This window comes from Mus musculus, chromosome 4 (genome assembly GCF_000001635.26).
Source record: "Mus musculus strain C57BL/6J chromosome 4, GRCm38.p6 C57BL/6J".
Taxonomy (NCBI): domain Eukaryota; kingdom Metazoa; phylum Chordata; class Mammalia; order Rodentia; family Muridae; genus Mus; species Mus musculus.
This window is the reverse complement of record NC_000070.6, coordinates 120,906,407-120,966,447: the sequence shown is the minus strand read 5'-3', so window position 1 is coordinate 120,966,447 and position 60,041 is coordinate 120,906,407. Positions and strand designations below refer to the sequence as shown.

General features: G+C 44.2%; 2 protein-coding genes across 6 annotated transcripts; both read left to right on the top strand.

Annotated features, from left to right (window-relative positions):
• Positions 1–14,746: 14,746 nt before the first annotated feature.
• Positions 14,747–36,315, top strand: Zfp69 (zinc finger protein 69). Of its 4 annotated transcripts, none has more exons than NM_001005788.3 (6): positions 14,747–15,004; positions 16,888–17,116; positions 18,879–19,159; positions 31,255–31,381; positions 32,017–32,115; positions 34,942–36,311. In NM_001005788.3, the coding sequence occupies exons 2-6, from the start codon at positions 17,014–17,016 to the stop codon at positions 36,093–36,095; spliced, it is 1,764 nt and encodes a 587-aa protein (NP_001005788.2). In that variant the 5' UTR covers positions 14,747–15,004; positions 16,888–17,013; the 3' UTR covers positions 36,096–36,311. The 4 variants fall into 4 exon arrangements, with proteins under 4 accessions (NP_001005788.2, NP_001371048.1, XP_017175781.1 ...); NM_001384119.1 differs by having other exon boundaries at positions 14,760–15,004; positions 32,020–32,115; XM_017320292.1 differs by lacking the exons at positions 14,747–15,004; positions 16,888–17,116; positions 18,879–19,159 and having other exon boundaries at positions 30,318–31,381; positions 34,942–36,315.
• A 5,127-nt stretch (positions 36,316–41,442) lies between these two features.
• Exo5 (exonuclease 5) lies at positions 41,443–45,246 on the top strand. Of its 2 annotated transcripts, none has more exons than NM_001160043.1 (2): positions 41,443–41,937; positions 43,773–45,246. In NM_001160043.1, the coding sequence occupies exon 2, from the start codon at positions 43,782–43,784 to the stop codon at positions 44,901–44,903; it is 1,122 nt and encodes a 373-aa protein (NP_001153515.1). In that variant the 5' UTR covers positions 41,443–41,937; positions 43,773–43,781; the 3' UTR covers positions 44,904–45,246. The 2 variants fall into 2 exon arrangements, with proteins under 2 accessions (NP_001153515.1, NP_082733.1); NM_028457.2 differs by having other exon boundaries at positions 43,752–45,246.
• The last annotated feature ends 14,795 nt before the right edge of the window (positions 45,247–60,041 follow it).

The window sequence follows — 60,041 nt, the reverse complement described above, 5'->3', positions numbered from 1 at the left end:
GGAAAGATTGCATTCTAGATACACCTCATGTGTATCTAGAATCTAATAGCAACAGAGTAGCTCCAGAAAGTCCTGTAGAAGAAATTTTCCATGGCTTTCTAGCACTTAACAGCCTAACTTTACAGAAGAATCCATCTTTTAAAAATATATAATATCCATGGAATACCATTTGGGAAACTCAACTAGAAAAATTCGCCAGGAGATAAAGCTGGGAGGTCAGCAATGTCTAGGGTGGGATGGAGGGAGAGAGAGAAATGAAAGAAATCTGAGTCTAGGGCATGCCAAAGAGCCTCATGGAAGGAGTGGATTGGATCGGAAACGGTGTAATGGTAAAATGAAAAGTATGAGCTACGAAAGGAACTTTGAGGGAATAATTCATTCTGAGTAGGTTGAAGAAGAGATACCCAAGAAGGAGAGCAGATTGAGTGGAGATGACGATGCATAGTCAGCATCCTTAAGGACAAGCTATTGAGATGGAGAGATCACAAGTGTCAAGTCAGGAGGGAAGCTTAGGGGACAGGATGAGAAGGGACAATCAGTCTCAGCATTTGACAGCGTGCACCGCGTGTTCATGGGATGGCAGGGCTGGAAACCTACCAGTGTGGGCTTAGGACTACATTGAAAGAGGTTTAAAAGTAGAGAAACAGGCTATGTTATGCTATATGTACATAGTGAATTTCTAGTGTTTATAAGAAATAGAGCGTATGTTTCAAACCAATGAAGAAAAAAGCCAATAACAACTGTCTGCCTCACTCTCAGGAACAAACAAGGTAAGAATATATTTTTTCTTTCTTTCTTTCTTTCTTTCTTTCTTTCTTTCTTTCTTTCTTTCTCTCTCTCTCTCTCTCTCTCTTTCTTTCTTTTCCTTCCTTCCTTCCCTTCCCTTCCCTTCCCTCCCTCCCTCCCTCCCTCCCTCCCTCCCTCCCTCCCTCCCTCCCCCCCTCCCTCCCTCTCTCTCTCTCTCTCTCTCTTTCTTTCTTTCTTTCTTTCTTTGCCCAGACAGGCTGTCCTGGAACTCACTTTGTAGACCAGGCTGGCCTCGATCTCAGAAATCTGCCTGCCTCTGCCTCCCGAGTGCTGGATTAAAGGCGTGCGCCACCACCGCCCAACTCGTAAGAATATATTTTGATTTGCTTTTTTAGTTATGACTTTAAATTTTCATGAAGAAGCAGAAGGACCCTGTTGTCCTTAACATGAAGAAGCTGAACCTCAACAGTGGTTGCTGCTAAGTTTCCAGGTTTCTCAGCCTTGCTGGCAACTTAGCTAGGGGTGTGCCGTGCTCCTTCCTCCAGGCGGCTAAGGAGTGGTTTCTCTCAGTAAATAAACAATGAGGAAATGTATATCTATATATATTTATATCTGTGTAAATACACATCTGTATGTATGTGTGCATGCATGCATGCATGCAGGTATGAATGGCTTGTCACAACATAATAAAAGATGCTCCAAACATGTGATAAAGGCACTGTATATATGAAAAAAAATCATTCCAAATAGGAAAAAGACAAGCAAATCTTGTGGTTGTAGGCCTGTAATCGCAGCCTCTCCAGAGACAGAGGCTGGGGAATTTTGTCGTCAGCAGAGTGAGTTCAAGCCCAGAGTGTTGGGGATATAGCTTAGTGCTTACTTAGCAGACACGAGGTCCTGGGTTCCATCCCAGCACCCCAGTACCAGAAGTGAGGAGAGAAAGATATACACACATACACGCTCACGCACGTGCACCCCTACTCTTGTGGACACTTTAAGGGATAACCAAATTTACTAGCATATCCATATGAAGAAATGCCTAGCCTTACTAAAAGTTGGGGAATTAAAAAGGAAAGCCACAGCAAGGTATCTCTAAGTGAGGCACAAGCCTCCACTCCCTGGAGAAAGGCAGGAAAATATCTGTAATTTCAAGGCCAGCCCTGCTCACGTAGTTCCACAGGAGCCTGTCTCTGTCTCTCTCAGTCTCTGTCTTTCTTATGTGTGTGTGTGTGTTTATGTGTGTATGGTGGGTGTGTTCCAGAATAACTAAAAAACAAAACAGAACAAAACAATTCCAAGTGTTAGAATGTGAAGCAACTATAGTAGATGGGGATGTAAACTGACCCAAGTTCTTGGGAGAATGTTTTAGTGTTAGCTGTTCAGATTACTAATAGGTAACAAATCTGCCCCTTGGTGTATACCAAATAGAAATGCCTGTGTTTGAACATTAGAAGCATAAAAATGTTCAAGAAAGCATTATTCATAATCTCCCAAGCTAGAAACAATCTAAAAGTCCATTAACAGAAAAATGGGTAACTAAATCATGGTATATTCATGCAATAGATTAGTGGCGAGAATGGAAATTATTTATTGCAGCACAGTTACATGTAATTAAATGCAGGGAGCTCACAAAATGCTAAGTGCATTTTTTACTGTGTCATCTGAAAGAGTGTTACACTCCTAGATATTTGAGTATTTGCCTCCTAAGTATGATATCGTGTGCAATTTAACAGTAATTTCATGCCACCTAAGGTCAGTGTTGCTTCGAGTTATTCCAGGAATATCTCATCTCGTTTTTGAGAGCAGACCTTGCTGAGAAGCCCAGACTGGCCTTGATCTTGAAATCCTCCTGCTTCAGCTTCCCGAGTACTCTGATTACAAGGGTGTGCCAGCACAGCACACAGCTACTTTTCCTTTTAAACCATGACCCAGCCCTAAATTTATGCACTGAATTTTGTTATCATACCTGTTTGGTTTCTTTGTGTGTGTGTGTGTGTGTGTGTGTGTCTAACTTTTCAGAACATTGACTGAAGAGTTCAGCCAATTTTTGGTAGGAATTTTTCTTTCATTCTTCCTTCCTCCCTCCCTTCCTCCCTCCCTTCCTTCCTTCCTTTCAATTTCAGAAACTTGAAATTGGGCTAGTGAGATGATTCAGTGAGTTAAGGCAATTGCTGCCAAGACTGACAACCGAGTTCAAACCACAGACCCACATGGTGGAAGGAGAGAATCTACTACAAGTTGTCCTCTGATCTCCATATTCATGCTCCTGGCCTGTGTGCACCAACACACAAACACATGAGCACACTGACACACACAAAACAAAGTCTTTTTAAAGGGAAAAAAGAAACAAGAAGTTAAGTCTTGAGATTTGAAGGAGGCTTGTTTCGCCATTAGGAAAATGGTAAGCTTACATATAGTACTGAGACTACTTACTATATAGTCTACAAGAGGAGAAACATATCTACAGTCTGGTGATATCTATTCACATGGACACAACTACTGCAGATTTGTGGCTTAAGGTACTAAACCTAGTAGCTGGGCCTATTTTAAAAAAGAAATTGTACTTATTTTGTTGTATGGGTAGATTGTCTGCATGTATGTCTGTGGATCATATGTGGTGCCATGGAGGCCAAAGGGGGGCATTGGATCTCCTGGAGAACTGGAGTTAAAAACAGTAGTTAAAGGGATAAGATAGGTGCTGGGAATCCAGTCTGGGTCCTGTGGAAGACCAGGAATCTCTCCAAGCCCCAGCCAGGCATTTTAAAAAGTACTATAGTATCTAATTACAGCATCTCTGCGTTCCCTTCCATCCCTCCAGATGGGCATATTTTTAATATACAAATCTCAACATGTATTGGCTCAATCTGAAACTGGGATGACAGACATGCTCTTTATATACAGGAATAGGTATCAAAAACATGGGATCAATTACTAAACATATCATTTCTTTCTGTCACCCTGCCACTGGTAGGAGCCCAAAGACATTTTGTTTACTAAAGTCTTGAATACCACTTAGTTTTAATAGTGCTAGCAAGGCCTTAGCCCTGGGTTTGATCTAGCTACTAGCACTTTAGGGCAAAGAATGACATGACCAAAAGTTCATCTTCCTGACAGGCATGGTAGTAAAGGCCTGTAACCCCAGCAGGGAGACTGGGAGTTTGAGGACAACTTAGGCTGCATAGTAAAATGGTTTCAAAGAAAGAAAACAGAAAAGGAAGAAGGAGAGCTCAGTTATTAGAGTGCTTGCCTAGCAGGCCTGAAACCCTGGGTTCAATCCCCAGCACTGCATAAACTGGGCTATGTATACACCTGCAATCCCAGAACTCAAGGGATGGGACAGGAGAATCTGAAGCTCAGTTTATTGTTGGCTATATAGTGTGCGAGGCTATTCTAGGCTGTGTGAGATCATGTCCAAAAATCAGGTGCTAGCACCTTTAAACATCAGTTAGTAGCCATTCCCTATAGACCAAGAATGCTGATGAAGTGTGGAGAGGTGGCTCAGTGCTTAAGAGCACTTGCTGCTCTTGTAGAGGACCCAGGTTCAATTCCCCGCACCCACGACATGGTGACTTACAGCTTCTGTAACTCTGGTTCCAGAAGATTCAGCCCCTCTTCTGACTTCTGCATGTATGTGGTACACAGGCATACATGCATACACATTAAATTAAAACTATGCTGAATAAAATTTATTTCCTATTTTCAGTGGGGTTGTATAATTCTCAATAGATGCCTTTAACAATGATTCATCCACCTGAAACCCAGTGGTCAAGATGGATTCCAAGATCTTTGGAGGTGGATAATTGAGATTAGGGTGCAAAATAAATGGCAGATTACTAAAGTCCTACTTCATGTAGCTAAAGTTTCCCCAGCTTTAGAGACAGATATTACTGAGATAGAAATGAAGCCTTGCATCCTGCTGCTGGACCTGAGCTAGAGGACAGATTCTGAGCCTACTCAGCAGAGGCTGCCATCCTGAAGAGTCCCATTGCCATTTTACCCAGTAACTATACGAGGTGGATACTAGCAGTTAGCTATTGCCAAGGCCTGGGTGTATATAATGTCCTTGTCCAGTTATCAGATGAGATAGTATGGAGCTGAGGCTTGCTGTAAGAAACCTCACCCAACAGAACCTTTGGCCTTTCTGTCGGTGGATCCTCAAGTTCCTGAGTGGTGTCTAGTCAGCATCCTTACATCTCTTCCCTCGGGCAGACTGGATTCACTGGAGAAGACTTTTCAGGTATATGTAGAGAGTATTGACCAGATGGAACATTCTGGAAAGAAGGCTAGGAGTCTCAAGTTCTTGATATATGTTTTCAAAGGTCCTTACCCATTCCAGTGTCCCTATTCAGCACAGAGCTGGTCCTCTTCTATGCCCCAGTGCCCATTAGTTCTAAGTCTCCTCTGAGATGACTTCTCCGGGCTCCTGGAGAGAGATACAAAGAGGACTGCTGTCTGACTACAGAGCTCAGGGATGCTGGGAATCAGCACTGCCTCCACAGATGTCTCACTTTGACTCCCGATCAATGTACCCCAGGCAATCTCTATTGGGGAATTGTAACATTCATTTTTGTCAAATTTTCTATTTAATGATGGTTCTTAAACAGCTCCCTTTTTAGCCCTCAACCCAGCAGAGGTAGTGGAAAAAGAAAGGATACGGGGGAAGTAGACCTGCTTAGGAGTGGTTCTTTGAGGCAACTCCCATCTGTGCTGTCTGAAAATTGGCAGTTCAGTTCACAGGTCAGTATTGGCAGCTCGATTCACTTTACAGATATAAGTCAGGATAGCAAACATAAATCAGCAGCAGTGGTGCTACCTAGCAGGATAGCCAGGCCTTAGCCTCCACACCAGTCAGCAGCAGGAGGGACCGGGAGGAAGGCCAGGAGTTCTCTGTGTATCTCTCAGGAAAGAAAAGATCAGTGAAGACTGGAGACCAACAAGAGTTGCACAGCTATCTCTATAAACAAACCTAGCTCAGCACACCCCCAACCCACTCCGGGTCATTGTCGATATTCCTCCAAATATCACGTGTCCTCCACGGGGTCTTGCCTCAGCACGTGCATGTGTCTCAGCTGACATCACTCTGCCAATCAGCCGAGTCTGCAGAAGCAGCAAGAAACTGCAGCACACCACCAGTCCTGTTTGGTGTGTTTTTCTCATGGAGTCCTGACAAATGCAACTACAACTACACAGTGTGAGGCAGACCAAGCAAAGAGTTCTTTATCACGTGTCCTTTCATGTGCTTGCTTTAGCAGAACATCCTTTCTCCTGTGTCTGCTTCAGCTAAACATCCCTTCACGTGTCTGCCCCAGCAAAACACCATTCAAACGACTTTCCAAAGAGCCCTTAAGTTTCTACTTCATGGAATCCTGCAGGGACAGACAGGGTCCTTCTGGCTCGTCTTGATGCTTGCTTAGGACTTGCACCTTTTCAGAACTCTGTTTAGCACCCATCTCTATCATCCAGTTTCCAAAATGTTAACTTTTCTCCCTTCCCATTCAACTTGTCCTGTGGATTTATAAGACCCTGTCCAGAGAGAACAGGGAGGGATAATCCTCTGTGTGTCCTTGTGTACTGGTACATTGTTCCTTGGAGGAGAAAAAGCTCCCATAAAAACTGGGTTTTTCAAGTGGGGTGGGAAGATGATCTATAAGATGAATAGAAACTAGGCATGCCTGAAATCTCAGCACTTAAAAATTGAGGGTTTGCTGTTAGTTTGAGGTCAGTATGGGATGGTAAGCTCTTGTCTCAAAAAGAAGTAAGAACTGATCAAATTCACTGGAGGCAGAAGCTCAGAGTAGAGTATTTGTGACTCTGAAGGAAGATTTTTAACCACAATGAACTTAACTTTTTAAATGTTAACTGAAATTAAACGGGGCTGAGTCCCATGTCTAGGAAAATACACGTTGCTACATGGGCAGCTTGGTGGACTGTCTTTCCAAGACGTGTTGCAGAAACTGTAACACGTACACTAATTCCGAGATGTCAAGGACACTAGTGTTTGGTGGAGGGTAGTGAGGCTGGTTAGACACGATAGCTCATTTCACAGGAGAGCCTGGCTTCCAGGCACGTTGTTCACACATTCGGGGACTAATCTGGGTCATCTCAAAAGCAGACCCTGAGACAAAGAAGGGCATATAAGTCATGTATTTGTGAAACTCAGGAAACAGCAGTGGGAAGCAGAGGAAACAAGACAAGGAAAGGCAGACAGTGAGTAAAGTGTGGGTTATTCTTAGGTTGTTTGTGGGTGCCGTGCATGCAAGTGTGGTAAGTGTGTGTGTGTGTGTGTGTGTGTGTGTGTGTGTGTGTGTGTGTGTGAGAGAGAGAGAGAGAGAGAGAGAGAGAGATCAAGCCAGATGCTTTCATCCCTCCTTTCTTTTTTCTTCCTTTCTTTGAAACCTTCTTACTATGTAGCCCAGGCTGTCCTTAAACTCCCAGTCTCCTTGCTGGTGTTACAGGCTTTGCTACCATGCCTGGCAGGAAGATGAACTTTTGGTCACATCATTCTTTGCCCTCTGGTACTGGTGGCTAGTTGTCCAAGAGCCAAGGCCTTGCTAAGAAGGGACTCTACACTCCACCCACAACTTCACCACAAGGCTTCCCTTTTTCCTTTCCTTTCTTTCCAATTTAAAAAAAAAAAAATCTTAATGAATTACCAATTTTACTTTTTATTTAAAAAAATTTTTTTGTGTGCCTGGGGATTTTTGCTTGCATGTTTTGTCTGCTAAACCACTGGGAAAGCTCTTTAGCCCCTGAATTGCAAAATTTTAAATGGATCACTTATCTTAAAAGTGGGACCATTTTAACTTTATTATTTTTAGGGTTTTTAAAAGTATACTTTTTAGCATCAAAAAATTTAAAAAACATTTTAACACAATAGAAATCCTTAATATAGACATCTAAATTTTCTTTTCTTTATTATGTCAAAACAATATGCAGTTAAGAAATAGGGAGAAGAAACGGGGGTTGCACACCTTTAATCCCAGCACTGAGGATGCACAAGCAGTCAGTCTCTGAGTTCCAGGCCAGCCAGGGCTACACAGAGAAACCCTGTCTCCCTCCAAGAGAGAGAGAGAAAGAGAGAAATAGGGATAGGAGACAGAGGGAGAGTGTGAAGTGCATACAGGGGCCATTATTACATTATTACACAGGACGCAGTCAGAGTGCTAACTTGTACCTCAAAACATCTGTGGAAAACAGTTTCGTTCACCAGCAGATAACCCCTTCCAAACCGAGGAGCAATTCCAGTCTCCTCACTGAGCAATGTTTATGGTAGGCATGTCACTTGGTTAGATTTACTGTTAATTGTATTAAAAAGCTGAATTTCTTAGCTATAATGCTTTTATTGTTTTATGGTATGTAATGCTTCTCTACATATATGAGATAAATTGTTCTCTTTTGAATACATTTATTTAAATGAAAGAGGGAGCTAAACATTTCATTTTAGTTCCTAGATGAAACAACACTGCGAAGTCATAACTTCAGAGAATGTTATATTTATTTTATTTAATTTGTTCATATTAGCAACCTAATATGTATTTTTCTTTAGTATGTATGTTTTGATGTTTTGTATAAACATGAGTGTGTATGTGTGTTCCTGACATGTATGTATGTGTGCATGTGTGTCCATATGCAATTTTTCTGACATGTATATAGTTTGGTGTATAAACATGAGTGTGTATGTGTGTTCCTGACATGTATGTATGTGTGCATGTGTGTCCATATGCATTTTTTCTGACATGTGTATAGTTTGGTAACTTTAGGCTAAATCATATAAAGTTACCCTTTTATATGTCAAAACTGATAAATATCAGGAAGGTTATATGGTTTAATTTAATACTTTTTTTTGGCCCAAATTGATCCCAAACTTGCAATCTTCCTGCCTTAGCCTCCTGAATGCTGGGGTTACAGGTATATGTCACTAAGCATGCTGGGATTACAGGTATATGCCACTAAGCATGCTGGGATTACAGGTATATGCCACTAAGCATGCTAGGATTACAGGTATATGCCACTAAGCATGCTGGGATTACAGGTATATGCCACTAAGCATGCTGGGATTACAGGTATATGCCATTAAGCATGCTGGGATTACAGGTATATGCCACTAAGAATGCTGGGATTACAGGTATATGTCACTAAGCATGCTGGGATTACAGGTATATGCCATTAAGCATGGCTCAAAAAACCATATTTTTCTATAGTTCATTTTTTTTTATTTATTTTGTTTCTTTTTTTTGAGAAAGTGTTTTAGCCCAGGCTGGCCTCAAACTTGCAGTGTTGCCAGGTCTTCCTGCCTCCACTTTCCAAGCGCTATAAGATCAGTTGTATTACTAAAAGGTTTCAGGACACCTACTTTAAAATTTTCACGATGTCGTCAGATATGTGACACTTGCCTGTAATCCCAGCAACAGGAGGCTGAGGCTGGAGGGGGAGGGGGTTAGGGAGGGGGAGGGGGAGATTATAAACTGCTTTCCAGAACAGTTGGTGCACACTTTTAGGGATATGCAGGGAGTTCTCTAATTCCCACTTGTGACAGCCAGTTTGGGTAAATGTGGCACCTCATTCTTATTTCCAGTCTGTCTGCCTGTCTGTCTGTCTGTCTGTCTGTCTGGCATTTTCTTTGCTTGCTGTTCTTTTGTCTTTCCCTCCTGTGCAGCATCTACTCATATCTTTTGCCCATTTTCCCCCATTGACTTTTTTCCTTTCCCTCCAACCCTTTACACAGGTGAAGCTGATCTGAGATTAGTAGACACTGACTGGGGGTTTAAGTCCCAGAACCCTTGTCAAAAATCTGGGTACAGTGGCATGCGCCTGTAATTCTAGGGGTTGGAAGGCAGGAGACAGGAGAATCCTACGGACTCAGTGGCCAAATGGTCCAACCTAATAAGAGAAGTGCAAGCTAGTGAGAGTCCCAGTCTCAACCTCCACCCCAGTGCTCTACAGGCTTCTTACTAAGTCTTCCAGGGGCTGGGCTCTCATCGGTGAACTCTGAGGCAACAGCTCCACTTTATAGAGCCTGCAGACTCTTCTGGTATAAACTGACTTCACTTCTGGGGCAAAGGGGATGCAAACCCAAGTGAAAATGACCACATAGTTTTTTGGGTTTTGATATTTGGTGGTTCTTTTGTTTGTTTGGTTTGGTTTGTTTGTTTTTTTGTTTTGTTTGGTTGTTTTTGTTTGTTTGTTTTTGTTTTGTTTTGTTTTTTAATACAGGGTCTCACTATGTACCTCTGTCTGTCTTGAAACTCACTCTGTAGACCAGGCTGACTTGGAACTCAGAAATCTGCCTGTTTCTGGGCTTTTATTCAGTGATTTGCGGGAGGGTATGTGCCTCCCGAGTGCTGGGATTAAAGGACTACTTCGCCTTGCCTTGCCCAGCCAACCACATGGATCTTTACACACACACACACACACACGTAGATGAAAATAAATCTAATATAGTTTCAAATGAACCAGGGCCTCCAAGATGAGTAATGCACCTGCTGGCCAAGCTGGATATCCTGACTCAGCAGGAGGACTGGGATCAATGGAAGGAGAACTGACTCTACGAAATCACCCTCTGACCCCCACACATGTGCCATGGCATGTGCACCCACCCTCCCACAAATCACTGAATAAAAGCCCAGCCACTGATTACCTTGTTTCAAAAGACCATTTAGAGATTAAAAAAAAAAAAAAAAAAAACCATAGTACAAGCAGAGGAATCTAAATTCAGAATGCAAGAATCTAAATAAAAAAAAAAACTGGGTGTACTGATATATCTGTAACCCCAAATGCTGAATAGGATGTACACAGATAGAACCCAGGGACTCACTGTACAGGGAGAAGCTATGTCTTAATAAGGTTGGATCAAAGAGGAAGCACTTGGCACTGACTTTGAACTTCCACAAATGCATGCATGGGCAAGAACACCCCCCCACACACACATGTGCACATCAATTCAGCATGTGTACAAAATGTGCACCTGGCTATGGTGCCAAATGCTTGCAATCCCAGCACTTAGAGACCAAGGCTTTACGGCTGTAGAAGTTCAAGTCTTGCTTGGGCTACATAGTGAGTTTGATGTCAGCTTGGGTCAAGTAGCAAAATTACAACTTAAAAAAACAACAACAACAACAACAATACTAAAGAACAGTGAGATGCTTCAGTGGAAGGGGCCTGCTGCCAAGCCTGATAACTCGAGTTTGATCCCAGGACCTATATAGAGGGAGGAGAGTCCCAACTTTCAGAAGCCATAGTCTGACCTCCACACATGCACAACTGGCACCATTGTGGCATGTGTCTACATACCCCTTAAATAAATTCCTGAAAGTGTAATTTAAAAATTCTTAACTGAAAATATAAAAAATAGGTAATAATCTTTGTGAAGAGTGGCTTTTTATATTGTCCTAAATTAGTTTTGTTCCCGTTTTATTTTAGACCAGTAGAAATGTCTATCCAGTCAGAGATCTGAGGGTTAACCTCTCAGGACCACTGTCTTAAATATGTCTTTAATGGATCAAAAGGGAGGACAATACAAGCTTTCTCCCTAGCCCTCCATTTGGATAGAAGAGGTCTAATAAAGATGTTGCTTGGCTCATTTCTAGAAATGATATTTCAAGTAAATTTGATTTCTCATTGGTATGGTAGAGTCACTACCACTAGCGGATTTCAAAACTTCACAATGAATTCTGGACCATAAATTCCATTACATGTGATCCATTCACAACAATGTGAATATAATTTAATATTAATGAACTGTACATTTACAAGTTACAAAGATAGTGTTTTAGTCTGAGGATATGGCTCAGTCACTACAGAGTTTGCTGTATAAGCATGTAGACATAAGTTAAAGTCCTCAAAATACATGGAGAAAAGCTAGGCACATCCCAGAATGGTCGAACAGGATTTTAATCTCAGCACTTGGGAGGCAGAGACATGTGGGTCTCTGAGTTCAAGGCCAACCTTGTCTGTATACCAAGTTTCAGGCCAGCAAGGTCTCAAACAAACAAAACAAAATCTAAAAGGCTCACTGTGAGACCCCATCCTAAGGAAACAAAGATGGTAGCACCTGAGGAATGACATCTCAGGCTGACCTCTGACCTAACTACACCACACACACTACTCTGGGTTCATGCACATGATAGGGTTTTGGTTTACCTTAAAAATAGACATTTACTCAGTACCACTTCTGCTTTCATCTAAATACGACTCACTGTTAATATTTTCTCTTGATTTATTGCATCCTTGCATCTACCACAGATCACACTACATATAGGTATGCTGTGGAGAGAGAGACACCGACAGAGAGAGAGAGAGAGAGAGAGAGAGAGAGAGAGAGAGAGAGACTATATACGTGCACACACTAAAAACATGTAACAAAAGTTAGCCGGGCGTGGTGGTACACGCCTTTAATCCCAGCACTCAGGAGGCAGAGGCAGGCGGATTTCTGAGTTCGAGGCCTGCCTGGTCTAGAAGTGAGTTCCAGGACAGCCAGGGCTACACAGAGAAACCCTGTCTCGAAAAACCAAAAATAGATAGATAGATAGATAGATAGATAGATAGATAGATAGATAGATAGATAGATAGTTGGTTGTACCATGCTGATTCTCAGTTCTACACTTTCCACTGGCATCCCATGTCATTCAGACTAGCCTCAATGTGTTCACCATGGTTTGCCTCAAACCATACCAAAATCTGTGCTGGCCATTGCATATTACTACACACGCTCCATCTCAGGGACTTTGCTGTCTGCTAAGACAGTCTTTTTATAGATAGCATGTCTTGACTTATTGCAGCTCTCTTCCAATAGCATCACAGCAGTGGGCACTTTCTCAGCTGTGATGAGGCAGCCCCAGTGCATAGAGCTATTTGCATACAGCTGCCCTTGGTTCTCTTTTATTCCTTTCCCTCCTTACTGACTTGAAGTTGAATGTTTCTGTTCTTTCAGGGGTTACCCTGAGTCACAACATGCACTGAAAACCTTTATTAGGTTACTTACATATTTACACTCTCTCTCTCTCTCTCTCTCTCTCTCTCTCTCTCACACACACACACACACACACACACACACATATCAATGAGTCTGCCTTCAAAAATTACTTTAGAGATTCCAGGTGTCTGCCAAAATACTCCAAGTCAGGTTCTCCTCTCTCTCTCTCTCTCTCTCTCTCTCTCTCTCTCTCTCTCTCTCTCTTTCTTCCCTTTTTTCTTTCTTTCTTTCTTTCCTGCCTCTGCCTTCTGAGTGCTAGGATCAAAGGAGTGTGCCACCACCAACCAGCCACATTTTATTTCTTTAAGGAAACAGTCATTTTTGCAGGTTGGTGCCACCATGAACTGGGGAGTTGAATATGAAGAGCCTTAGGCAGACTGAGTAGGCACCCTAACACCACATGGGACTATGCCCACAGCTTGCTTATCTTTAAGTCTGCACTCGACATTGTAACTGAAGGGAAGCCGGGTGCTTACAGTTATAATGCTGTCTGCTAAAGATGATGCCCCCCGCCCCCGTAACATGTAGAGTCAAAAACAAAACAAACAAACCTCCTTCCACATTAACAATCAGAGTGGGACTGTGGGGAACCAATGACTTGTGATGTATTATACAGGCATTTGAAGCCTACTCTGAATGACACCTGGTGTCTGTTCCAATCAAGAGTTAGCTAATTAGTTACTTAGTGCAGTAAGACTAACTGCTTAGCAAGACAGAAGTCAGCGGGTCCCTTAGATGGGGACACTGACAAACAGCTCATGAGATAAACTCAGAGCTTTAGTTCTGCCAACTCCAAAGATCTTCCACTCCTCTCAGGGGTGCAATCCCTTTTCCAGGAGCACCAGATGCAACTGTACAGTAGTGTTTAATAAACTCTCTACTGCCAATTTGTCTTTTTTTTTTTTGCAAATTAATTTACAGCCCAAGTGCCACTGTCTTCAACTCAATAGATAGAGATGACTTTGAACGAAGATCACAGCCAACGACACGAAATTTTTTTGCAGTTCATGAATTTTTCCCATGTTGTTTCACTTATCTTCCCCCATCCCAAACACACACAGACACACACACACACACACACACACACACACACACACACACACACACACACATTAAAGAGAACACCCAGCCCTTCGAGGTTCTACTCATGTGGAGAGGGTTTCCTATATCAGTCCCAAGTCCGCTCATTTTTCCCCCTCCCAGTCTCTATGTGCAGTATGAAAGGTCTGTTTTCCAGATAGCTGGGCAAAAGCCGCTTTCAACTTGGATTAACTTTCTGGATGCTGGTTTTCCAATTTTTGCTCTGGTAAGTGTTTACTCTGTCGTCATCTCTTCTGTATCTTCCAGTGGGCTCAGTTTTATTTTCTCAATGCCATATGTTTACTGAACTTTTAAAGAGATAAGTTAAATTGAGGAACTGAGGAAGGCTAACTCAGACACCAGACACTTCCCCTAGCTACAGGCACTCAGGAAACACGCCGTGAGAATATGGGAAGAAAGGGGTTCTACCTTCCAGGACCATGGGAAAATAAATTCCTATTGTTTAAGTCACCGGTGTGAAGTGTTTTTCTTTGGGGGTGGGAGGCAGCCTTAAGCAAACTAATACATGTCTTTAGGGACATTAAAAATACATATCCCGGAATTTTTTTTTTAAGTTTATTGTTTTCTAGGCCCCTGTTGCCTTTTGGATTGTCTATTTTTCTACTTATCGAATTCACCAGAATTAGGAGATTAGGAGAGAGCAGGAACTGCGTGCGATTTAAGGCTGCATCCTGAAGCCTTAAGAATGAAAGAATGACAGAGAAGCGGCTTCTCCAGGAAGACTCGCCGGGCCACGGGGTACAGGAGACCCTCAGCAGGGGCTGCCGGCTTCGCTGGACACCGCCCCTGGGTCTGCCCGGGCGGCTTCCGGCTTCCGGGATCTGGGTCGCGCAGCACCCGGGTGGGCGGAGCCACGGGCAGGGCGCTGACGCGAGCAGCGTGGGGTGGGCGGGTCCCGGGTGGAGGCGCGGGGACACGAACCGGGCTAGAGGGGCGGGGTGAAACGGCGGAGCTCGGGCATCTGAGCCGCAGCCGGCGCCGCAGGTCCTGGGCTGGGACAGAAGGCCGGGCAGGACGCCTGTGCGCGCGGAGCTCCGCTCCCGGGTGCGGCGGGTGAGAAGCGGGAGAGGCCGGTGTCCAGCCCGGAGGCCGACGGTGTCCTGTGTCCCTCGGAAGCCACGCTGCGCACTGGGCGCCGCGGTGTGAGCGTGGAAGGCTGGCGGGAACGGATCCGGAGATCCTCCGGTGAGTAGGCGACTCTGCTGCGGAGCTGCGAGCTCGACCGGGTGGCTGCCTGCGAAGTTCTGCCGATGGGTCGTTCAGCAAGCTTCTGGGATTGCCAGCTCCTTCGGAAGGAACAGCACAAAGTTTGCACTTAGTGACGAGACTTTTTACATAGTCGGGGCTATTTGCACCAACTCCGGTCTTTTTGGACAGGCAGTCTTTCACCTTTCCTCCTCTTCCCCCAGACTTCAAAGAGCAGTCCCCTCCCCGAGAGAGAGCTGCGTTTGGGTATCAGGTCCACTGAATCTGGTCCCAGTGTCCACAACTATTCATATGCTGAATGGGCGATTCAGATGATGGATTCGGGTTGTTTCCAAATTGCTGTTATGGTCAGTTCTGTAGTGGTTCTACTTGCACTTGACATACTATATTTCCTCCTCTCCAGCTCTGTGGGAGCACATAACCCTGCAGTTTTAATTGCATCTGAACCGGGGATTCGTTTCACCAGCTGTGCTGGGCATTTGGAGTGTGTGATGACGACTGTTGCTGCTGGCTTATGACAAAGCGCAGCCCTGTGAATTACTGTTTTATCAACTGAGATATTCAAGCTGAGCTTTCTAATTGTTTTCTAAAATAACTCTAAAACATGATGGCCACTGGGGCCCCGTAAAGGCTTTGGCAGACAGGTCTGATGCCCTGGTAAAAGGAGAGAACCAACTCTCAAAAGTTGGCATGTGACCTCCACCCCCATAAATAAACGCATGTGATTTTTTTTATTTTTAATTTTTTTTAAAGATTTATTTCTTTATTATAAGTACACTGCAGCTGTCTTCAGAAACCCCAGAAGACGGTGTCAGATCTCATTAGGGATGGTTGTGAGCCACCATGTGGTTGCTGGGATTTGAACTCAGGACCTTTGGAAGAGCAGTCAGTGCTCTTAACTGCTGAGCCATCTCTTCAGCCCGTGATTTTTTTTTTAAACTTTAAGATAATGTTTATTGTACAGCTTTAAAATAAAAAGGTCTTAATTGTTAACTTAGTAGACCTAACATTGTCTCAACACTGCATCCCTGTGCAGTAGTTAACATCCACATTTTATAGATGAGGAAACTGAAGGTCAGACTTGAAGTGCCTCAGGTCTCAGCTTTACATACAGGTCAGACATCAAAGAGCCTTCCTTGGCGCCAGCTCCAAATATGTAAGCAGGCAGAAGGGGCATGCAGCTTACAAGGTGGTCAGGTCAGGGCATGTGGACATTTGTACTTTTTTTTTTCCTTTGGTACTGGCGTCTTTGTATCTATGTGTTTAAAGTTGAGGGTTACTTCTGTATCCAGGACACTATTATTTCAGTATTGGTGCCGAATCTTCTAGGCCTTTTTGCAGCTATAAAGACAGTTCTGGACTTCTGGCTGTATGATGGGTTCTCTGGGTCTCTCCTTTCATGCCTTTTGCTCTCTAGGCACACAAAGCAGGTTAGTCCGATGGCTTAGTGGGGAAAGGCACCTGCTGCCAAGTCGTACAGCCTGAGCTCAATCCCTCTGACCCACTTGTTGGAAGAAGAGAATGGACTCCCATAAGTTATCTTGTACCCTCCAGCTGAGCACCATGGCACACAGACAGACAGACAGACAAATAAAGTTTAAAAGAAAGTACAGCCAAACATAGTGGTGCTCACCTTTAATCACAGCACTCAGGGGGTAGAGGCAGATAGATATCTAAGTTCAAGACCATCCTGGTCTACAGAGTGAATTCCAGAACATCCAGAGCTATACTGAGAAATCCTGTCGCAAGAAAGAAAAGGAAGGGGAGTCCAAAGGCCTCAAAGCAGCTTACAGGACTGCCTCCCAAAGATGAAGCGTCTATACCCAGAGTTCTTCATCTCACAATGGTCTCTGATATTGCAGGGGCTCAACAACTCTTCCAGGGTAAAAGATTATGGCCTGAGGACGATACAACCAGGAAGCCTCTCATCGAAAGTTCCAGCAGTTTCCCCACCCGAAGCTGCCACCCCCAGTCAGGCCGGCGCCATCATGCCTCAGCAGCTCCTGATCACCCCGGCCACTGAGGCGACCTGGGTGAAGTTGAAGGAGGTGTCCCTGTGGGAGGATGTGACAAAAATGTTTGGAGGAGAAGGTGAGAACAGACAAAGTTGGAAGAAGGGGTGGTCCCTTGGGGATAACTTAGGGGAAAGAAGATCCATGCGGGTTCATGCTTGTGCCATGGGGGTCAGGGGATATTTGTGAAGGAAATGCTGGGCTCCTACCTCTGCTTCCTGGTGACTTTTGCTGTGTGTCCCTTCTTTTCCCTGTCCCCAGAAACAATATATAACAGGAAGGAAGGCCACAGGATGTGCCCCTCCCCCACTGCCAGTTCCTGCGTGTGAGAGCCTAACTCAGAATCAGGGAATCAAAGGTCTCTGGCCCGAGTCTCAGGTTTTCTGCAAAACTCCTGGTCATCTTTGCCCTAGTCAGTCTTTTTGGTAATCTTTTTTTCATCCTCTTTCTCTGAGAGGCAAGAACAAAATGCCTGACTGCTCTCATTTTACCTAAGTTGGTTAATTCCTTTAAGACATGCCCAAGTCTTAGTCTGCGCAGAGTAGTAGGGTAGGAAGAGGAGTCAGTGTTTTGTGTGGTCTCATCATTCATACCCATAATGCTTTGTGTTCAGCCCAGAGTTTTTATGTTCTAGCTGAGGGACTTTGGCTCAACATCTTTTTTTTTAATTAATTAACTAATTAATTAATTAATTAATTTATAGTATATGAGTACATTGTAGCTGTCTTCAGACACACCAGAAGAGGGCATCAGATTCCATTACAGATGGTTGTGAGCCACCATGTGGTTGCTGGGAACTGAACTCAGGGTCTCTGGAAGAGCAGTCATTGCTCTTAACTGCTGAGCCATCTCTCCAGCCCTGGCTAAACATCTTAACAGTTGATAAAAATGAATATTGCCTCATTACCTCTCTTTGTTGGTGGCGGCAGTGTTTGGTATAGACCAGCCTAGCCTCCAGTTTGAATTGCTGTGTAGCAGAGGCTAGCCTCTAACTCTTTATCCTCCAACTTCTACCTTTTGAGTACAGGGATTAGAGGTGAGTGCCACCATGTCTGGCATGAATGAGTTATTATGTGTGATGATGCTTATTATTAATTGGTGGGGGAGACACAGATAAAAATAATAGCAGATAGCCTTTAAAACAGGTTCTTTGGTATGCAAAGGGCAAGAAGCCATCTTCCATTGCATGGACTAAGATTTTCTTAAGGCAGATACCATGGAATCAGGTCTAGATAGTGTCTTAGTTTTTATTGGAGAAGGGATAGAAAAATCCATACTTAAGGAGTGGGTTTCAAAGTGAACCACAGAGTGGGGACGTTCAGCCTAGTCAAAGCTTAAGAATATGGTGCTGAGAGCTGGGCATGGTGGCGCACACCTTTAATCCCAGCACTCGGGAGGCAGAGGCAGGCGGATTTCTGAGTTTGAGGCCAGCCTGGTCTACATACAAAGTGAGTTCCAGGACAGCCAGGGCTATACAGAAAAACCCTGTCTCTAAAAACTAAAAAAAAAAAAAAAAAAAAAAAAAAAAAAAAAAAAAAAGAATGTGGTGCTGAGTGAATAAATGAATGAATTAGTTAATAATAAAGAATGTGGTGCCCATCTGAGTGTGCAGCCGAGGTCAGCCTGAACTACCGAGTGAGACCCTGTCTAAAAACAAGAGCAAGTCCGGTGTGGTGTGGAAAGCTTGAGTCTCCAGTGAGCAGGATGCAGATGCAGGCAGATCTCTGAGCTCCAGGCTGGCCAAGGCTACATGGTCTTTGTGAGTGTTGGGGAAGGAGCCCCTGCCAATGGGCCTGGGGAGCTGGGAAGGTATACACCTCACAGCTCTTCTCCTTCTACAGCTCTGCTATCCCATGATGCTAATGGGACACAACAAGAAAGCTTAGCTGATGGAACGACCCCTGGCACCCCTGCAGCAGGATCCCATGATGGAGCGACCCCTGGCACCACTGCAACAGGATCCCATGATGAAGCGACCCCTGGCACCCCTGCAGCAGGATCCCATGATGGAGAGACCCCTGGCATCCCTGCAGCAGGATCCCATGATGGAGAGACCCCTGGCACCCCTACAGCAGGATCCCATGATGGAGTGACCCCTGGCACCACTGCAGCAGGATCCCAGGTGTGTTGGAGTTCCCTTGATTTTTCTCGACATTCCTTCTTAGTTTTTAAGGATGTAAAACCACCTGTTTTGAGAACTGGAAATAGGTTGACACCAATAATTCAATATGGAGGGAGTCCAGGCAAGTTACTCACAGAGAACGTTTCTGTGGTGGCAGTTTCCATTTTTATAGTGGCTTCCTCTGGAACATTATCCTACTTTCAAAGTAGAAAGCAGAGAGAGTGATGCTGTTCTACCCTGGTTCCAAACCAACAGAATTACTTGGCATCTAAGATGAACATAGGTAAAATAATGACTTGGAGAGAGGGCTCAAACGGATGAGGGTGCTCGCTACACAGTGGTGAAGACCTGAGTTCAGATTCCACCCTCAGCATAACAGTCTGGGTGTGCTTATAACCCCAGTGCTGTAGGGTCTGGAGATAGGAGAGTCGCTGGGGCTTACTGGTTGCCAGCCTAGGTGAAGGAACACAGGCTCCGGTCTAGAGAGGTGACCCTGCTCCAACTTCCGCAAGGTGTCCTCTGACCTCCAAAGCATTCTATAGCACTCTCCGGATGCGTCAGTAGTAAATGTAATTAAGAATTAAAAGCCTAGGTTCTCAGCACCAGGGACAGGTTCCACTTTTATTCGACTTTGAGGTATAAGTGACCTGTAGGGAAATACAGATGTATGACGCAGGTAGCTATGGTCGCACACATCTGGAAACCCAGAACCTCAGGAGGCTGAGGAGCAAGAGTGAGCTATGAGTGAGATTGTAGCAACTGGGAAAACAGTCTTGGCTACTAGCAAGGCAATGTTTTAAACAGACAGACAGAGGTTAGAGAGAGAGCTCAGACATTCAGAGCACTTGCTGCTCTTCCAGTGGACCCAGGTTGGATAGCAGCAGCAGTCTAACTCCAGTCCCTGGGAATCCTCTTCCAGCTTCTGCAGACAACTGTACACACACAGTGTGTTCAGGCAAAACATTTATACACATAATATAAAATAAATAAATCAGTCGGGTGGTGGTGGCGCACGTCTTTCATCCCAGCACTTGGGAGGCAGAGGCAGGCATATTTCTGAGTTCGAGGCCAGCCTGGTCTACAGAGTGAGTTCCAGGACAGCCAGGACTGCACAGGGAAACCCTGTCTCGAAAAACCAGAAAAAAAAAAAAAGACTGTAAAAAAAAAAAATAAATCTTTAAAGAGTAAAATGCAAGAAATTAAAAAGTGCCCCTATTTTGAGATGCATGTACTGTGGAAGCAAACTAACAAATAGAACATTCTGGGGCTGGTAAGATGGCTCAGCGGTTAAGAGCACTGACTGCTCTTCCGAAGGCCCTGAGTTCAAATCCCAGCAACCACATGGTGGCTCACAACCAACTGTAATGGGATCTGACGCCCTCTTCTGGTGTGTCTAAAGACAGCTACAGTGTATTTACATATAACAATAAAAATAAACCTCATATACATAATAAATAAAATCTTTAAAGAAAAAAAGAAAAAAAAGAACATTCTGTTGTCCCAGGAGTTCCCTTCAGCCCCTCTCCAATCAGTTTTCCGTTCCACCCGTGGAAGAAAGGACATGAAATTTACACATTCTGTCTTACAGCTGAATTTAACTCTACAACGTCTTTTTTGTTTGTTTGGTTTGGTTTGGTTTGGTTTTTGCTTTTTCGAGACAGGGTTTCTCTGTATAGCCCTGGCTGTCCTGGAACTCACTCTGTAGACCAGGCTGGCCTCGAACTCAAAAATCCGCCTGCCTCTGCCTCCCAAGTGCTGGGATGAAAGGCGTGCGCCACCACCGCCCGGCTAACTCTACAACGTCTTAAAGGATTTATCTGTAGACTGCTTTTTTAAGTTTTATGTGGACTTTATAGTTGTGCAGTAGCTTAAACTACAGAGTTAGATCTCCTTCATTCTTCATGGGTTTGGTTTCCTTTTGAGCAGGGTCTCCTGTAGCCCAGGATGGCCCTAAACTCGCTACATAGAATTCGCTATGTATCCAAGGATGACCTTTATTTCTGAACCTCCCACCTCCACCTCCTCACTGTCACTCAGTTTACACAGATCTGAGGATGAACCCAGGGCTTCCCCCATGCTGAGCAAGCAGTTCATCCGCTGAGCTGTAGCCCCACCTCCTCCTTAACCAATTTTTATTTACTGGTCCCATGAGTTGTTGACAGAGGATCTTAAGTCTGTAACTGTGATTTTTTTTTATATTCTGTCCCCTTAGTTCTGACAGTTTTGTTTGATTAATAATAATAATAGTTATTATTTTTATTTTTTGAGAAGGATTTCTCTGTCACTCTGGCTGTTCTGGAACTTGCTCTATAGACCAGGCTGGCCTCAGACTCAGAAATCCACCTGCTTCTGCTGGGATTAAAGCTGCCAAGACTTGGACCTTTTCCTTAAATAGACCTTCTTGGTATTATGAAATAGCCCTGTGAGTTACAGTATCCTACCCCAAAGCTACTTAGACTTGTCTGAAGTGCTCTCCTCCTCCTCTTCCTCCTCCCCCCCTCCTTCTCTTCCTGTTCTTCTTCCTCCCTCCTTTTTAAAGTCTGGCAGCGTGACTTTGCCTACAGTCCACCTTAACTTGGCTCTCTGGTTTTTCTGTTATGTTTGCACAGAGCCACTTTCCCATCCCTTTTGCAGTGTGACTTCCATAGCCAGCTCCTGCTTGTTCAGCCCACTCACAGTTGTGTGTATTTTATTCTTTGTCCTGATTGTCTTTGTTATTGTTTTGCCCATCTTTACTGCCCTCCTGTGGATTGAATACTTTTTCAGTGTTCCACTTTTGTCCTCTAATGATCTTTGGCTACTCTTAAAAGCCCATGGTAGTGCATTCTGGTAAACCCAGCTACTCTGACATTGTCTTTATCAGTCCAGTCTACTTTAAGTGACACTGACATTGGCTGCTCTGGCAAAGACCTGGGTTCATTTCCCAGAACCCACAAGGTGGCTCTTAACCATTCATAACTTCATTTCCCTGGGATCCAATGCTCTCTTCTAACTTCCTAGTGCACCAGGCACACACGTGGTGCACATACATAAATGTAGACAAAGACTCATTTTTAAAAATTTATTTATTTATTTATATACTGTACACTGTAGCTGTCTTCAGACACTCCAGAAAGCGGCATCAGATTTCGTTACAGATGGTTGTGAACCACCATGTGGTTGCTGGGATTTGAACTCAGGACCTTTGGAAAAGCAGTCGGTGCTCTTAACCGCTGAGCCATCTCACCAGCCCCTAAATGTAGACAAAGACTCATACATGTAAATAATTTTTAGAAAAGATTTATTTTATTTATATGAGTACACTATAGCTGACTTCAGACACTCCAGAAGAGGACATTGATCCCATTACAGATGGTTGTGAGCTACCATGTGGTTGTTGGGAATTGAACTCAGGACCTCCTGAAGAGCACACAGTGCTCTTAACTTTTCCAGCTCCCAAAAGTAAATCTTAAAACAACAACAATAACAACAACAAAAACCACGGGAAAAAAAATCCCTTGAGATTCCATCTCATCCCTATCAGAATAACTATCATCAAGAAAAGAGGCAGCGGATATTGGTGGGGATATGGGGAACAGAGACCACACTCAGTGTTTGTGGGATTCTAAATGAGTACAGCTGTCATGGAACTCAGTATGGACGGTTCTCCAAAAACTAATTAAGACTTTCATATGACTGCACTATAGCACTCCTGGGCACTTACCCAAGGACTCCTACCACGGAGACATCTACACATCCATGTATATTGCTGCATACTGATCACAGTAAGCAACAAAATGGAGCCATCCTAGATGCCCATAAGCATGAAAAATTTTCAGGAAAATGGATGGATCTGGGAATCGTATAAAGTCAGCTGACCCAGACTCAGACAAATACTGTGTGGTCCCTCATGTGTAGACCCTCACACTGTTTACATGTCTATGTATAGGTGGGGGAAGTATGCAAAGGAGTGAGTGGGAGGGACAGAGGTGTTGAGGTGGGAGGGTCAGTGAGACCAGTGAGAGTGGAAGGAGGCTGGGGGGGGGGGTGTGGGAAGCCGCCCCCACATTCGCCGTCACAAGATGGCGCTGACATCCTGTGTTCTAAGTTGGTAAACAAATAATCTGCGCATGAGCCAAGGGTATTTACGACTACTTGTACTCTGTTTTTCCCGTGAACGTCAGCTCGGCCATGGGCTGCAGCCAATCAGGGAGTGATGCGTCCTAGGCAATTGTTGTTCTCTTTTAAATAGAAGGGGTTTCGTTTTTCTCTCTCTCTTGCTTCTTACACTCTGGCCCCAAAAAGATGTAAGCAATAAAGCTTTGCCGTAGAAGATTCTGGTTGTTGTGTTCTTCCTGGCCGGTCGTGAGAACGCGACGAATAACAATTGGTGCCGAATTCCGGGACGAGAAAAAACTCCGGACTGGCGCAGGAGGGATACTTCATTTCAGAACCAGAACTGCGGATCACGTTTATAAAGGTTCCCGTAACACAGACTGTTGAGAAGGATTCAACTGCCGAATTCAGAACTCATCAGCTGGGGAACGACGGTGATAAAGGTTCCCGTAAAGCAGACTGTTAAGAAGGATTCAACTGTATGAATTCAGAACTTTTCAGCTGGGGAACGAGAGTACCAGTGAGTATGTTTGGCCTTGAATTTTTTCTGGTGTTAGGAGCCCTTTTGTTCTTTTTCACATGCTATCAAGTGATTAAGATAGGGCTGAAAATTCTAGAGGAAATTCAGGACAATCTATCAGAAGTAAAGCGGGGAGAGAGAGTAGGAACAAAGAGGAAGTATGGTACACAAAATAAGTATACAGGCCTTTCCAAGGGTCTTGAACCCGAGGAAAAGTTAAGGTTAGGTAGGAATACCTGGAGAGAGATTAGAAGAAAAAGAGGAAAAAGGGAGAAGAAAAAAGATCGATTAGCGGAGGTCTCTAGGAGATACTCGTCACTAGATGAGCTCAGGAAGCCAGCTCTTAGTAGCTCTGAAGCAAGTGAAGAATCCTCCTCTGAGGAAACAGACTGGGAGGAAGAAGCAGCCCATTACCAGCCAGCTAATTGGTCAAGAAAAAAGCCAAAAGCGGCTGGCGAAAGTCAGCGTACTGTTCAACCTCCCGGCAGTCGGTTTCAAGGTCCGCCCTATGCGGAGCCCCCGCCCTGCGTAGTGCGTCAGCAATGCGCAGAGGGGCAATGCGCAGAGAGGTGCGCAGAGAGGCAGTGCGCAGAGAGGTGCGCAGAGAGGCAGTGCGCAGAGAGGCAGTGCGCAGACTCATTCATTCCCCGAGAGGAACAAAAGAAAATACAACAGGCATTTCCAGTCTTTGAAGGAGCCGAGGGTGGGCGTGTCCACGCTCCGGTAGAATACGTACAGATTAAGGAAATTGCCGAGTCGGTTCGTAAATACGGAACCAATGCTAATTTTACCTTGGCGCAGTTAGACAGGCTCGCTGGTATGGCACTAACGCCTGCTGATTGGCAGACGGTTGTAAAAGCCGCTCTCCCTAGTATGGGCAAATATATGGAATGGAAAGCGCTTTGGCACGAAGCTGCACAGGCGCAGGCCCGAGCAAACGCAGCTGCTTTGACTCCAGAGCAGAGAGATTGGACTTTTGACTTGTTAACGGGTCAGGGAGCTTATTCTGCTGATCAGACAAACTACCATTGGGGAGCTTATGCCCAGATTTCTTCCACGGCTATTAGGGCCTGGAAGGCGCTCTCTCGAGCAGGTGAAACCACTGGTCAGTTAACAAAGATAATCCAGGGACCTCAGGAATCTTTCTCAGATTTTGTGGCCAGAATGACAGAGGCAGCAGAGCGTATTTTTGGAGAGTCAGAGCAAGCTGCGCCTCTCATAGAACAGCTAATCTACGAGCAAGCCACAAAGGAGTGCCGAGCGGCCATAGCCCCAAGAAAGAACAAAGGCTTACAAGACTGGCTCAGGGTCTGTCGAGAGCTTGGGGGACCTCTCAGCAATGCAGGTTTAGCGGCTGCCATCCTTCAATCTCAGAACCGCTCCATGGGCAGAAATAATCAGAGGACATGTTTTAATTGCGGAAAGCCTGGGCATTTTAAGAAAGATTGCAGAGCTCCAGATAAACAGGGAGGGACTCTCACTCTTTGCTCTAAGTGTGGCAAGGGTTATCATAGAGCTGACCAGTGTCGCTCTGTGAGGGATATAAAGGGCAGAATTCTTCCCCCACCTGATAGTCAATCAACTGATGTGCCAAAAAACGGGTCATCGGGCCCTCGGTCCCAGGGCCCTCAAAGATATGGGAACCGGTTTGTCAGGACCCAGGAAGCAGCCAGAGAGGCGACCCAGGAAGACCCACAAGGGTGGACCTGCGTGCCGCCTCCGACTTCCTATTAATGCCTCAAATGAGTATTCAGCCGGTGCCGGTGGAGCCTATACCATCCTTGCCCCCGGGAACCATGGGCCTTATTCTCGGCCGAGGTTCACTCACCTTGCAGGGCTTAGTAGTCCACCCTGGAATTATGGATTGTCAACATTCCCCTGAAATACAGGTCCTGTGCTCAAGCCCTAAAGGCGTTTTTTCTATTAGTAAAGGAGATAGGATAGCTCAGCTGCTGCTCCTCCCTGATAATACCAGGGAGAAATCTGCAGGACCTGAGATAAAGAAAATGGGCTCCTCAGGAAATGATTCTGCCTATTTGGTTGTATCTTTAAATGATAGACCTAAGCTCCGCCTTAAGATTAATGGAAAAGAGTTTGAAGGCATCCTTGATACCGGAGCAGATAAAAGTATAATTTCTACACATTGGTGGCCCAAAGCATGGCCCACCACAGAGTCATCTCATTCATTACAGGGCCTAGGATATCAATCATGTCCCACTATAAGCTCCGTTGCCTTGACGTGGGAATCCTCTGAAGGGCAGCAAGGGAAATTCATACCTTATGTGCTCCCACTCCCGGTTAACCTCTGGGGAAGGGATATTATGCAGCATTTGGGCCTTATTTTGTCCAATGAAAACACCCCATCAGGAGGGTATTCAGCTAAAGCAAAAAATATCATGGCAAAGATGGGTTATAAAGAAGGAAAAGGGTTAGGACATCAAGAACAGGGAAGGATAGAGCCCATCTCACCTAATGGAAACCAAGACAGACAGGGTCTGGGTTTTCCTTAGCGGCCATTGGGGCAGCACGACCCATACCATGGAAAACAGGGGACCCAGTGTGGGTTCCTCAATGGCACCTATCCTCTGAAAAACTAGAAGCTGTGATTCAACTGGTAGAGGAACAATTAAAATTAGGCCATATTGAACCCTCTACCTCACCTTGGAATACTCCAATTTTTGTAATTAAGAAAAAGTCAGGAAAGTGGAGACTGCTCCATGACCTCAGAGCCATTAATGAGCAAATGAACTTATTTGGCCCAGTACAGAGGGGTCTCCCTGTACTTTCCGCCTTACCACGTGGCTGGAATTTAATCATTATAGATATTAAAGATTGTTTCTTTTCTATACCTTTGTGTCCAAGGGATAGGCCCAGATTTGCCTTTACCATCCCCTCTATTAATCACATGGAACCTGATAAGAGGTATCAATGGAAGGTCTTACCACAGGGAATGTCCAATAGTCCTACTATGTGTCAACTTTATGTACAAGAAGCTCTTTTGCCAGTGAGGAAACAATTCCCCTCTTTAATTTTGCTCCTTTACATGGATGACATCCTCCTGTGCCATAAAGACCTTACCATGCTACAAAAGGCATATCCTTTTCTACTTAAAACTTTAAGTCAGTGGGGTCTACAGATAGCCACAGAAAAGGTCCAAATTTCTGATACAGGACAATTCTTGGGCTCTGTGGTGTCCCCAGATAAGATTGTGCCCCAAAAGGTAGAGATAAGAAGAGATCACCTCCATACCTTAAATGATTTTCAAAAGCTGTTGGGAGATATTAATTGGCTCAGACCTTTTTTAAAGATTCCTTCCGCTGAGTTAAGGCCTTTGTTTAGTATTTTAGAAGGAGATCCTCATATCTCCTCCCCTAGGACTCTTACTCTAGCTGCTAACCAGGCCTTACAAAAGGTAGAAAAGGCCTTACAGAATGCACAATTACAACGTATTGAGGATTCGCAGCCTTTCAGTTTGTGTGTCTTTAAGACAGCACAATTGCCAACTGCAGTTTTGTGGCAGAATGGGCCATTGTTGTGGATCCATCCAAACGTATCCCCAGCTAAAATAATAGATTGGTATCCTGATGCAATTGCACAGCTTGCCCTTAAAGGCCTAAAAGCAGCAATCACCCACTTTGGGCAAAGTCCATATCTTTTAATTGTACCTTATACCGCTGCACAGGTTCAAACCTTGGCAGCCGCATCTAATGATTGGGCAGTTTTAGTTACCTCCTTTTCAGGAAAAATAGATAACCATTATCCAAAACATCCAATCTTACAGTTTGCCCAAAATCAATCTGTTGTGTTTCCACAAATAACAGTAAGAAACCCACTTAAAAATGGGATTGTGGTATATACTGATGGATCAAAAACTGGCATAGGTGCCTATGTGGCTAATGGTAAAGTGGTATCCAAACAATATAATGAAAATTCACCTCAAGTGGTAGAATGTTTAGTGGTCTTAGAAGTTTTAAAAACCTTTTTAGAACCCCTTAATATTGTGTCAGATTCCTGTTATGTGGTAAATGCAGTAAATCTTTTAGAAGTGGCTGGAGTGATTAAGCCTTCCAGTAGAGTTGCCAATATTTTTCAGCAGATACAATTAGTTTTGTTATCTAGAAGATCTCCTGTTTATATTACTCATGTTAGAGCCCATTCAGGCCTACCTGGCCCCATGGCTCTGGGAAATGATTTGGCAGATAAGGCCACTAAAGTGGTGGCTGCTGCCCTATCATCCCCGGTAGAGGCTGCAAGAAATTTTCATAATAATTTTCATGTGACGGCTGAAACATTACGCAGTCGTTTCTCCTTGACAAGAAAAGAAGCCCGTGACATTGTTACTCAATGTCAAAGCTGCTGTGAGTTCTTGCCAGTTCCTCATGTGGGAATTAACCCACGCGGTATTCGACCTCTACAGGTCTGGCAAATGGATGTTACACATGTTTCTTCCTTTGGAAAACTTCAATATCTCCATGTGTCTATTGACACATGTTCTGGCATCATGTTTGCTTCTCCGTTAACCGGAGAAAAAGCCTCACATGTGATTCAACATTGTCTTGAGGCATGGAGTGCTTGGGGGAAACCCAGACTCCTTAAGACTGATAATGGACCAGCTTACACGTCTCAAAAATTTCAGCAGTTCTGCCGTCAGATGGACGTAACCCACCTGACTGGACTTCCGTACAACCCTCAAGGACAGGGTATTGTTGAGCGTGCGCATCGCACCCTCAAAGCCTATCTTATAAAACAGAAGAGGGGAACTTTTGAGGAGACTGTACCCCGAGCACCAAGAGTGTCGGTGTCTTTGGCACTCTTTACACTCAATTTTTTAAATATTGATGCTCATGGCCATACTGCGGCTGAACGTCATTGTTCAGAGCCAGATAGGCCCAATGAGATGGTTAAATGGAAAAATGTCCTTGATAATAAATGGTATGGCCCGGATCCTATCTTGATAAGATCCAGGGGAGCTATCTGTGTTTTCCCACAGAATGAAGACAACCCATTTTGGGTACCGGAAAGACTCACCCGAAAAATCCAGACTGACCAAGGGAATACTAATGTCCCTCGTCTTGGTGATGTCCAGGGCGTCAATAATAAAGAGAGAGCAGCGTTGGGGGATAATGTCGACATTTCCACTCCCAATGACGGTGATGTATAATGCTCAAGTATTCTCCTGCTTTTTTACCACTAACTGGGAACTGGGTTTGGCCTTAATTCAGACAGCCTTGGTTCTGTCTGGACAGGTCCAGATGACTGACACCATTAACACTTTGTCAGCCTCAGTGACTACAGTCATAGATGAACAGGCCTCAGCTAATGTCAAGATACAGAGAGGTCTCATGCTGGTTAATCAACTCATAGATCTTGTCCAGAAACAACTAGATGTATTATGACAAATAACTCAGCAGGGATGTGAACAAAAGTTTCCGGGATTGTGTGTTATTTCCATTCAGTATGTTAAATTTACTAGGACAGCTAATTTGTCAAAAAGTCTTTTTCAGTATATGTTACAGAATTGGATGGCTGAATTTGAACAGATCCTTCGAGAATTGAGACTTCAGGTCAACTCCACGCGCTTGGACCTGTCGCTGACCAAAGGATTACCCAATTGGATCTCCTCAGCATTTTCTTTCTTTAAAAAATTGGGTGGGATTAATATTATTTGGAGATACACTTTGCTGTGGATTAGTGTTGCTTCTTTGATTGGTCTGTAAGCTTAAGGCCCAAACTAAGAGAGACAAGGTGGTTATTGCCCAGGCGCTTGCAGGACTAGAACATGGAGCTTCCCCTGATATATCTATGCTTAGGCAATAGGTCGCTGGCCACTCAGCTCTTATATCTCACGAGGCTAGTCTCATTGCACGAGATAGAGTGAGTGTGCTTCAGCAGCCCGAGAGAGTTGCAAGGCTAAGCACTGCAATGGAAAGGCTCTGCGGCATATATGAGCCTATTCTAGGGAGACATGTCATCTTTCATGAAGGTTCAGTGTCCTAGTTCCCTTCCCCCAGGCAAAACGACACGGGAGCAGGTCAGGGTTGCTCTGGGTAAAAGCCTGTAAGCCTAAGAGCTAATCCTGTACATGGCTCCTTTACCTACACACTGGGGATTTGACCTCTATCTCCACTCTCATTAATATGGGTGGCCTATTTGCTCTTATTAAAAGAAAAAGGGGGAACTGTGGGAAGCCGCCCCCACATTCGCCGTCACAAGATGGCGCTGACATCCTGTGTTCTAAGTTGGTAAACAAATAATCTGCGCATGAGCCAAGGGTATTTACGACTACTTGTACTCTGTTTTTCCCGTGAACGTCAGCTCGGCCATGGGCTGCAGCCAATCAGGGAGTGATGCGTCCTAGGCAATTGTTGTTCTCTTTTAAATAGAAGGGGTTTCGTTTTTCTCTCTCTCTTGCTTCTTACACTCTGGCCCCAAAAAGATGTAAGCAATAAAGCTTTGCCGTAGAAGATTCTGGTTGTTGTGTTCTTCCTGGCCGGTCGTGAGAACGCGACGAATAACAGGGGGGGGGAACCAGGAGGCTGGGGGGGGGAAAGGACCAGGAGGCTGTGGGGGGGACAGGACACTGCGGAGTAGGGAAGAGGAAGTTGTGTGTGTGGGACACAGGAGGCTGTTGGGGGTGTGAAAAGGAACAGGAGGCTATGGGGGGAGGGAACAAGAGGCTGTGGAGGGAACATGAAGCTGGGGGGGAACAGGAGGCTGTGGGGGGAGGGAACAGGAGGCTGTGGGGGGAAACAGGAAGCTGGGGGGGGACAGGAGGTTGTGTGCGGGGAACAGGAGACTGTGTGTGTGGAACAGGAGGCTGGGGGAGGGAAACAGGAGGCTGTGGGGGTCTGGGAGGAGGAACAGGAAAGCTTCAGGGCCTGAAGGGAGAGAATTAGACAACCAACAAAAGCAAATGCTTTTTAAAATGCCATAGTGAAACCCAGTACTGTGTATGCTAAGTAAACGTTTTCTTTAGAAACATAAAAGGGCGCATAGGTATTAGGGCCAGTAAGTGCTAATGCAGAAGTATCTCCTTCCATAGCCCACTGGCCTCTGCTCTCATCTCCTCCATCCTCCCTTGCCCCAGAGCTGCCTCCATCTGTGCTGTTCTTCCTCCTCAGACAGATGTTCACTCTGAGGCCTTTTGGAACATTCTGGAATACTCTTCCCTGAGACTTCCACATTACTCTCCCCCCATTGAATCACTGCCTGTAGCCAAACAGAACATTTCGGAGAACATTGCTTTCCACAGCCCCCCAAAACAAGATCACCTCAACTCTCACTGGTGTTTGTACTTCTTCATGTTTCTTTTCTATGCTATATATTTAATTACTTATAGCAGTCTTTAGAAAATCTCCTGACAGACTCAGAGGCTACTCCTGGTGAAATAGGTGTGGAATCTCTGAACTTGGAATACTGCCAGGCTCCTTAGACTTTGACTGGGGTGAACTCTGACTCCTCTAACTGTTGGATATTGCAGGAATCGTTGACTTTCAAGGACATTGCCGTGGACTTATCCCAGGAGGAGTGGGGACAGCTGGCTCCTGCATACCAGGATTTGTATCGGGAGGTGATGCTGGAGAACTACAGAAACCTGGTGTCAGTGGGTAAGGACCAGCCAACTGATCTTATTTCTTGTTTGTTTTTGTGATAAAATTCCCCCACAAAAACCAACTTATAATCTTGGGGAAGTTGAGGCAAGAACTTAAGCATCACATCTTCAGTAAAGAGCAAAGACTGGAATACATCCTTGTTTGCTTGCTTGCTCTCAGCTAGCTCTTTCTACTCCAACATAATCCAGAGCCCCAGACTAGGGAATGGCACCACCCGCAGTGGACTGGGATCTTCTCACATCAATTAAGACAGCCTCCCACACCAACTTGATTAAGAATCTTCTCAGGTGAGATTCAAGGTTGTGTCAAATTGACAATTAAAAATTAGTCATCACACCAGCTGTCCTCTACAAGCCCATCCATTGTAAGGGAGCCATTGTTGCTAAACTATCAATGTGAATTTGTTGGGTTGTAGCTGTGGGTTCTGTATTAGAGATGTCTGGTTCCTTTGAAGACTAGAGCATAACTAATGACTTCCTTAAGGGACAGCTTTATTTCATAGAGCTAGACAAGAAAGATGTGACCCTGTTGGTTATCAGGCAACCTGAGTAGCAAAAGCTGGAACTATACTCTGGGGCGGTTCTTCAACAGCAGCATCAACATTCATCATTTTTCTTTAACTCCATAAGCAGGATATCAACTTTCCAAGCCTACTGTGATTTCCCAGTTGGAAAAAGGAGAGGGACCATGCATGGCAGAGAGTCAAGGCCCAGAGGATCCCATTTTAGGTAAGACCAGGGTAGATGAGCCCTTTGGATAGGTAGGCCAGAGTGCTCGGTCTTCCCAGGCTGTCTGGAAGGCTTAGGGCACAGACAGGACCTGCACTACATCTCATTTCACCCCTTCCTCACGCCCTTTTGAGAGTCTCTGTATGTAGGAGGGAGAGAAGACTTGCCCTCATTGGAGTTAAACCTGATCCTCTCACAGAACAGGAAGTAGCTGACATGAAGTGCCTCATAGATACTTGCTGTCTTCAGTGCCATGTTACATTCCACAAATCTTCTTCCCTTTTGCTTCCTATATCTCCTTTTCTCGCTGTTATTGTATAATCCTAACTTCAGTTTTGTTTCTCCTTTTAACTCATGTATACACTTTTCTTCATAACGACTTCATAAAAAGTCCTGCAAGAGGGCCGGCGAGATGGCACAGCAGGTAAAGGTCCTTGCTCCCACAACTAAAGACCCGAGTGCTGTCCCTGGGATCCACAGTGTGAAAGGAGAGAGCTGTTCCTTAAAGTTGTCTTCTGGCCTTTATTCCCATGTGTACTGAGACATGTATGTGCATGTACATACACACACACACACACACACACACACACACACACACACAATTTAAAAACTTAAACTTTTCTCTCACAAATAATCAGGAAAGATAAAGAAACCATATTCACCCAGTAAATTTACATTAATGTTAAAGTGTTGGCAAAAATGCTGACTCAAATCTGCTGACTGGAAACAAAACATTGAAACGTACTGAAAGGCAATGTGGTGTGCCCTCACCAAATGAAGGTGCATCTACCATGACCCAGCAATGTGTTTTAGCCAACTCCCTTAGAGGAATACTTGCCTATGAAGCCAGACACATATGTGCATGGATATGTGTATCATCGGATCCGTGTAACCTCCAGTGCGTGTTTTAAGAGGTAGTGGCAGAAGGGTCTGGAATTCAGGGCCAGCCTGACTTAACTGATAGTGTGCCTCATATAAAAAAAGGATCAGGATTTTCTCCATAAAGGTCTTACACACATTACATATCCTGTGTTAGATTTATTCTGAGATCTTGCACTTGATAGTATAGGTGATATATTTTTAGAGTTATATTTTGTATATTACTGCTAAATAGTAATACCTAACTTTGAATGTTTCTATTTTGACATTTTAAACTTTTATTCATTGTTTTGGGCATTTTGAAACAAGGGATTATTATTCTGTAACCCATGATGGTCTCAAACTCAAGATGATCCTCCTGCCTCAGTTTTCAGAATATCAGACCAGAATCTGCACTCTCTGCTTGTTTTTTTCAGAATTACTATTCATAGTGCTCTTAGGTTACCCTGTTATAAACAGTACTCACCTGTACGTCCTCCTGGGTTTTATTGTGCGCAACTGATATTTTTGAGAGCGATACAGGCTGAGGGTACAGTTCTCGGGCAGAAAACTGCCTGCTTATGCCGGGATCACAAAGCAGGCAACAACGAGAAACCATGGAAGCTGCTGTGGGTGCTGTTGTCTCTTGATGGAATCTTAAAAGTAACCTTGTAGAGGGTTTTTAAAAAGAAGTCTTAGCCAGCAACTGTGGTTTATGACTGTAGTCGTAGAGTGAGGGGCAGGAGATGAGGACTTCAAGGTCATACTCACCTTTATCGGAGGATGGAGGCCAGACTGGGCTACTTGAGACCCTGTCTTTGCGGGGGGCGGGGGGGGAGACCTTAAATAAATAACAAGTATTTATTTAATTCCGTGAAATAGAAAAATTGCAGTTTCAAAGTTCAATCTTGCTTTATCATCTCCTGAGCTCTAGATTGAGACATGCAGGTGGTCTCTTCCCATCATCCCCTTCTCCTCTCCAAGCCCAGAGCCAAGGCCTGATAAACCTAGACTTTATTACTGTCTCTTTTGAGAGCTTGAAATTTGAAAATGCATAAGGTCCTTCTATACTGATTTAAAAATTTTACAGGAAATTATTTCTTTCATGGATATAAACCTATCATCTGAAATATTAGTAATGATATAATGAATTACTAAGAAAGAAAACTAGCCAAAATTTTTTTAAAAATTTTTTGTTTGTTTTTATTTCTCTGTAGCCCTGGCTGTCCTGGAATTCACTCTATAGACCAGGCTGGCCTCAAACTCACAGAGATCTGCCTGCCTCTCCCTCCTGAGTGCTGGGATTAAAAGTGTGCACCCACCACTGGGGTTGGGGGTGCCATCTTTTTAATATTTCTGAGATAGTTGTTCAGAATAGTTATCAGTTTAAAGCCATATCCTTGAAGGCATAGGCCTTCAATGTCATGTTTTAGTTTTTTTCTTTTGTTTTGTTTTTCCGAGACAAGGTTTCTCTGTATAGCCCTGGCTGACCTGGAACTCACTTTGTAGACCAGGCTGGCCTCAAACTCAGAAATCCTCCTGCCTTTGCCTCCTGAGTGCTGGGACTAAAGGCGTGCGCCACCACACCCGGCTATGTTTTAGTGTTATTAGAACACAGCTAAGCCACACGTGTGACACACAGCCAGCATTTGAAAGGTAGAGGCCGGGGGGGAGCAGGAACTTGTGAGGCCCCATCTCAAAACAAAACAAAAACAAAAAGAAGAAAGATAGAGAGTTGAATGCTGCAAATTGTATAGCATATTAAGTCGGGTACAAACAACCTAGTCACTGTTTCTTTGCATTTGATTTATTTTTGGAATAGGTCCATAACTCTATCTGGATACAGTAAAACCTCATGCCACTTTCTGTACTGTATCTGAATATCTTCTGCAACATTTTCAGGGTTTGATTTTCTTCAGAGCATAATGAATGAGCTATTCACATTCCCCCCCCCCCACCCCCATTCAGATGTGAAGAATAAACTAGAAACCAAGGAGTCAACTGCAGAGGATGACATTTCTGTCAAGCTCGATCATGGCATCACGAGGGGAAGGCTGATAGAGGATGATATAGTTTGTTCTCCATTGAAAAAAGCCTCCAGCTACAGTGATACATTAGAGAGTCACCGGGCAACCTGTGGGAAAGGCACGAGACGAGCCATTTGGACCCACAAAAAGAAACGCCAAGAAGGGAACAAATTGGAAAACCCAGAGAGTTCCAATGTTATTTTAGAACAGAAGCACCGTAAACACAAACCAGCCAGAAAGAGGAACAAGTATAAATTAGATTCAATTGATCACCCAGTGAGCTGTATGAGAGCCAGAAGGTACCCATGTAATGTGTGTGAGAAAATGTTTAAGCAACCCATTCACCTTGTCGAGCACATGAGAACTCACACTGGCGAGAAACCGTTCCGGTGCAAGGAGTGTGGGAGGGCCTTTAGTCAGAGCGCATCTCTCAATACGCACCAGAGGATCCACACTGGGGAGAAGCCCTTCGCATGTGAGGAGTGCGGCAAAGCCTTCCGGCATCGCTCGTCGCTTAACCAGCATCACCGGACTCACACTGGAGAGAAACCGTTCACGTGTGACAAATGTCAGAAAGCCTTTAGCCAGAACATCAGCTTGGTCCAGCATCTGAGGACTCATTCGGGAGAGAAACCCTTTAGCTGCAGTGAATGTGGGAAACCCTTTCGACAGATTAGACACCTTAGCGAACATGTAAGAATCCACACTGGGGAGAAGCCCTACAAATGCACCTCCTGCTGTAAAACATTCAGTCATAGAGCATATCTCACACATCACCAGCGAATCCACACCGGGGAGAGACCCTACAAATGTAAGGAGTGCGGGAAAGCCTTCAGGCAGAGGATACACCTTAGCAACCACAGGACTGTTCACACAGGGGTGAAAGCCTACGAGTGTAACCGCTGTGGGAAAGCCTACAGGCACGACTCCTCCTTTAAGAAACACCAGCGACATCACACGGGAGAAAAGCCTTACGAATGTACTGAGTGTGGAAAGTCCTTCAGCTATAACTCATCCCTGAGCCGACACCAGAAAATCCACAGGAGGAACACTTTCCGAGATGATCCGGGACATGAGAACAAAAGGCAGCTCTAAATTGGTGATTCTGAGCTTTAAAGTTTCAGGACTCGAGTAACCTTGAGAAATTAACAACAACGGTGGCAACTTTTGATTTTGCCAAAAGTGTAAATAAATACCCTGTTGATTACTACTGTCTGACAATTACACAAAATGATAAATTAAGCATTATGAGAATTTCACAAATATTTTTTTACTCATTTCATGATAGATGAATAAATTATTTCTTATGAATTCACTGATTTACAGATTAGTATTTGGGAACTACTGTTTAAAATATTACCACCTAGGCTGGGGATGTGGCTCAGCAGGTAAAGGCCTTTCCCACTAAGCATGGTAACATACCTAATTTTGATCCTTGGGAACCATGAGGTAGAAGAACTGGCCTCCAGCAGCTGTCCTCTGAGCTCCACATGTGCACACAAGCTATCTGATTTTTAAGTATTACCCAGGTCCTTTACTACAGTCACAGTTTCAAGTATCTTTCCTCCAAGCTTCTTGTACCAGCTTTCTAAATACCTCTAAATATCTGTGGGGTTTGTTTGTTTGTTTTTTTGGGTTTTTTTTTTGAGGATTTACAATACTGAGTTAAATCTAGGGCAATGTGCATTATTTGAAAGTTCTACCACTGAACAATATCAACTTTGTTTTCCTTTTTTTGAAACAGAGTCTTGCTTTTCTCCTTCAAGTTTGGCCTCAAAATTACTATGTAGTCAAGGGTGGCCTTGAACTTACGATCCTCTTGCCTCTAAACTCTCAAGGTCAGGGATTACAGTTGTGGGCCACCACACTTTGTTTATGCAGTGCTGGGGTCTGTGCTCAGAGCTGTGTGTGTGCTAGGCAAGCATCCTACCAACTGAGCTACATCCTCAGCCTCCCCCACCCCGCCCCTTTTTAAAGTGTTGAAACTGGATTGTCTAATAAGTTGTCCAGGCTCGACTTCAACTCATGATGCTTCTACTTCAGTATTCCGAGCAGCTGAGATTATAGGTTTGTACCATGGGGCTCTACTCAAACACTTGCTGAGTGTAGCCAGTTTGCCCCAGGAGGTCTTTTGTTAGCTTGTAAAGATGTTCAAGCTTGACACTGCAACATGAAATTCACACTCAAGAACCCTGCAGTTGGGACTGGAGAGAAGGCTCAGCCATTGAGAATATATACTGCTCCTGCAGAGGGCCTCAGGCCATTCACGACTGCATGCAACTCCAGCTCCAAGGGTATCCAATACCTCTTGCCTTTGTGAATGGAATACTGCTCATAGATTTATAAACCCAGCATGTGCCTGCATGCTTTCTCACACACAATTTTTCAAAAGCTTTATTAAAGAATCCTGCAATGGAGTTTAGAAGATCTCAAAGTAACTACAATTTTTGTGTTGGGCTCAGTTCATAACTATCCCGGAGTGAATGCAGCCCCTAAGCTGCAAACTGGACACTTGCTAGAGCCTGTCCCTTGGCTTGGCCAGTGGCCAGCGCCTGCTGGGTCACCATGTACCACATAGGCACTTCTCCCTCTGCTGGTGACAGACATGTTTGACCCCATGACTGTCTTTCAGCAGGCTCTCTTCTGTGGCCATACACTTAACCTAATTGATCCTACTGACATTTTATACTTCTCCAGTTTCCATCTCCATGTTAAAAGTCTCTCTTGAGCTCCAAAGAATGTTCAATGTGGTTATCGATTATTCTATAGTTGCTTCAAACTTGACACGTTGAAAACTTTTACTATCTCTACAGTAAAGTCTGCATTCCTTAAGTCAGAAAGGTGTACCACTATCAATTCAACTCTCCAGCTGAAACTTGTTCTTCTCACCTGTTATCTCCCTCAACTAGTTGCAAAATACCATTCTAGGACAGCTCCAATTTACCTTCTTTCTATGCCAGGGTAAGCCTTCATCAGGTTCTTAGCACTTCCTAACCGCTTAGGTTGTCTGCTGAGCCTCCTCTAGCACAGAGGTTCTCAACTTGTGGGTCAAGACTAATAGGCATATTCTCTCCTTTGGTGACACAGGTATTGGCCAAATTAGACCAGATTAAAAGTAGATAAAGGCAGGTTTATTAGGAGGCAGCTCTCAGGTGGGTTCATCAGTCTCAGAGGTGGAGGTCAGTGAAGTCACACACCCAAGCTAAAGCAAGGAGGTTTTATAGAGTTTGGTCAAGGAATGATGACAGGCCAGCTAGGAGCTGAGATGGTGCCCATACATGGTCACCTTGGGTGGGCACTTTTGGATGGGCTGCCAGAAACGGAAATGAGGAGTGATGTCAGCCCAGGGTTTTCTCCAAGCAGATGGGTGGTGTCTTAGTCAGGGTTTCTATTCCTGCACAAACGTCATGACCAAGAAGCAAGTTGGGGAGGAAAGGGTTTATTCGGCTTACACTTCTCAGAAGATTACACTTCTCAGAAGATGCCACCACAATGATGCTGGTCTCTTCTTAATCACCGCTAATTTCTTAGCTCCAGCTAACCAGCATCAATAGTCCCAGTAATGCAAAGTTTTTGCTTTAGTAGTTCAGGTATCTTGTTAATCACAGCTGATTCTTCAGCCCCAGCTAACCAGAACTACAGAATCTTCACAATCAAAACAGCAATGGTCCTGAAAAGAGTCTTTAATTTTCCCTCTGAAATTTCACAAGCCAGGCCTCCATCTTCTGCACTGTTCTCAACATTATCTTCCAAGCTCCTACAAAACATCTGACAGAGCTCTTAACACCGAATGGATCTTCTAGCCCAAAGTTCCAAAGACCTTCCACAGTCCTTCCCAAAACATGGTCAGGTTGTCACAGGAATACCCCACTCCTGGTACCAATTTGTCTTAGTCAGGGTTTCTATTCCTGCACAAACATCATGACCAAGAAGCAAGTTGGGGAGGAAAGGGTTTATTCGGCTTACACTTCCATGCTGCTGTTCATCACCAAAGGAAGTCAGGACTGGAACTCAAGCAGGTCAGGGAGCAGGAGCTGATGCAGAGGTCATGGAGGGATGTTCTTTACTGGCTTGCCTCCCCTGGCTTACTCAGCCTGCTCTCTTATAGAACCCAAGACTACCAGCCCAGAGATGGTCCCACCCACAAGGGGTCTTTCCCCCTTGATCACTAATTGAGAAAATGCCTTACAGTTGAGTCTCATGGAGGCATCTCCTCAACTGAAGCTCCTTTCTCTGTGATAACTCCAGCTGTGTCAAGTTGACACAAAACTAGCCAGTACAGGTGGGGTTGGGGGAAGAGGGCAGATGAGGTTTCCCTGCTTGTGCCGTGGAAGAGCAGGGATTCTAGCCTAACAGCAACCCTTTTAGGGGTCCCATATCAGATATTTACATTACGACTCATAACAGCAGCAAAATTACAGTTATGAATTAGCAACGGAAATAATCTTGTGGTTGAGGGTCGGCAGAACATGAAGAGCTGCATTAAAGGATCACAGTATTATTCCTAACCTTGTCTCACCTTCCAGGTGAGAGCCGCTGCTCTAGCAAATCTGTACTCATCTCTATCCATTTGTAGCTACAATGACATTCTAAAACACACACCCAACTACATTGCTTAAAATCCTTCTGTTGTTTATGATTAAGTGAAGATAAAGATCATTGTGGTGGTTTGAATATGCTTGGCCCAGGGAGTGGCATTAGGAGGTGTGGCCTTGTTGAAGGGTGTCACTGTGGGGGTAAGGCTTTTAGACCCTCTTTCCTAGATGCCTTCAGATCAAGATGTAGAACTCTCAGCTCCTCCAGTGCCATGCCTGCCTGGATGCTGCCATATTTCTCACCATGATGATAATGGACTGAAACTCTGAACCTATAAGCCAGCTTCAATTAAATGTCCTTTATAAGAGTTGTCATGGTGTCTCTTCACAGCAATGGAAACCCTCAGACAATAATTGTCTTAAGTGCAGACCCATTGGTACTATTTCTACCCAAATATACTTTGGTTTTGTCATAAAGATGTTATGGTCCCCAAATATCCATTCTTATTACTGGATTCTCTTAGGGCCTAACACTAGGTTCTAGTAGGATTAAGAGACTAGACTCAGCCACTCATCTTCAATATGCCCTTAATGAAAGAAAGGGGATTTATTCGATGAGGTCACTTTGGAAAGAGGAACAAACACAGAGGCCTAATGATTTCCAAGACTGTCTTTGGGGTTCTGACATGTGGTTTAGGTTTAAACAAAGCAAGAGGGATGTACAACTAAGCAGATCAAGGAACAGTCCTGTCCACAGTTGTCTCAGCTTGTGTCTTCTGCAGAGTGGTCTGACAAGCTGTAAGGATCCTATGAAGTCTCTTCCTGGGAGGTAAGTTCTCCTCTGAATGGTGGGTGGCGGGGGGGGGGGGGGGGGTGGGGGGGTGGGGGGGGGGGTTCTACTGCTTCCATACTGCCAAAGGGAGGGGCACAAGTGCTTCTCTTTTATCTTTGCTCCCACTGTGATTGAAGATAGTATTTCATGGGTTTTACTCCACATTTGGAAATTTCCTCTTTTTTTTTTTTTTTTTTTTCCTACGCAAGTTCCTTGTTTGGAATCTGTTCATCCTCCCCCTGATACAATACACTTTATAAAACCCTGATTCTGGTGAACCCCTTAAACTGGTGACTGAATTAACTAAATGAACCTAACAGCTAGGCTTTATCCTTCTGGACTTTAGACTCAAGTCTAGAGTCCCAGCGCTGAGATTTTTGGTGTGGGTCACCATAGATGCTGGGAAGTATTTTTCAAAGGCTCAGAGGTTAAGAGCACTAGCTGCTCTTACAGAGGACCTTAGTTTGTTTCTCTGTGCCCATGTGACTCAACCCTTCTGTAACTCTGAGGCCCTCTTCTGGCTCCCGAGGGCACCAAGAAGATATGAACCACAGACATGCATGCAGGGAAAACATTCATACACATAAAGGAAAAAACAAAACATTTTTTTTAATCTTTAAAAAGAATCTGGGCATAAGGGCACAATGGCTTGTAATTCCAGCACCGAAAAAGCAGAGGCAGGAGTAACCCAAATTGGAGGCCAATAAAAAGGATAAGAAATAAATAAAATAAAATAAGACACTGACAACTGCCAGCGTCTTTGAAGCTTGAGTTCATGATTGTTCACTAAGCTGGGAAAGCTGATGTCAGGTGCTAAGATCCGGATTCGGGCTCCAAGGGTGTCAGAGGCCAGCTGCACTGGGGACAGCGAGACGACCACCATGACCGTCCTCTCACCGGGCGGGCGTAAGAGAACGAGACGGTAACAGCCTGCACTAGGCACTGGTGGATAAGGAAATACAGCGGACTGCAGACGCCCACTCAGCCCCAGTGTCGCGAGAACCAGGGGCCTGGTGGGTGGGGAGGGGTGTGACATGAAAAGGGGCGGGCCTCCAACCGCCGCCGGGAATTCTGGGACAGGGGTGAAGAGCTAAGGGGCTGCCCCTTTCAGGCACGCCCCTCATTCGGGTTTTTGTTCTGTGCATTTTGGGCCCGCGATTGAGTCTTTGCGCTTGGGCACACCAGGGGGACTGGGGCTGGGGGCTGAGTGGAAAGCACACGCCTGCCTGCGTGGAAGGCCTGTAACGAGTCAGGACGCAGAGGATGAAGGCAGCAGCAGGCAGCCGGAAGCCATCAGCAAGGCAGGGCCTCCGACCTCAGGCTGCGGCTGGGAACCTGGAGAGCAGAACTTACCGCCTGGAGACCTTACCCTTGGAGAGGCCAGTGTTAGGAGGATTTATGACACGCAGCTGCCCTAGCAGTGTGACTCAAGTGGAAACACCATAATGTGAAGGAGTGGTCAGGTGAAGAGAACAGAAGTCCACATTCCATCATAGCAAGGTGCCTCCCCATCTCCCCTCGTTTTAATACATGCTCTTCCCTGTGAGGAGGGAAATCAACTAAGGCCCAGGTGAGTACGAGTTGCCTCTCTCCTGAACTTTTCAGAGCAAATAGATACATAGTAGACCCATCAATGCCTTTGGAAGGAAAGCCACATTTATTGTGTGTTAGTTAATATCTGTACTGTTTTAGCTCTGTGGGCATTGAAGGATTAGCTTACCAGTATACATTTTAAAGATGTGCCAGTCTCATCAGAGAATTTTTGAAATGTGCCCAAGATTATTCAAGAAACAAATAGCAGAACCGGGCGTGGTGGTGCACGCCTTTAATCCCAGCACTCAGGAGGCAGAGGCAGGCGGATTTCTGAGTTCGAGGCCAGCCTGGTCTAGAGTGAGTTCCAGGACAGCCAGGGCTACACAGAGAAACCCTGTCTCGAAAAACCAGAAAATAAAGAAAGAAAGAAACAAACAAACAAATAGCATACCAGCAAATTCTACTGGACGTTTCAAGATTAGATTCAAAATCTGTATCTTCAGGATCCCTAGACTCTTGATGCCGATCTGGTATTTTCTGAACATCTATCTCATTTAATTTTTCACCTAATAATTTTCAGCTTTATCTGTTTTAAAACTTTTAAAACATATATTCATATATAAAATATTTAATATGAATATTAGTAGATATTTCTATATCTTTAAGAAGTCAAGGGGGCTGGAGAGATGGCTCAGAGGTTAAGAGCACTGACTGCTCTTTTAGAGGTCCGGAGTTCAAATCCCAGCAACCACATGGTGGCTCACAACCATCTGTAATGAGATCTGATGCCCTCTTCTGGTGTGTCTGAAGACAGCTACAGTGTACTTATATATAATAAATAAATAAATAAATCTTTAAAAATAAAAAAAAAAAATAAAAAAAAAAAGAAGTCAAAAGTCTGCCAGGCAGTGGTGGTATAGCCTTTAATCTCAGCAGCTTGAGAATAAGTTCTAGGACAGCCAGAGCTACACACACAAAACCTGTCTCTCTCTCTCTCTCTCTCTCTCTCTCTCTCTCTCTCTCTCTCACACACACACACACACACACACACACACACACACACACACACACGTCAGAAGTCTAAAAAGAAAGTCATAAAATGAGGCTTTTGATGGATGATATAGCAGCTTTACAATTAATCTATGGTATATCCAAAAACGCTAGTCCAGGCAGCAGGTAAAGTTCATTATGTCATCCTTTCTGAACTTCTGTATTTAGCAGCATAAAAGTGTCTAGGCTGTGCATTTGCGTCTAAATTTTACATCAGTGTGAACTGTTGTCTTCTTTTACATGAATGTGAAGCCCTTGTCTGTCTCAGTGTACTAATTTTTGTATTCTCAGTTGTGCTAATAGACCTTTTTCACCCATAATATTTTAGTGGCAGCACTTGGGAGGCAGAGGCAGGAGGATTTCTGAGTTTGAGGCCAGCCTGGTTTAGAGTGAGTTCCAGGACAGCCAGGGCTACACAGAGAAACCCTGTCTTGAACTCCTCCCACCCCCCAAAAAACTCTGCTGGGCTACAGCAGCACACCACTTAATTAGTGTGTGCAATGACCAGTGTTCTCCCTCTAGAAGTGAAAAAAAGAATCAACTCGGATGACTGGGTGATAAACAACACAAAGACTCCTTTTATAAGGTGTACCTGTGTGTAACTCATTGACACTACTAATTGGTTATAAATAAATTGACTTCTTAGGGCTAAGAAGTAGAGAGCACTTGCCTAGCACACATAAGGCCCTGGATTCAGTTCTCAGTACTGAAATGAATGAATGAACCAACCAGTCAGCCAATATATGATTCTTCTTTATCTCAGGAATTTACAAGTCTGACAATATTTGGCATGTTCTACAGGTCCCTATTTGTTCAATCTAGGGCTGTACCATGGCTGAGACTGGGGAAGAGGAGACAGCATCAGCAGAAGCCTCAGGGTTTTCAGACTTGAGTGACTCAGAGTTAGTTGAATTTCTGGATCTGGAAGAAGCCAAAGAATCGGCTGTTTCACTTAGCAAGCCTGGCCCTTCTGCTGAACTCCCTGGGAAGGATGACAAACCAGTAAGCTTGCAGAACTGGAAAGGGGGATTGGATGTCTTGTCACCCATGGAGAGATTCCACCTGAAATATTTATATGTCACTGACCTGTGCACTCAGAACTGGTGTGAGTTGCAGATGGTGTACGGGAAGGAGCTTCCTGGTTCGTTGACACCTGAGAAAGCAGCTGTTTTGGACACTGGTGCTAGCATCCACCTAGCAAAAGAACTAGAACTTCATGACCTTGTGACAGTCCCCATCGCCACAAAAGAAGATGCTTGGGCAGTTAAGTTTCTGAACATACTAGCAATGATTCCTGCCCTACAGTCGGAAGGGCGCGTCAGAGAGTTTCCAGTGTTTGGGGAGGTGGAGGGAATATTTCTTGTTGGAGTCATTGATGAGTTGCACTACACATCCAAGGGGGAACTAGAGCTGGCTGAACTCAAGACACGAAGGCGCCCCGTGCTCCCCCTGCCAGCTCAGAAAAAGAAAGACTATTTTCAAGTTAGCCTATACAAATATATCTTTGATGCCATGGTACAAGGGAAAGTGACTCCTGCTAGCCTAATCCACCACACTAAATTGTGTCTAGACAAGCCACTGGGACCTTCTGTGCTGAGGCATGCCAGACAAGGAGGCGTGTCTGTAAAATCTTTGGGTGACCTTATGGAACTGGTTTTCTTGTCTCTTACACTGTCTGATCTCCCAGCTATTGATACCCTAAAACTTGAGTATATCCATCAAGAGACTGCCACTATACTGGGCACAGAGATTGTAGCCTTTGAAGAGAAGGAAGTGAAAAGCAAGGTGCAGCATTACGTGGCCTACTGGATGGGCCACCGAGATCCTCAAGGCGTTGATGTGGAGGAGGCATGGAAGTGCCGGACCTGTGACTATGTGGACATCTGCGAGTGGAGGAGGGGCAGTGGAGTGCTCAGCTCATCGTGGGAGCCCAAAGCCAAGAAGTTTAAATGAATGAAGGTACACTTTCAGAAATGTTGATCGTTTCTGTTCTTAATATACCCATGTAAGAGGACCAGTCTCTCAGCTTGGCTCTCGTGGACAGTGTTTTTTATGTTTACAATCTTGAATAACATTCCATCCCAGGGCCAAAGATCAAGAATGTGGAGAGATGTGGTGTTAGAGTGACCTTGGAGCTTTCAGGTAAACTGCAAAGAAGACAGATATACATCAGTGCAGCAAAGGTATCCCTCACTAATCACTGTTGGCTCAAGAAAATTCTTTGGATTCTGATAAATCTTTACTTTTTTCTTGATAATTTTTTTACATTTTTTACAATAAAAATGAAATGCTGTCTAAAATAGTTGACTTGATGTTTGTGTGTTTGCTGGTCTCAGTCCTTTAAAGATGTAAATTGTAAAGATGATAATTGTATGGTATCAAAAGCCTTTACATTCATGTGTAAACATTTTAGAACTAGAGCCAATAGAATAAGCAGACCACAAATTTAAAATAAACATAATATTCTCAAAGAGATGACCAAAGAAGAAGTCATACAAGTAAAAATATTAGATGAAAAGGATATGAAATAATAATAGTCACACAGTATACAGTCTAGCAATACCATTCCTGGGCATACATATATCAAGGGAAATTCATATGTATACAAGAGAAAATATGAAAAATGTATACTTTCACAAATAGAAAAACCTAGAAACCATCCAGATGCCCGTCATCAGGTGAGTGAAACGGTATAACAAGCAAAGCATGGGCTGCAGTAGGTAACACAACATTCGTGAATCTTAGCAACACATGAGGTGAAAAGGGTAAGTCCAGAAGGTTGTGTGCAGCGGGACATCCTTTTTCTCAAAGTGAAAAAACAAGCATTTCTAAGGAAAACGTGAGGAGAGTTAGATTACACGCCTGTCTGATAAAGACCCTAGTCCATCTAGAAGGCCCAATCTTACAACCAGAAGACTTGAGACCTCATCCCCTCCTACAGCGGACAGGCCACTGCCGGAAGGTTGAAGACACAGGCTCGGGTGAGAAGAGAAAACCTTAGCTACACAAAGGAGACCCAGCTAGGCTTTCTCTACAATTCCTGACATTAAATTATGGCCGGGCTCCTGATGAATTCAAACTACATATCCCCTATAGCAAAAACATATTACCTTATAATTCTCATGCGATTTGAAAATGGTATAAACATAAGCTTCATTTCTTCAGTTATTCCTTGGACATGCACACACACCTTCCTGTCAGCTGACTCTGGAGGGCCTGAGGTGGCCAGGTGTGAATAAAGAGCCTGCTTTCACCTGGAAGTTGCCTCATCAGCTGTCTATAGAACTGGCTCTTTCTCCTAGGTGCTGTGGGCATCATTTGTCTATTTAACTAACAGAGACCCATTTCAGTGCAGCAGAAAGCAGAGGAACATCACCAAAGATGCCAGAGAGACAAACTGGAGGCTATCACTGGGAAACGAGGGACATAATGGAGACACTAGTGGAGAATTTGTAAAAATTGATTGTTGAAGTGGAAACCTCTAGTTTTGGAAAGTCAGTTATGTCAAATGATGTTTTGCTGGGGCACACAGGTGAAAAGATGTCTTCCTAAAGCAGACACTTGAAAGGATGCTTGATGAAAGAGTTTAAATATGATCCCACAGGCAGTGGGAAAGGAGCACTGAGCATTGGTTTGGTCTGTTCAGCCTCACAATTCTTTGCTAACAACACACATGTATTGGTTTGCCTTACATAGTATTGTTGAGCTCAACTTGTGGTAACACCGCCATTGAGAGAAACTCATCCTGAGGTACCTGTGGTAGCTTGCTGCTTCAGTGGCCTCACCTCAGGCCAGTTGGTGAGCCTAAGTGCTGGGATTAAAGGTGTGTGCTACCACGCCTGGCGAGTTTAACAGTTCCTTCAGGATTGAACTACAGCTGCTGGATCGTGCCTGGTGTCACCCTGCTAAAAGGACTGGTCAGTAGCGGCTAATTCCTGTGTGCTGTCTGCCTACCCAGAGGACTGGTCTGCCACTGCTGAGTCATATTTAGTGTTTGCTATGGGACTGAACTGCTGCCAAAGAAGATGGAGCTCACCCTCAAAGAACGATTGCTGAACAAGTCCACTTCCCCCACATCCTAATAACTTTTCTCTTCCACTACCTCTGCTGGGTGGTGGGCTAGAGGAGAGGTTGAACTTTATTAAAAGTAGGTTGCAAAAAAATGTATGCCTACAGATTGTAACAGTTGGAGCTTTTTCTATGTCCACCCCAGTTCCCAAATAATGACATGGAGGCTTATTTATGAACTAATGCCTAAGTCTTAAACTAGGCTTGTTCCCATCTACCTCATAACTCACTTCTCCAGTTTATACTAATCTACGTTCTGCCACATGGCTGGTTACCTCTCCTCAGTTTCATAGGTCTGACTTCTTCCGTGTCTAAGTGCTGAATCTCCCACACCTGACTCTTTCAGAGCTCCTATCTCTGGTTGTCCTACTGGACAACCTGTCTATTCTGCCTTTTGCTATAGGCCATAGGCTTTTTATTTTACCCAGTCAGAAGCTGCCTTAGGCAGGCAAGGAAGGACAGGGACATATCTTCACACAGTGCATTATAAAGATTCCTACAGTGGATGGGTGGATGGGTGGGTGGAGGTGGGGTGACATAGTGGAAAGAGAGAACCAATGTCCTCTGCTCTCCACACACAGTAGATGGATGTAATTTTTCTTTTAAAAAAGAGTAACCAATATAGTCAGGGCTAAAATAGGTTACTTTGGAGTTAGGGAAATGGTTCATTTTGTCACGTGCCTGCTGTGTAAACATAAGAACCTAGGTTCAATCTCTCACATGCACTTAAAAGCAGGGGCAGCCGGGCAGTGGTGGCACACGCCTTTAATCCCAGCACTCGGGAGGCAGAGGCAGGCAGATTTCTGAGTTCGAGGCTAGCCTGATCTACAGAGTGAGTTCCAGGACAGCCAGGGCTACACAGAGAAACCCTGTCTCGAAAAAACAAACAAACAAACAAACAAGCAACCAAACAAACAAGCAGGGGCAGCAGGCAGGAGCCTGACTAGCACTGTCTGCAGAGAGACAGACAGATCCCTGAAGCTCATTAGTCAGTCAGTCTAGCTAAACAAGTACTGGGTTCAGAGAGAGAACCTTGTCTCAAAAAGTAAAGGAGACAATAGAGGAAGACCTCTGATATTAACCTCTGACCTCTTCACACATGAACACACATACACATGCAGGCCAACAGTCATATAACAAAGGTTGCTTTTGGCCATAGTGTTTTATAACAACAATAGAAGCCCTAGCTAAGACATAGAGTAATAGAGAAATTGACTTTAAAAGTCCAGTGTGGTAACACAGGTCTACAATTCCTTCACTCAGGAAGCTGGATCAAGATCTTGGCCTCAAGGCATCCAGTCTAGGACAGATAACAAAATTATGCCTCAAAAAAAAAAAAAAAAAAAAAAGGGATAGTGAGATAGCTCAGCAGGTAAAGAGGAAGAGGTAGGAGGAATGCTGAAAGTTCCAGGCTAACCTGGGTTACATAGTGAGACTCTGTCTTAAAACACCAAATCATTAATAATAACAATAACAGACTTGGGTGCAGCTCAGTGGAAGAGCACCTGCTTACTTAAGACCTTGGTTCCATTTCTAGAGGCCCCTCCCCCCAAAAAAGTATATCTGTTGTCTTAGAACATAACAGAAGTTTAAAAAATGAACTAGCCCCAAGGCAGTAACACTAAAAATCTAAAACAAAACAAAAAACCCATTTAGCTATCTGCTGGTACAGAATTAACAATTGAATATACACACAATGCACTCCAACACTCCCCCATCCATCACTAACTGGGAATACATTAATAAAGCATACTGCAGAAAAAGCACAATATTACAATATTACTGATGTAGCCATGTAAATACTGAGGACATATAGGTGATTGTACTAGCTGGTTTTGTGTGTCTACTTGACACTAGCTGGAGCCATCAGACAAGGAGGAGTCTCAGCTGAGAAAATGCCTCCATGAGATCCAGCTGTAAGGCGTTTTCTCAATTAGTGGTCAACAAGGGAGTGTGAGGTACGTTGTGTGTATATTCAATTGTTAATTCTGTACTGGCAGAAAGCTAAACGCTGACAGAATCTTGATATTATTTCTTATTTATTTTTAAAAGAATATATATATACATATATATATATATATTCTTTTAAAAATAAATAAGAAATAATATCTATATATATATATATATATATATATACCATTGCTCTCTTCAGAGACACCACAAGAGGGCATCAGATCCCATTACAGATGGTTGTAAGCTACCATGTGATTGCCAGGAATTGAACTCAGAACCTCTGGAAGAGCAGTCGGGGCTCTTAACCGCTGAGCCATCTCTCCAGCTCAATATTGTTATTTCTAGGCTCACCATCTGTCTCATATTTTATAAATATTAGTCCATCCTCACTAGACTAGAGGCAAACTAGAATTGTACCTGATTGGCTGTAATAAAGAACTGATGGTTAATAGCTGGGCAAATAGCAGCATGCATGTGCCCTGGTGTGTGTGTGGAGGTCAGAGGATAACTGGTGGGAACTGGTTCTCTCCTTCCGCCATGCTGGCCCTGGGGATTGAACTCAGGCCGACAGGCTTGGTGGCTGGATCTCACTGCTCTCTCGTTTCATTTTTTAAGTAGAAAGAAGTCTTTAAGTGGGTTCCGGGGATACAATTTAGTTCATCAGGCTTGTTCAGTGAGCATTTTACTCATTGAGCATCTTATATAGATAAGAGGTTTTAAGAAGGCCAGACAGTGGTTGTCCACACCTTCTATCCCAGCACTCAGAGGCAGAGGCAGGGAAATCTCTCAGTTTGAGGCCAGACTGGATTCACATAGTGAATTCCAGAACAGCCAGAGATAGACAGGGGGGGGGGGGGGGGAACGACAGTCTAGAAAAACCAAAAAATAAAAAAATAAAAATAAAAAAATAAAGGAAGGAAGGAAGAAAAGGGTTTAATTAGGATGTTTGCTATCGATAAATTGAGTATGTGGAATGATTTCTAATGCAGGAGGAATAGGCTGGGGTGCCGTTGGGTTCTGGGTCTGATCAGGTACCCCTGGTTCCCCACCTTGCCTAATACTTGGGTATACGGCCCAGTCCTCTGTCCCCTATTAACCAGGAGAAAATGTCCTCAATACGAAACAAGAGGCTAGAGCGCCTCAGCTCAGGCACACCTGCAAGCTTGGGCAGCTGAGACCCCTGCTTGGGCTCGCCTTCCCAGTAACCTCTTGGTCTTCTCCTGCCTAAGGAGCGAAACGTTCAGCTGTCCTAGCGGGGGCCAGGAGGGGCTAAGAAACTGTATTAAGATGATCTCTCAAGGCGCCCTCAGAGGGGACACGTCTCGTGTGGTGAGTGCTGGTCCTCACCAGAACAGGGTGCCAAATGTGCTGGCAGAGAGGAGGAGCTGACATGGGCAGGGACTCACGGGCTTCCTAAAGCCAGCTCTGCTCCTGAGTCAGACCACACTGTGTTCAGCTCTGTACAGCCTCAGCTCCAAAGAGTCCCTTAAATGGGTTAGGATAGCGCTGTCCTGAGAACGCAGACACTGGATTCCCTGATGTGTTTCCCAACAAGCATCAGTCATCAGTCTCCTAAAACGTGCCCAGGGGCTTGTGCATGTTTATGGGTTGTATCTTTTTCCCTTCCCTTCCCCTTCCCTCCTTCCCTCCTTCCCTCCTTCCCTCCTTCCCTCCTTCCCTCCTTCCCTCCTTCCCTCCTTCCCTCCTTCCCTCCTTTCTTCCTTCTCCTTCTTCTACTCCTTCTTCTTCTTTTTAACTTTTCAAGACAGGTTTTTCTCTGTGTAGTCTTAGCTATCCCGGAACTCACTCTGTAGAACAGGCTGGCCTTGAACTCATAGAACCTACATGCCTCTGCTTCCCCAGTGCGCCACCACCACTTGCTATGATTTAGATCTTACAAGTTTCCCAAAGGTGAAAAGCTCGGTTGCCAGCTTATGGCATTATTGGGAGGTGGCAAGACCCACTGCTGGTATAACTAGGGTGTGGTGTGAGGAGAGCGGTGTCCACAGCACAGCCAAACTAGTTCTGCAGGGCAGGATGGGAAAGATCACTGAGACTAACGAAAACACCCAAAAGCTGCCTACCAGCCACAAGGTTTACTGAAGCTTAGGAAGTCTGTGGCCCACGCTGGACCAGTAGCGCTTTTCTTCTCAGCAATCCGTTTTTTATTGCCCTGCTCGCCACAGGAAGAGAGGCATTAAACTGCCCAAGCAGCCGCATCCTTGGTTTCCCAGCCTGCTTTGTCCTCGGATGACCAGCAATCTAAGGAACAGCTGACTTAGCCTGTGTGGGAAGTCGCTCTCCTCTTCTGATAAGGCTACTCCTCTGGCTCCCATGGAGGTAAGAGAGCTTCACCTCAACTGGACAGTCTGGCTTCACCCTGCCTGCCATTGTCCCCTTGACTGCCCGAAAACCTTGGGAACAGAAAGGGTACTTTAGGGACTTGGCGGTTAATGCCACTGCCTTGTTTTTCTCAAAGATCATACTTGGGGCTTCATGGGAAGAAGTTAAGTTACTGGAGCGTGTCCTTGAGGGGGTCTGTGGTATACCGGCCCTGTCCTCTCTGCTTTCTGACTGCCATGGACTCCTCGGCCAGGTACACTGCTGACCAAAGCAGCAGAGCCCTGAGAGTTGGGGCTGAAACCTCTGATGAGGAAAGCCAAAACAAATCTTCCTACTTTAAAACTGATGATCTCCGTGTTTTGCTACAGCTACAGAAAGCCATCTAGTGCAGTCACTTGAGCTCAATGTAATTCTCTGGAATAGGGTAGAAACAGCTTACTTCTGCTTTCTTAGAAGAGGCCACAGGAGGGACCAGGGTTGCGGCTCAGTTAGCAGATGCTTGCTTAGCCTCCAGCAAAGCCCTGGGTTTAATCTCCAGCATCATGGAAACCCCAAGCACTGTGGTACCTGCACTGGAGAGGCAGGGGCAGGAGGATCAGAAGTACAAGGCCACTGATGACGTCATAGTGAGTTAGAGCCAGCCTGGACTACATGAGACCCTTTCCCAAAATACAAAGCAAAAACAATTCACAGAGCATATGTGTTTAGACTGTAGAATGCCCTAAGTAGTATTTGACATGTAAATTCTAGGCCCTGATTAACCACTCCCACCCACTGAAACCTGTGTCCCCATCATGGGGACATAAATGCAAAGAATTGCTTATTTTATCTATTTTACTTGTATTCTTGTATTCAGTTTTTCCCAGTTTCTCTCATTATTGTTGAAATATGCTTAGCATATAATCTGCCTTTTTTTTTTCCTCAGGGAGATCTGGATCAAATCTTCATTATTTTCAGTGTCCAGGTCACTGGTGTTGGTGTACAGCTGTCTCTGTCTGTAATTCTGTCCATCTCACAAGAACCGAAACTCCCCTGTGGCATCACTTCCTGCTCCTCCCAGGTCCTAGCAAGTCACTTAGTGGGGTCACACTGCTCTTATCTTTTTGTGACTGGCTTACTTTACAGAGTATCCTTAATTCTCATTAGCACAGTCAAATGTGTCAGAACTTCCTGTTTCACAATGGGACAGAATTTTATTCTATGGGAAGCACACATCTGGCTTACCCATTCATCTGTCAATGGGCCCTTGGATTTTGCCCATGTTTTATATATTGTGACTGACACTACTGTGGAACCTGGATGTGCAAATGTCTCCTCGAAACCCCACTTTCAATTGTTTTGGGTATGAACCCAGAAAAAGTGTGGTCCCACGTTCCACCTCACTGCCCGGGTGTGTGAACTCTACTCAGGCAGAAGAACCATAGAACGCTAGGCTGTATTTTACCCTACACCGACAGCAGGTGATGGGCTTGCAGGAAGCTCCAATGCACTGCTCAAGGGGTAGGAGAATGCAGCCTAGGAGGGGACCTCAGCCAAGCTGAGGCTGAACGAAGAGTTGAGGAGTCGGGGGTTCCCAAGCTCCTGGGCATACAAACGGCCCTGGGCCTGTGAAGAGGTCAGGGGGTGGGGAGGGGGTGGGGGTATGGGAGAGGGAACTCAGGTTTAGCTTAGTGGCAACTGTCCAGGATGGAGGAGGGATCTTGTGCTGGAGACTCAGGCTGCAGCTCTGTGCAACAAAGGCTTCCTCCCTCCCTCCCTCCCTCCCTCCCTCCCTCCCTCCCTCCCTCCCTCCCTCCCTCCCTCCCTTCTTGATAAGAGAGGCAGTCCTTGGTTCCATTGATTATTCATCGTGGAGACTAGGGACATACCCTTTCCTCAGGGTGGACCAGAGATTTTGCATACCTTTTGCAGGAAGGAACTTAGTCTGGGAAGGGAAGCTTCATTGGCCAAACCCTCAGGGTCCATCTAGATACCTCATTAGCGTGCAGAACTTTGTGTTTTGTGCTAGGCCACGTTCTTCTGTGTGGAGTTGTGGTCACGTGTTCCAGGCCAGGAATCTGGTCAGGAGTAGGGAACTCCTACTGTCCTCAGGTGGATGCCAGCGGTTCTGAACCCACTCAACCTTACCAAGTTTCCTGGCACAGTCCACTGCCCCACAAAAAAGAATTATTGGACCTTTGGTCTTCTAATATTCTGAGTACCTGCCTGCCATACTCTATTGCTTTCAATTTCCACCCACAAAGCATCAGAGTTCCAATTTCTTTTAGTCCTTATAATGTTTATTGTTTTCCATGCATTGATATTGATAGTGGCCATCTCTATAGGTATGAAGCAGTGTCTCACGGTAACTTTGATTTACATTGCACTAATAATTAGTGGTGTTGGGCAAACACCACTAATTAGTGCACTGGCAAACATATTAGCCTATTTGTGTATCTTTGATTTTTTGGTTTTTTTGTTTTGCCTTTTTGTTGTTGTTGTTGTTGTTCTGTTTGAGACAAGATCTTGCTTATTTATTTATTTTAAGATAGAATTTCGCTGTGTAGCCCTAGCTGATCAGGAACTTACTCTGTAGACCAGGCTGGCCTCAGACTCAGACATCTGCCAGCTGATGCCTCCTGAGTGCTAGGATTAAAGGTGTGTACCACCATGCTCAGCTCCATTTTATTCTCTTGAGACTGGGTCTCTAACTGAACCTGGAACTCACTGGTTTTGGCTAGACTGGCTGGCCAGTAAGCTCCATCTCTCATATGTACAGTGTGTTACATGCGCTGCTTCCCCCATACACATAAGCAAATGTAAGAACATTTTAAAAAGATCTCTAAGGGGGACTGGAGTGACAGCTCAGCAGTTAAGAAACTGGATGCTCTTCTAGAGGGCAACAGTAAAGTATGTGCTGCAAATCTACAGACACAGACAAAATATGTATACACAGAATTGTAAAACTCTCTATGATAGTACCCAGCACTGGGGCACTGGATTATGGGCTGTCAGTCTAATCTTCCACCATATAAAACCACTCAATGCATACACAGCATAGGAGAAATTCAAGATCCCTCTGGGTCACTGACATTTCTCAGACACAGGTAAGGAAGGGACTTTTTATCAACAGTATTCATTTATTAGTATCATTCATTCAGGCACTCATTTTGCAGGGCTGAGGATTGAACCCAGGGCCTTCCATATGCTAGGCCAACATTCCACCATTGAGCTACATCCCTAACCACATGAGATAATTTTATAAAACCTACAAAAAAATATGGTTTTGTTGAAGGGATGATTTAAAAAAACACCCACAACAACAACAAAACCCAGAGTCTTACGTAGCCCAGGCTAGGTCAAACGTGCTATGAAACTCCTGATCTTCCAGCCTCTGCCTCCAGAGTGCTGGGATTACAGGTGTGCACTACCACACTCAGTCAGAGGAGACAATAATATTCTTCTTCTTATTATTATTATTGATACAGGATCTCATTATGTCACCCTGGCTGGCCTGGAACTCTCTCTGCAGATCAGACTGGCCTTGAGTTTGCAGAGACCCTGCCTCTGCTTCCAGAGTGCTGGAATTAAAGGCATATCCCACCACAGCCTGTCTGATATTTTAGGACTAGCCTAGATCTTCATTCCTGGGTCCTGGAAGATATCCTTTACCAATCTATGCAATTTCTAGGCAAACATACAGACATAAAGCAGTCAAGACTGCGAGCCCCCACTCTACCAGCCATACAGGTGACACTAGCTAGTGAGCTATGCTAGGCTTTATTTATAAAGGAGCTGGCGGCCACAGTTTGGCAACCTCTTCACAATCCCCTCTCATAGTTATTATTGGCACAGGTGTTGGTCTCATGTGCAGTTCTCAGTGACTCACTTTCGGCAGTCGGTGGAATCTTCAGCGAGGCCTTTTCTTTGGCAGGTTGCTCCTCCCTACTCCGTGAACATTGATGCTTCAACAGCCAGTTTGCTTTTGAAACTGTCTCACCATGTAGCCCTGGTTGATCTGAAACTTCCTATGACTGGGCTGACCTTAAACTCAGAGATCCACCTTCCCATGTCTCCTGAGTGCTGGGACTAAGGGCAGGAGTCACAGTATCCAACCTTGATAAGCCAGTCTTCTGTCATTGTCCCCTCACACCACATGGGCCTGGGGCTGAACTATGGACACTGTGTGACTGATGATGGCTAAATGTGCTGCTATAGTTTTTTGTTTTTGTTTTTGTTTTTTGTTTTGTCAACTTGACACAAGCTGGAGTCATCTGAGAAGAGGGACTCTCAATTGAGAAGACTCCATTAGATTAGCCTGTAGTTCGTTTTTTGTTTTTTTGTTTTTTTTCCTTTTTGTTTGTTTGTTCTCGTCTACCAAAGCTTCAGTCTTTTCAAATGGCTCCTGGCCAGGAATTCCCCGGGAGCAGGATTTGGAACGGATAGTAGTCTCCATCCTATACCATAGACTCCTGTTTTCAGACAACATTTTGAAAATAGGCATTACGGGGGTATAATTACAGATGTAATGTACTCTTTCTGTTGTTTTGCTTGGGGGAGGGTAGGGTGTGGCTAGGTAACCTAGACTATCCTTGAACACTTGATCCTCATACATCAGTTTCCCAAGTGCTGGAATTACAAGCCTAAGCCACCACACTTAGTTTACTAATTGACGTTCCCCACGCCCCCTGCAAATTAGTCTTGAATGTTCTAAAATTTCATGTAATGAAGGCATTTACCCTTTGTGTAATACCTTTCCTTCAGCACGCACATGTTGTTGTCATTTTGACACTTCATCCCTGCTGTTGCTTTTGCAAGCACAGTAGTGTCCTATGGTTGCCCATCTCAATATGCCACAGGTGGATTTTCCCCCACTGTGGGTAGATGTGACAGTTATACATCTGTTACTTCTTCCAATCTTCCTTCCGTTGCCTGTTCTGTCATAGTTCCTTAAAGGTAGTGGTTTTTAACCTTCCTAAAATTGTGACCCGTTAATAGAGTTCCTCATGTTGTGGTGACCCCCCAACCATAAAATACTTAGGCGACTAACAGATGACGCCCCAAAAAGGGTCGACCCACAGGTTAAGAGCAGCGGCTTCAAGTTTCTTTCAATGAGAGCACGACATTTTGTCAGTAGATGGCGCTGCAGAGCCATTGCAGCAGGAAGGAACTTGCATTTCCTTCTGGTGAGTTGTTTTACTCTCCCCGTCTGTGCCAACAGCACATGCATGGGCTATCTGTTTGTGTTTTGCCCCGACTACATGTCCCCATCACATTAACACCTATAAAGATACAACCCTAGTCCAGAGCCGCCTTGAACAATGCTCCCAATGAGGACACTGCCCATCTCAGCTGGCCCGGACATGGACATTCGTGACTCCTGTGTGCCAAGTCTCAGCTTCTGCTCCAGGGTGCTTCCAACACCAGGTCTTGCACCATTCTGTGTGCAAGTAGGTTCATGACTATTCTGGGCACTCGTGTTTCTTCTACCAAGGCTAGCCTTTGTAGCACAGCCGACTTCTTACATTATCGTACATGTTTGCTAACAGGTTTGCGTCACAGCTTTAGGAAGAGTCCCACCTTCCAATTTGTTTCTTTGGGTATCTTCCTTCAGCTTTAGGATAGTCCTTAGGTCATTTTGAACTCGGGGCCTTGTGCGTGCTAGGCAAGTACTCTACCACTGAAGGATACCAGGCTTTTCCCTCTCCTTTTACATCTTCATAGCTGCTCCAATGCTAAATTGATGTGTTTTTCTTTTGTTATTATCTTTTCTTGAGACAAGGTCTCCTATGTAGCCCAGGCTGGCCATGAACTTACCATGATTCTCCTACATCTACTTTGAAGTGTTTGGATTACAGGCATGAGCCTACTAAACTGGCTGGTTTGTTTTAACATTTCCTTCTTAAGCTGGGCATAGTGAGGTATCCCTGGCCTCAGGTTAAACTACACATTGAGTTCCAAAACAGCTTGGGTCACAGTAAAAACATGTCTTAGAAAGAAAAAAAAAAAAAAACGGAATTAATTATATGATTACTTAATAAAGTCCCTCTTTCAAATTTCTACGTGGTTTCAATATTTGGACTGCACTGTAACAGACAGTTTGTAAGTTTGTTTCCATTTGGGGCTTTCATGAGTGGATAAAGCTGTTTTGGATGTTCTCGCCTTTGGGAAGTTGTCTTGTCTTTTCCTCCTTTCTTTCCTTTCTTTCTTTCTATCTTTCTTTCTTTCTTTCTTTTTTCCTTCCTTCCTTCCTTCCTTCCTTCCTTCCTTTCTTTCTTTCTTTCTTTCTTTCCTTCTTTCCTAGAACACTCCCATGTTATTTATTTTTTTTTTGTTTGTTTGTTTTTGAGAAAAGGTCTCACTGTGATGCTCTGGCTGGTCTGGATCTTTTTTTTTTTTTGTAAAATTTAAAATTTTATTGATTTAAATACACCAGCCATTTATAAAATCATGATAATAATTAAATTACAAAATGAGAAAAAGCAAAAGCAAAATCAGCCCACCAAAAGTATAATGGAGCATAGCAAGCAAAATGTTCAGGATTTTATAAGAACAGATCATGCATGTTACTTAATATTAGCACTGACCATTCATTCAGCTCCAGTTAAATATCATTCAACTCAAGGAAGAGCGTCAACAGATGCATTTCTGGGGAATGTGCTATTGCATGTTAATGACCAAATAGTGAGTACATTATCTATTAATAACAAAAATAATCATTATGGGAAAGCATAGTTTAAGTCCCTAACACAGAGTATGAAGGCTGCTGAGAATCAGGTCATAGGCACATTTGCAGCTGAACTTATGCATTGCGTTGTGCACAGCTGCCCTTCAATTATTTCAACTCTTACCTGTGAGTTGCTTGCTTCTAACTGCGCGCATAATGTACTGCTATTCCCACGGTGTCCAGAGGCTGAGGCCACACCCAGGTAGATACTCTCTCACTTAAAACCAAGAAGTAGAAGAATTTTGGATCTTCCGTTCTTGTGACTTAAAATTAGGACTCGGTTAATTTTTTATTAATCTTAGAACCTATTTTCAAACAAGTTCAATCCCATGTTACTTCCGGTTTTGACAGTAGTTATCCATACATAAGTAGAACTTTCTTCGTTCCGTGTTAGGTGGATTTGGGGTTAAAAATTCATTTTTCCAACCATGTGGAGTGATTAATTGCCATTTCTTTTTGTTTGTTTATTTTGTTTGTAGAACATGATTTTAATATTTTCAACTGCTAATATTCAACAAACTAATTATTTTAAGATATATTTTGTTGTTATGTCTCACTTTTCATTTCTGATTTTATTAATTTGGATCCTGTCTCTGTGCCCTCTGGTTAGTCTGGATAAGGGTTTATCTATCTTGTTGATTTTCTCAAAGAACCAGCTCCTGGTTTTGTGGATTCTTTGAATAGTTCTTTTTGTTTCTATTTGGTTGATTTCAGCCCTGAGTTTGATTACTTCCTGACATCTCTTGGGTGTATTTGCTTTTTTTGTTGTTCTAGAGCTTTCAGGTGTTGCTGTCAAGCTGCTAGTGTAAGCTCTCTTCAGTTTCTATTTGGAGGTGCTTAGAGCTATGAGTTTTCCTCTTACCACTGTTTTCATTGTGTCCCATAAGTTTTGGTATGATGCATCTTCATCATCATTAAATTCTAAAAAGCCTTTAATTTCTTTAGTTCTTCCTTGACCAAGTTATCATTGAGTAGAAAGGTGTTCAGCTTCCATGCGTATGTGTGCTTTCTGTTCTTTTTGTTGGATTTAAGACCAGCCTTAGTCCATGGTGATGTGATAGGTTGCATGGGATTATTTCAAACTTCTTGTATCTGTTGAGGCCTGTTTTGTGACCAGTTATATGGTCAGCTTTGGAGAAGGTACTGTGAAGTGCTGAGAAGAAGGTATATTCTTTTGCTTTATGAAATGTTCTATAAATATCTGTTAGATCCATTTGGCTCATAACTTCTCTGAGTTTCACTGTGTCTCTGTTTAGTTTCTGTCTCCATGATCTGTCCATTGCTGAGACTGGGGTGTTGAAGTCTCCCGCTATTATTCTGTGGGGTGCGATGTGTGCTTTGAGCTTTAGTAAACTTTCTTTTATGAATGTGGGTGCCCTTGCATTTGCAGCATAGATGTTCAGAATTGAGAGTACATCTTGGTAGGTTTTTTTTTCTTTGACCAGTATGAAGTGTCCTTCCTTATCTTTTTTGATAACTTTTGGTTGAAAGTTCAGCTTGTTTCTTGGGACCATTTACTTGGAAAATTGTTTGCCAACCTTTTACTCTGAAGTAGTATCTGCCTCTATCTCTGAGGTGTTTCCAGTATGCAGCAAAATGCTGGGTCCTGTTTACATATCCAGTCTGTTAGTCTACGTCTCTTTGGGGGGAAATTGAGTCCATTGGCGTTAAAAAATATTAAGAAAAAGTGATTGCTACTTCCTGTTAGTTTTGTTGTTAGAGATGGCTATCTTCTTTTGGATTTGTTGAAAGATTACTTTCTTGATTTTTCTAGGGTGTAGTATCCCTCCTTGTGTTGGTATTTTCCATCTATTATCCTTTGTAGGGCTGGATTTATGGAAAGATATTATGCAAATTTGGTTTTTGTCATGAAATATCTTGGTTTCTCCATCTATAATTGAGAATTTTGCTGGGTATAGTATCCTGGGCTGGTTTTTGTGTTCTCTTAGAGTCTATATGACATCTGCCCAGGATCTTCTAGCTTTCATAGTCTCTGGTGAGAAGTCTGGTGTAATTCTAGG

Bases quoted from the DNA above. Each gene is read 5' to 3' on its own strand.
- Zfp69 (NM_001005788.3), top strand. From the start codon at position 17,014: ATGCCTCAGCAGCTCCTGATCACCCCGGCCACTGAGGCGACCTGGGTG. The intron at 17,117-18,878 runs GTGAGAACAGAC...CTCCTTCTACAG, and splicing joins AAAAATGTTTGGAGGAGAAG to CTCTGCTATCCCATGATGCT. The intron at 32,116-34,941 runs GTAAGACCAGGG...ACCCCCATTCAG, and splicing joins CCCAGAGGATCCCATTTTAG to ATGTGAAGAATAAACTAGAA.
- Exo5 (NM_001160043.1), top strand. From the start codon at position 43,782: ATGGCTGAGACTGGGGAAGAGGAGACAGCATCAGCAGAAGCCTCAGGG.